Source organism: Lutra lutra, chromosome 2, assembly GCF_902655055.1.
Source record: "Lutra lutra chromosome 2, mLutLut1.2, whole genome shotgun sequence".
In the NCBI taxonomy this organism is placed as follows: Eukaryota; Metazoa; Chordata; class Mammalia; order Carnivora; family Mustelidae; genus Lutra; species Lutra lutra.
Genome location: NC_062279.1, coordinates 118,951,674 through 119,023,762, shown reverse-complemented (window position 1 = coordinate 119,023,762; position 72,089 = coordinate 118,951,674). Strand labels below are relative to the sequence as shown.

Here is a 72,089-nt window from a genome sequence, read left to right as displayed (position 1 = left end):
ATGACAACATTATTTTTTTAAAAAGAAAAAAGCAAATTCCCCAAACTGACATAATTAATAATTAATTAATTTATTATCTATGTGCACAGTAATTTTTTTCAAAATTTAGTAAATGCATTTCTTATTGAAGATATCATAAAGTATCCCTCTGTTTTATCAGATTTAGAACAAACTGCTTTATGTCAAGATGTTGACCTCAGAAATAAAGTAATACCTAGTGATTTGAAGGAAAACATTCATCAGTCTGTAAGAATAATGATTCAATTAACTAAAATGATTCCTTTTTCCATGTAAAAAAACTTAATATGCAAATTAAGTGTAAATATAAATACTGAGCATCCATATACTAAGTGTTTACAAGAAGGATACGAATTCTATATTATGATTAATATTTCATTCTGATGTATTTCACATATACAGATAACTTAGAAGCCACTAAATACATTTTTCCTTAATTTTTCTTTGAACAGAAGCACAAATTGAAACAGATACACATTTAAGTTTTAAAAGGTATTATTTTATATGTAAATAGTGCCATCTTCTGGCAGTTGAAAAAGTTTGTGTATTAACATAAAATGCATTATGGATTTAACTGTTGTTTTCTTGATAAGTTATGTGTACAGGTTATTGAATAAAAACCCTTAATCTTGGGGCACCCAGGTAGCTTAGTCGGTTAAGGGTCTAGCACTTGGTTTTGGCTCAGATCATGATCTCAGGATCCTGGGATTGAGCCCCATGGGGTGCTCCTTGCTCAGGGCAGTCTGCTTGAGATTCTCTCTCCCTCTCTCTCTGCCTTTCCCACTCATGCTCGCTCTCTAAAATAAATAAATAAATATTTAAAAATTTTAATTTAAAATCAGCTTATTTTTTAAAAATAGCCTTTAAAAACAAGAGTATTAATTAGCATGTCCTCAAATTGATAAAATTTAACAAGAGCCTAAGTCAGGAACTCTAGATTCTATTACTTAATCTTCTAGCTAGATATTGAATCTTAGACTAACCATGTATCACTCAGGACCTCAGTTTCCTCAGTTATAAGATTGTTCTAGTAAGTCATTAATTAAGTTACTTTCAGTCTAAAATTCCATTTGATTCTAGCTTTAGCAATTTCATTTCTGGTTTTAGCATCCTAATACTGAATATAGGCCTGCTCATGGCACACTTTTTCATAGTTATCTCTTTTATCGATATGGGCTTGTTTGGTTATGCTCTCTGCTTGAATTTTCTTCAGAAATAACTCTTAATTTATATTGATACTTCTCACTATCCAAATATTCCTCCTTCCTCCCCAAACATTAGAAAGACTTTATTGAATTATAAATAAAACTAAACTCAAGTACCTGAAAATAAGTTTTTTTTTAAAAATTGTGTAAAGATAAGATGATTTAGATAAGTCAATGTCAAACCAAGGAATTAAAATTAATAGGATAGACATCTCTCCAAAGCTTCTGGAATCTTAAGTGTTAAAGAGCTAAATAAGAAATAGTATAGGCTCAGAGTTTGGGCAGTTCTTCCTAACATCCCCACAGATTTTACCAACACTAGCCTGTATTGCAAGCTTGCCACCTTGGATTTATCTGTACTACCAGTACATTCTTCTCCCTCAAGTCATCAACTAAATTCTTGCCTCAAAATATTATATATATATACATACATATATATATGTATGTATATATATATACACATATATGTGTGTGTGTGTGTATATATATATCTTCTTATTCAAACTCTTTGGCATCCATCTAGTCCAGGCTCTCAACCTCCTAGGCCAGCATTACTAAAATATCCATTATGGTCTAATGCTTTTCTAAAAGTAGTGTAAGGATCATTTGGGATGCTGGTTAAAATATGTAATCTCTTATACCCCATTAAGTAGAGCATCACTTTCCAACAGAAATCTCACACAAGTCACACATGTAATTTTAATGTTCTTGTAGTCAGATTAAAAAACTAAAATGAAACAAGTGAAATTAATCTAATACATGTGAAAATATCATTTCAATATGTAATCAATCGAAAAACATATCATTGTGATACTTTACATTCTTTTTTTTATACTAAGTTTTTGAAATCTGGTATTTTAATACTTGTAGCATATCTCAATTCAGACAAGTACATTTCAAGTGCCTAAGAGCCACCTGTGGCTAGCAGCTATGGTACTAGACTGAATTAGATTTGGAGAAGGGAGAATAAAAGTCAGGAATCTACATTTAGCAAAACACCCAAGTGATTCTTTCACATTCTCAAGTTTGAGGACCACCAGTCTCCACTGTCCTATACACAATCCATTCTACAACCACTACTGAATTTACACTTGAAAAAAATACCCCTTTAATTATATTAATTCTAAGAGTCTAGAAATCCCTGGAATGTCCAACCTAATTCCGATGGATAATCAAAGCTTCCAAAATGTGACCTCACCCATCCATCCAACCTGCTCTCCAATTTAAAAATGTCTTGGGTTCTTCCATGAAATTTTCCTAGGCAAATATTCAAATGATCATTCATTCGACAAATATTGGACTAGCCACTGTCATCATGGATCCTTTACAGTAACAGGAATGATATAGCACAAATCATTGCATAATTACTATAATGTCATTGTTTTCATTGTAAGAATGAAAACAATGCTCTGAAATAGTGCTCTGAGATGCTATGAGAATACATATGGGCAGGATTTTATAGTGTAAGAGGTCAATACGGTTACATTTAAGAAAAAAAAAGTAAAAATGTAATTAGAAATTTGAACATAGAAACAGAAATTTCTAGGCATTAAAAAGCACATTATGAAAAGCCCTGAGGTGGAAAAGTGACTAAAGGAATTGATAGATTAGGAAAGTAACCTGAAAGGGGGCCGAAGAGTTAGGCAGGCTTTAATTTTTCTTATTTTTTCCCAGTATACATATTAAAACCAGATTACAGAACTAGTAAACAAAACTCCTCAAAAAGTACAGACCTGGTCTTCTAAACTTAATTATTTCTTACTTTTCCTCACAGAGCACAAAAAAAGTAATAAATACTTCTTCTATACATGGAAAACATATTTTGCAAGCCTTTAAGCTCTAGAATCTCCAAAATTATACTAATAATTTTTTGTATCTTCAGGTAATTTAAAAACTATATTACCATGAAACTGAAGGAAGTCTTTACTGAAGTGCTGAGTATTATAAAGATTCTCAGAAAGAGAACAATTTTTATCTGCAGTAAGGTGGGCATCATGCTCTAACAGTGTGATGCCAGAAGTCTGGCTTTAAGTTCCTGGTGGAAGGAGTGAAAAGATGGTGGTTCAAACACACATACACACAGGTACAAGAGACTAAAGGAGGTAAGGAGAATATTTTAGGGTTACTTGGCTTCTTACCTATGGTTTACTCTTCAAACGGATCAAAATCGGATACATAATACTGTCATAAGCAGAATTCTAAGATGGCCACAAAATCCATGGCCTCTAAGGAGCACATTTTATACAATCTCCTCTGCTTGCGTGTGGTAAGAACCTGTGAATATGATGCAGTATCACGTCCCAGATTAGATTCATCAAAGGGGAAATTATCTGACAAGGTCTAACCTAATTAGACAAAGCCTTAAAAGGGATCTCCACAAAGTCAGTGGGACTGGAAGTATGAGAAGGCCTATGGAAGAACTATCTGGCAAAGGCACAAGATTTGCATCCGGCCAACAACTAGCAAACCAAGAACCTCAGTCCAAGAAAGAAGGACATTAATCCTGCCAGCAACCAATGGGCTTGGAAGACAACTCCAGATTTTAGATGAGATTCCACTTGCAGACACCTTTACTTCACCCTTGTGAGACGCTTACGCAGAGCACTCAGCTGGATCCTAACAGCTCCTGATCTACACGGCTAAGATAACAAAAGGGTGTTGAACCATTAATTTGTGGTAATTTGTTATGCAATAATAGAAAAATAAGACACGAAGGAGTTTCTCATATAATTAAATAGCATAATGTGTGTGGCACACTGTGTTTGAGACGTCATTTTACAAATAATTTTTCTAGTGGCTTTAAGAATAAAATTCACAACTGACGTGAACATTAATGGTGCACTTTAGTACTTCCCATGCTAACATGAAGTCATGGCGTTTGTGAGTCAAAATTCCCTGAAAAGCTCTTCTGTGTACGTGGGTCTTTTTGATGAGGTGACTTATTCCTGACTGGCCTCTGTGGGTGCAGCGTGCACGGGGTACACTACGTACGCACAAATCTGACTGCCCTTTGCAGCCCCTGCCGCTCCAGACTGCCTCACTGCGAGACTGAGGGGAAAAAGGCTGAGACCAGGACCGATACAGGACAAAAGGTGCTGCGGCTCGTCCCTTTAACCATAACTCAATTTCTCAAGAAAAGCCGCGCTCCCATACAGTAATCAGGTCCTCTAAAGCGGTGGCCTTGGCTACCGCGCACGCGGTTTCTTTACTGACTCCCGAAGCATCTAGCAAGTTTCAATCGCCGGCTAGGGATCACTGAGGCCACATAAGATGCAGCTGACGGACAGTTCATATCACTTTGAAAACAGCTTTGAAACTAACAAATTGTGCTCCCTGGTCGCTCACTCCGCACGTCTACGGAGCGGCCACTAAAGTCAGGTTTCGCGTCTCCTTCCCACAGCGCCGTCTACTAGACCACAGCTCTAAGTGCCCAACCAGGACCTTCTGGAGCGGGACGACCCGGAACGGCGTGACCACGCCCACCCACTGCGCCTGCGTGAGGGGCCGGCTCCTTCAGGCGCCGAGAGGACCTGCAGGCTCCGCCGCGTGGGGCGGAGCCTAGAGGCTCGTCGCGCCTGCGCGGAGGGCCCGACGGCGTGCTGCGTCGTTACTTTTGAAACGAGTGGCGGGGATCTGGTGTGGGCGTCTCTGCTGTCGCTCTCTGCCGGGTGGAAGCTCACTGCGTCTGTAGGACTGGCCATGGCGCTGCAGCTTTCCCGGGAGCAAGGCATCACCCTGCGCGGGAGCGCCGAAATCGTAGCTGAGTTCTTCTGTAAGTCCTCCTCGCGCAGGCCGGAGGGCGGGGAGAACTGAGGCCAGGCCGCCGGGTCCGCCCGTGGCTCAGCCGCGGAGGCGGGGGAAGCGGTGGGGGGTGGGGGGGCCACCGAGATGCTTCCAATTAAGCTGTGTCTGCCTCAGCCTCCTGCCTGGCGGGAGAATCTAGGAAGAAGCGTATGCAAGCGCCGCCCCCGGACGCGTTGCTAATGGTGGAGCAAGAGGCCTAGGTGCTGCTGAGGCCTGCCTCGCGGCGTATCCCCTCCACCTGCAGCGTTGCTTTAAACTGCTTTAAACTGCACTTCCCACCACCGCCCCCCAGCCCCGGCCTCCGCGACTTAAGACGGAGTACAGCCGGGTGGGGCCCATTTATATTTTTGACAACCCCTCGGCCGCGTTTTGATTCCGGTATTGGAGGTGATGGATTAGATTTAGGAAACGCTATTTTTGGACTAGGCCACTTGTACCTTCAAATAGACTCTGGCAGGACTTGTGAGGAGAAAGGCAGGGAAAAGAGAAAAGCTTGCCGAGAGCGTTGGAGGGAGCAGTTAATCAGTTGCTAACTCAGACGCAAAAGCCTATTTTGACACCCTCGAACCGCATAATCTGAAGTGGGACTTGGATTACAGTGAGCTGTAGTACTACTTCGACAGTAGATAAATGCAGTTTGGGGTTTTTCTTTTATTGCCACAGAAATGTAGGTATCGTATTCTCTTACTTAGAAGCAAGATTTTAAGGATGTTTAGTGCCACCTTTTACCTACTGTGCTTTCAACAAGATGCCCACAAACACATGTTTAGGCATTTACAGTTTTATACCATTAATAAAACCGCAGCCACATCTGAAAGTATTTTATTTTCCAGAGTTACAATGTGATGATGACTTTTCTTTAACCTTCCTTTTGTTTTCAGCATTTGGCATCAACAGCATTTTGTATCAGCGTGGCATATATCCATCTGAAACCTTTACTAGAGTGCAGAAATATGGACTCACCTTGCTTGTAACAACTGATCCTGAGCTCATAAAATACCTAAATAATGTGGTGGAACAACTGAAAGGTATTTAATTGTTGAAAACCATTTTGAGTTTTGCAGGCCTTTTAGGACTGTGTTTTCTAGCATCTTGGTGGTCATTTTTCAGCTCTGTACAAAGAGGTGTAAAACACTATAATCTCAAATACAGTGATTCTTAATGGGAAGGAAACAGATAATACATAAATTGAAAGAAAGTCCACCCTTCCCATACTGCATTGGGAGTGGGTTGAATATTTTGTTGTTAGGAATCTGATATGGCTTCACAGAACTGTCTCCATCCACTCCCTCAGAAATGATTTTTGCAGTTCATGTAGCCAGATAGAACCAAGTTGGAATTTTACGTACTATGGTGGTGTTCATTATTGGAGAAAAATCCACCATATATCTTTAACATGATATATTTTCTGTAGCTGCCTAGAGTTTAAAGCCATCATTACTTTAAGATAAAGAAAAATGAAAGTAGATCCAACCTAGGAGCCAAACTTTAAAAAAAAAAAAAGAAAAGAACTACTAAGTAATAGAGCACCTAATAGAGTTTTCTTATTTTGTGCATATTTCCATTTGTCTTTTTTAAAATCCTGCCTAGAAGTCAGTCAGCCTTTTCTATGTGAACACTCATTGTTTTTCTTTAGCTCAAGAAGTTACTGAATTGAATCAGTACTTGTTCTCCATCTATCCCCCCGCCATATTTTTCTCTACTTAGGATTCTCGCTTGTAATTTTTCTGTGTTGTAGAATATTTCTCCCTAGGTTCCCATTTGCTTTTCCAAAACTAGTTCCAAAAAACACTTACAGTAGTCATCTCTTTTTTTTAATTCGTGAGTCATACATACTTTTTTTGTTATCAAGAACTTTATTTTTAAAATTAGATTAATTGTATTTTTATTATCTTCAGGACTAAATCACCCATACTCATTCATAGGGCTGTACTCAGATTATTTAGCCTGAAACCTGTAAGCAACTAAGAATCTATGTCATCGTAATTTAAGAGAGGCAAGCCCCACCTAAGCTACTGGTTTTTGGGTTGTCTCCTTTAAGACTGCACTGAGGGGCACCTGGGTGGCTCAGTGGGTTAAGCCTCTGCCTTCGGCTCAAGTCATGATCTCAGGGTCCTGGGATTGAGCAGGGAGTCTGCTTCCTCCTCTCTCTCTGCCTGCCTCTCTGCCTACTTGTGATCTCTCTCTCTCTCTCTCTGTGTCAAATAAATAAAATCTTTAAAAAAAAAAAAAAAAGACTGCACTGAGGATATTTCACCTCAGGTGTATGCAGACCTTCCTTTACAATTTTGCCCTTTTATTTTAGTTAAAATGGAGGAATTACTCTTCTTAGAGGCAAATTGTTCAATCTGTTTGACTCTCCATCCCTCTTGCCTTTTTAAGGACTTCAGTTGTTCTCTGGTATTTTTGACTTCTTTGTTTTGAGTTATTTTCATTGGTTTCATCTGTCTTCAGTTTTAAAAGAAAAAAATGTCCACGCATCCCAATCCTTAAGTTGCTACCCAGTCTCCTCCTTTTCAGAGCTAAATTGAGAAAAAGTTGATATGTCAAAGGGTAAGCAAAGCTGACAGCCCACATCCAGCAAGTGGCCTATTTTTGTACTGCCTGCAAATTAAAAATGTTTTCAGATTTTTAAAGGGCTCTTTTTTTTTTTTTAAGACTCTGCAACAGAGAACTAGGTGGCCCACAAGCCCTAAATATTATAAAATTGTTTTTATGTCTTAAAAAAAAAAAAACCTCCAGACTCCTGAGCATAGTATCCCAATTTCCAAGATTAATTCAGGCCTCGTCCTGAGGCCCTTTTCTCACTATAATCTCTCTCTAGATGATCTATGACATGAACATAGCTTCACTAACAACCTTTGTGTAGTTGACTCACAAGCATACATCCAGCCCAGTTCTATTGTGCTCATAGATTGAGTGGCTCCCTTGATATCTTCATGTGGCTATCCCAGTGATACTTGAAAACTAACCTTAAGGGGCTTCTGGCTGGCTCAGTCAGTGGAGCGTGCAACTCTTGATATTGGGGTCGTAAGTTCCAGACCCATGTCGGGTGTGGAGATTACTTAAAATCTTAAAACAAAACTTAAGCATCCTCTCCGATTTGCAATCTATTTCTCAGTGAATGGATCAACCATCCAACTAATGTTATAAACCAGAAAGCTGGGAGCTATCCCTGAGTCTTTCCTCTTCCTTTCTCATAAGTAATCAGTAAATCTTAACAGTTTTAACCATGAAATCTCTTGACTCTATCTACTGATCCATCTCTACTAGTTTATCCTGTAAGACTCATTTCCTCTTGCTTGAATTGCTAATTAATAAATGTCTCTGGATCCCCTCTTTACCTCCACTCTACTTTCCACATCACAGACAGAAGGATAGTTCTGAAATACAAGTTTAATTTCATCACACCATACTTCAAATACAGTAATGACTTCCCTGGTTCAAGTATTACTTCTTTAATTTGGCCCACATGGGCTTACATGGCCTGACCCATATGTATCCTGCACAAACTGAACTTGTTCATTCTCCCCTTTCTTTCCTGTAGTTGGATTACCGTTCTTTCAATCCTCTGGGCAGATGCTCTTCCCTTTTCAGTATTTAAGACCTGTGCCCTTTTCTGTATCCTTTTGCATATTTAATGGTATTTATTTGTAGAGCTGAAGTCAAGTGAAAACTCCCTGAGTCAGATTTCCCTGTATTATGCTCTTATTGCATCACATACTGCACTTTATAGCATTTATAACAATTAACAATTTTTACATTTATTAGTGCAGTGGTTAGATTAATAGCTGTATCCTGCATCTTACCTTGGATTAGGGTGTACTGCATGTTCACTACTCTGTCTTCAGCACTCAGTAATATACATCTGGTATAAGTACTGAGAATTCGAAAACCAGAGGTAAGTTATTGTGGGACAGGTTTTCTGTACAGGTTGGCGGAGTTCCAAAATACCTAGTGGTAGGAATTTGCTGAGGATAGAAAGTGAGACCCGGGAAGAGAGTTGTTTTGTAATGCAGCGAACCAAAAAAGATGCCTTGTTATGTATTGCAGATTGGTTATACAAGTGTTCAGTTCAGAAACTGGTGGTAGTCATCTCAAATATTGAAAGTGGTGAGGTCCTTGAAAGGTGGCAATTTGATATTGAGTGTGACAAGACTGCGAAAGATGACAGGTAAGTATGAAGTAAATTGCTTCCAATTTAATAGATTTTTTCCAAAACTGTTTTCTTTTACTAAATGAGTTCTAATTATATTGAACTAGTTTCATGTAAGGTCATTTGTGTCTAAGTATATTAGATTTGATCTTTAATCTCCTGTGGAGAAGGATTGAGCTCACAAAAGAATTATGCCTATCATGGAGTTTTAACATAATTGTCCTTAGGCTAAATCCATAAATTTCAGACTTCAGTTTTTTATGGTGCTATACATACAGCTATACATGGTATCTATCCTAGGTGGGCCATTTCATGAATTTTGAAAGGTACTTTTAACCATGAATTATTATCCTAAACTTTTCCCCATCTTACCATATTTCATTTAATACTACAAACTTCCTTAGACACTTCTTAAACTGAAATTTTTAGATCCTCTGGATGGGAGATGCCCATCATTATATGCTAATTTCTAGCATTGTCCTAGGCATGCTTACCTGTAAACTGTCTCTCATAATGTAATGAAGTTTGCTCCTGAAGTCTTTGGTCTATTTTAGAAAATGTTTAATTATAAAAATAACTCCATACATAATTAACATATTTGAGACAATAGGATATTAGACATTTAGGCATTACTAAAAATGCCAAATGATTATACTGATTAAGTATTTTAAATACTACTTGTTATCTTTAAGACATGCTGAAGCTTTCTTGACTTGAAGCACTTGGCAGCTTTTCTAGTCATCTGTTATTTAATGACCTGATACTAAGATCAACCCTAAAAAATGATTGGAAGGGTAAATGAAACAATAGAGATACATATTGTGCCTACTATGTTTCTTAAGGACATATATTTATATTCATGTTAAAAAACTCCTTTTGAATGCATTACTTATTTGATTTTGGAAGCACTTAATCAGATAAATAATTTTACCAGTGTTTTAAGTAACTTGTTTAAAGTTAAAATGAATTAATTTGGTTTCTTTGATAGTGCACCCAGAGAAAAGTCTCAGAAAGCTATTCAAGATGAAATCCGTTCAGTGATCAGACAGATCACAGCTACGGTGACATTTCTGCCACTGCTGGAAGTTTCTTGTAAGTATTCTACAACTTCACATTGGCTTAAATTTGTTGTGGAAAAGACTAAGCTACTACTTTAAGAATTAACGCTTTCGTTAAGTTTTTTCTTAATTATCAATGTCATGTTACGTGAATGAGAAAAATGTTATAAAGCTAAAGTAATGCTATTTGCATTTTATTTAGAAGTGCTAAAAACGAAAGGAATGAAAGTATTCTACAGTAGTCCCTCTTGAATATTTTGATGTAATTTATTTTTATTTTCTACACATTTCTGTGTTTATAATTAAGACTTATAGCTGTAATTGTGTCTTTTCTGAGTTACTCCTTCATTCATCAGATATATCCTGAATACCTACAATATGCCATATGCCGTTCTGGGTACTGGGATACGGCAATCATGGTACCAAGTTGTTACCTTTTCTGTGGCTTAGATTCATGCTGTCTCATGATTAATGATACACTTCCTGCAAATATTTTTAGTGGTTTTTCTCTTTAAAGAAAAAAAAAATCGAGTTTTTCATAAAATAAACTAAAAGGAGTATAGTATGTTTTGTACTAAAATTTCCACTGAGGAAAAGTAGTTAGGTGAAGAGATCGAACTAACCTAGCTTTTCTGACACTATAGGTGGTTCAAATGTGAAAGAGACAGGAAGGGTAGTTGTACTGTTGAAAAAATAATTGTACTTTAATGATCTTATCCCCAATTTAGGTTCATTTGATCTACTGATTTATACAGACAAAGATTTGGTTGTTCCTGAAAAATGGGAAGAGTCGGGACCACAGTTTATTACCAATTCTGAGGAAGTCCGTCTTCGTTCATTTACTACTACAATCCACAAAGTAAATAGCATGGTGGCCTACAAAATTCCTGTCAATGACTGAGGATGAGATAAGGACAGTGATGGTACTTGTAATTCTCAGATATGGTTTTCCTGAAACCAAGTCAACTATAGTTGATACATTTTGTTTCATTGGTTAATTTTTAGGTGGGGAAAACTTCTATTGAACTGTGCATAATTGTTCCATTTTTTTGGTACCTGTATGACTTTATACAGGGTTGACATAAATTATTGCACATTGTTCAAAAGGGAACTTGCAGATTACATCAGCACTGTTATGTCAATTCCTTTGAAGGTGGTAACTGTAGATGGAAAACTATTGCTATAAAGCTAAATGCCTTTGGGTCAAGTACCTTGACTCAGAATATAGGTTACAGAGATACTGCAATATACAATACAACAAAAGAAGTCTCAATATTCACAGTCTTTATTTAGATCCTGAAATTATCTAATGATAATCTGTAAGTAATGAAATATTGTTCCTATTGGGTCCTTTTGCCATTTATTTCATTTGTATATTTTCCATACTGACAACATTTCCAATTATTTGATTTTAATTTATATAACTTGAACCTGCAAAGCTGTGTATATTGCCACTGTTTAAATTCCCATGATACGGAACTCTTAAGAAGTTTATGTTTTACAAAATCAAGCTTTAAATGATGATGTAATAAAGTTAAAATATGTATGTTTTAAATTTGTCTTAACATATTTTTATATTGGTGTAGTATTAACACAGTTAAGTAGGATGGATTCAGTATAGCAAATAATATCTTATGCCTACCAGGGCCTAAGAATACAAACTTAAAAAAGTGTGAAGGTACTTTCAATTTAATGAACAAGCTTTGATTATACCCCTTTAATCTTATAACTGTGGACTTAAAATAAGCATCATTCTTTGTATAAAATAATACATGTCTGGAATTAATTTGTTTTAGCATATGTTGGCCTGTAGAACTTTTCTATACTCCTAGCCTCATTGCCAGCCTACTTTTCCTTATTTTTCCAAGGTCAGTTGAAGGCAAACTTCTAAAAAGTCTCTTCTAGTCTCTGTTCTAAATCTTACCTCATTTTTAAATAATTAAGTGCTTAGTATCAGACACTATACTAAGCTCTTTATATGTATTAACTCATTAATCTTCACTGTCAAGTAAAAACACATAGCCTGTATCCATTCAATCAAGAATTGCAAAGTGAGCAACTGTTAATGTGCCAAGTCATGGGATGAATGAAACAGAGTCCTGGCTTTTCTGAAGTTTGAGATACGAAGGAGAGGAAAATATATGGCAAGCTACCAGAAAGTAACTGCACAGGTTTATCTCATATGTATTTGTCTTTGTTATTTCACCTGAATAATCTGATCTCTTTGATCCTGTTGCCTGCTTGTTAAGAATAAAGGGCAATTCTCTCAGTGCAAGACAAGTAGGTACCAGTATTTGGTGACAGGTGTAATGAATGCTGTTGTGAAAGAGCCACAGCTCCCTTGAGAATTAAAGCTATCTAATTGAGGTCCACCCACAAGTCTTTCTCAGAAATGGAAGTGATGTTGAATTAGGTAGTCAAGAGTCTGGTTTTCCAGCATAAGATGTAGTACAAAGTGGACACTAATACTGAATTCTGGGCTGTTCGTAACCTCTTAACATGAAGCATTAGGTTGAGAAGGAAAGCAGAAATGGAAGATCAGTAAAAATAGGAAGAGAGTTGAAAATCCTGAAACTACTTTTAGGATAAAAGTTTGAAATTCTTTTTAGAAAGAAATTCCAAGTTGCTTTTGGAAACACTGCCTCTGCTAAATGACGAGAAATAATGTGGTTCTTCCCCCAAAAAGCTCACCGGTAAAAACTTTCTTAATATATCATGGATAATACTCAAATTTCTGTCATTTATGTTTTTATTCACCAAATTAAATGATTCGAATATTAGTCACTTTTAATTTGTGATTTCTAATGGTACTGACTTCTACTGACTTTCCCCTTGTATACATTATATATCAATCAGGAAATATATATACTGGAGTTTAGTAAGAGCCAAGCTATGAGCTTTACTGGTAAAACTCAGTTGGAAAAGCTTTGGCCTATGGCTCCAACTATACTTGTCTCACCCTCTTTCCTATACCTTGAAGCTCACCTTAGGGAGATATTTAAACCAACGGGTTCAAGAATTGTGAATGACTGATGAGCACTGGGTGTTATATGTAAGTGATGAATCACTAAATTCTCCTGACACCAATATTACAGTATATGTTAACTAACTAGAATTTAAATAAAAATTTGGAAGGGAAAAAAAACGCATGCATGACTTACTTCCATACCATGTTAAACTAGAGAAGCCAAGATTCCAAGAGTCTGATAGGCCTGGCCTGGACTCTGACTCAGTTTTGCTTACCATAGGTAGAGGAATGAAAACATGTTCCGATTGGGCCTGTCAAGGTCTGAAATAGAGCCCCAGAAGGGACTGAACCACACTTGGTCTTCAAGATTCTTCTTGCAGTGTCATCAATTGGACAGAGAAGCCTTCATGGGAATTTTACACAGAGGTATAAATGATCTCATGTATTAGTTGGGTTTTGCTTCATAGGAAACAACCATAGAATAATCATAAGCATTTTTTTTTCCTATTAAGTGTGGGTTATCTGGGGTGCTTGTCTTATTTTTATGCAAATCTGCAGGTCACATGTCTCCTTCTACCATTGTAGGGGAAAAGGCTAGCCAGGGCTCTTAAAACTTAGCTTCCACACTTTCACACTGACATTTTTGCCCACATTCCACTGATGGGGGCAAGTCTTGTGGCTAAACCAAACTTTAGTGTGGAAGGGAAGTGTACTCCTCCCACAGATTTTGGAGGTGGGTTATGTGAAAATGTGATGAAAATGATATAAGGAAGGATCAGAATAGCTATAATAATGCTACATTGTAACTCATTTTCCACCAGATGTCACTAATGCTGCAATATTCAAATTAAGGTGAACTTTTGACTTGATAATATTCAGCTTTTCTTATTGGAAATTAACATTGGGGTTTCTGGCTACAAAAATATAAAGAGATCAGAGGAGGAAAACAGGATCTGCTATTGGCTAGGCACTTAACATGAATTATTTCATTTAATGCTCATGCTTTAGTGCACAAGTAGAATTGTGGGATCAACAGGCATGCAAATTGCACCACAGTTTTTAGAGTTTAGATGGTCTCTTTTGTCCATGACCAAGGAAGATCCACCGGCTTCTCAGCAGGCTCATCAAAAGGAGTGTTTCTTCACGTGTTTCCTAATGGCTCTTACTTTTACATCCTTTTAGCAAATTGAGTGTCTAGAACCAATGGTTTTCATTTATTGTGCTTTACAAAACTCCCATGTTTCTTTGAGTGCATTTGTATTTACACTTACACTCAGATGACTTTAACCAATGAAGGATAGGAATCAAAAGACAGAGGACTTACTCTTATGACTTATCTGTGTTCTTCACAGAATAAAGTGCATTTGTTAGCAGTTGTGAAACACTTTCCCCACCAGTCAAAAGAATTGTTCATTAAGTAACCTCAGTCGCTCTTTAGGGAATTAATTTTTGGCTAAGGTAAATAATTTCTTATTTTTTTATTAAATATATGAAATTAGATTTTAAGTTACTTTGTTCAGTGTAACCATGATAAAAATTCGTGTTGGAATAACTATCGAATAGAAATGCTGCTAAATTTCAAATTTTATTAGCTACATTTTCTAAGAACAGATCTTTAAAGATCTTTCCATTCTTCATGAACATGGCTTTGAAAGCCAGCAGTATTAACTGATGCTTATTAAAAAAAAATCTAGTTGGGAAAGCTACTTAATCTTCATTAGAGTTGACAATCCTGTTCCAATCTGGCAAAAACACTGTAGCCTTAGCAACAAAACTATTAGAAAAGGCCTAGAGAGAAAAATGTCAAAGTTGACCCTCTGATTACACAAGTCAGTTTATGTTACCATTTCACCTATTTTTGTGCTCTTACCATTTGATCTATTTTTATACTAGAGAAACACAATTTCATTTATTTGTATAAATTCCATTTTCATCTGCGTTTATCTGCACCATTTTGCTATGCAGCTTGTTTGCACAAAGGAACACATCAGATCAAAATCTTTATTGTTTTGGCATTTTATCTGTGCTAAAAAAGGCCTCTGAATATAAGCATGACCACTCATGCTCCACTTCCATGCAAGGGAAAGATCCCAAACTCTTAAAATCTATCTAGATATGGACATGCCCAGTGGATACCTAGACATGGATCTGAATTTCTTTCTGAATGGCAGTCTTACTGAAACACACATTTTCTTAATCCTCACGACAACCCTAAAATGGGAGTTTTACCCATGTAAAACCTGAGATTCAGGGAGGGTAGGTAATTTGCCCAACTTTAAACATCCAGAATCTGTCCCCAGGCCCGATCCCAAGGCCAATATTCTTTCTATTATATCTCATCGCTTCTCAGAGACTAGGGAACAAAGGAGGGTGCCCCTGCTCCAGTGTACAGACTCAGCCAGAAAGACTAGACTGCTCCTTGACTCTAACCCCAAGTTGGGGGAGGAGAACTCAACAATATTAAGTACCAAGTTGCGTTAATCCTTTAAAAAATACTTTTTCCATAACAAGCGGTCATTAAGTGTTTATATACACAGTATTTTGCTGTATGATAACCACATGCATATTCTTCTATCAACACTTCTCTCATTCTTTCACTTGTTTTTGTAACTATGTGCTGTGTTGGAATTTAACCAGTTTGAGAAATAGAGGAGACAAGGCAATTGAGATGTATGTTCTCATCCAAATCATGGATTTCCCTAGCCAAGCTGGGTGGACTGAGGCTTAGGCCTCAAGCAGAAACAGGGTTTGCTACTACATCTCCGGAAATGAGCCGGGGAATGGTCAGGCAACTACAGGTGTCCTCACTCAAGCCCACTCCAACATGGGAGTAAGAAGTCCTGCGTGCTGAATGCCAAGGACACAATAAAAAAGCACTTTACCGAGCTCCTGTAAATCTTAGATCTTTTCTATGTTGCTTGGGATGGTGGGAGAGCCCCAAATATCTCTCCCAATACCACCTTCTGTCATCAGGATCAGAGAGGAAACCTGGAGAGTAAGGTACATCCCTCCCAACATTTGCCAGCTTTTTGAAGTTTTTAGTATATTACACTGTGTTCCACTGGTGTCACGTGAGTTGCTATAGGTAGCATGCTCACAGGCATTTTTTTTAAAATAATTTTAGTTATGTATTTTAATCTGTATTTGGAAAAATATATAACACATTTTAACACATTACCATGCGCAAAGATGATGAAGTCCACACTGAATACTTAAAGAAAAACATATCAACGTTTGTATGGATGGTGCAAACGTAGACAAGATGTGACGGCCGCGCACACATGATGGGCAGCTGTGGAACAGTGCCGTAACCCATTGTGTTCCAGCATCGGGCGGGGGGTGGGGGGAGCAGGAACCAGGGCAGCTGCCCCTCAGCAGAGCTGAGCATGCTCATGGTGCTGCTGCGCTCACTCCTAAACTCTGCTTCTCCCTATGGAGTCCTTCTGGAACTGCTGGAGGGCATCTTGCTTTCTGCCACAAAAGACTCAAGCACTATGAGTCAGGCAGAACTCCATGCAGCAGCCTAAGCTGAAAGTTCACTCTCTGTTCTATTTCTTGTGACAAATTATGTCCAGTCATGTTGTCCAAAGTGGCTCACCAGACTTTATGAAATGAACACAGAGACTGTATCCACATTAAAATGTCCCAAATTTGAACCATATGAAACTCTTTTATGATTCAACTTCCCCTCAGACTAAATCCCCTCACAAATAAAAACCCATAAAAAGTCCAAATGACTTCATTCTCAGTTGTATACAGTTGGTTTAGTGTCAGCCAGAAGCTTTTACTCAGAGCCTGGGTTCCTAAGGCTGCAGCCATGTCCTGGGATTTCACAGAAATGGGTGTAGCTTCTTCAGCCTCTTCAAAGTTAGTTCAACTCTCTAATTAGTTCTAGTCTCCAAGGGGTCAACAGTCACAAAAGAAACCGCATCTTCACTATAGAAGTCGTCACAAACAAAACAGGTCCCCCAGTTCAGTGAATAGGTAATGTCACTTGACACTGCTGTTCTCAGCCAAAGAGCAAGGCAGGTAACTTAGCTCTCCCTACGTTGGAGATAGCGGAGGACCTGAAACTGTTGGATTTCAGTCCCATGACAAGCCAGCCAGCGGCACCAGTGTTGAGTCCACAGCCTCTCTAAGTCCGTATTCTCTGAACAGACGGTGCCCAGCAACAGTTGGGTTTCCATGTTTAATACATGTGTGCATTTCTTTGTTTTTGTTGTTACTGTTTTGTTTGGATGACGTGTATGGGACCCTCCCATATGTATTGCCTACTTTCTCTCAGAGAGTGACCCTTGAGACATCAATGCCTTCTTCGAAATTTAGATATTCTGGTTTCTTCATGTTCTTGTGTCTCGTGTCTCATGCTTTTGGCACTTGGGTGCAAGATGGTGATCTAGAGAAAGCATTTACTCCCAAACTCCTCCAAGTGTGTTCTCTCCAGAACAGTGGAGTAAAGTACACTCTCCCCTGTGAATGCATGAGGGATGGGGTAATGAATGTCACCCTACTCCCTTAGCACAATGTTTTACTTCCTCATATACCACATTTTATTTATTCTGAGAATAGTAATTGTCATCACTCTTCCATAGACTTTTCATTCCTACCTGGGCAGGTTGAGTTGGACCTGGCTCGTAAGCGGTTGTCCAGAACCAAGTTTCTAAGAAAATAAAATACCATGATCGCAGTAAGAGCCAATGAGTCAGGATTACTCTTTGTCAAGAAGTAACAGAAGGATAACAAAGCTTAGCAAGACTTTTAAGAAGATTCTAGGGATCACAGATTAAAGTAGTCAAAAGTTAGTATTCCAAAGAGTTGCGCCATTGAAAAGATAGAAGACAAGCACAAACAAAAAAGATTCCAAACTTAAATTCAGGGCAGAAATTTTCTGTTCTTTCACTCCTTCCTGTCTCAGTAGGATCTGACCACTCGTGTAAGGAGAGGGACTGCAGCTGGGAAGGAAGTGAAGCCAAGAGCTGCAGCTGCAAAAAGTCGTTTTGTTTTTTTTTTTTTTTTTCCTTTTAACTTTTATAGTGTAAAGTTAATACATACACACATTTTTAAAAATCAAGCAGTACAGAGTGGTACCAAATGAAAAGTAAATTCTCTGCCTGAACTTGTTCCCCAACTTCTCATTTCCAGCTCCCTATTTTTAAATATTTTCTGTTTTGCTGTTGGTTATCACAATACCTCTGAAACCTATGTTAATACTTCCATTTCTTGCTTTATCAGTTTTAAATAGCATCTACTGAAAGATGAGAAATTTATTTCTTTTATCCATCCATTTCTACACTTTCCAGTTACATTGTTTTGGTTTTTCTCATGATTATCATTTTAAAGTGTATGCTTAAGTCTGTATTTTTTAACATCAATTTTGGACAGTATATTTTGATTTTTGGCTATAAAACTAAATAGGTGAAAAAAATCTGTGACATTATCTTCCACATCCCTCTGCTGCCTTAATATTCAGACTTCCATTTTTTTTATATATTATCAATGTTAATATTAGATTCTCTTTTATAGTTATTGCGTTCCAAGTTTTGTTTATATGTTGATTCTACCAATTAAAATAGCATTTCCGTTATTCCAATGATTAAATTACTCCTTACCGAAGGACCAAATAGCTCAACTTAATAGAGAAAGAAAGGGTAATCTTATGTCATTAAAACTGAAAGATGAATGTTCCAAGTGTCAAGTTCAAATGAATTATTTAAATTCAATCTTCAAGACTTTCTATTAAATTTAATTTGGCCGATGTTACCTTTAATTTCCCAGAAATCTTTCTTTATCTCTATTCTTATTTCATAGCCACCCATTCTTTGCCTTCTTGACTCTGAAGATATTAGTTGGTTTTGTTTTCTTAATCAGTTTTTTTTTTCTTTCCTGTTCTCTTACTTGTTTTCTTCAGGATTCAACTGTTATATCTGTTCTAATTGGATCTTCTCATCTTTGTTTTTCACTTACTCTAAATTTTATGGGTTTTTTCCCCCCATATATGTGAATGATGAGAAAGGTTGACCAGTATTGGTAGTATGATTTGCCACTGTGGTATTAGACCTCTTTCTTGAATGAAAAGATGGACGGCAGGGTTTATGTACATATAAGCTAGTAGTACTATTTTAGGGTACATTTAGGTATTTTGTTCATTTACTTTTTGAAAATTGACTTTTAAAAATATTACATTAAAATATCATATCTTATTTACTTAGTTTTTTGGTGCATCTCAAATTTTTTGTGCCTGGTTTCACTCACGGTAGTGTCTGCTTTGGGCCAAGGTCCTGAAAGGTTGAATGTATTTCCAGTATGGTCAGTAGAGGGCAGCAAAGGGTAGTAGAGTGAGCCAAGGCCTGGGCATACATTTTTCCCTCTCTTTAGAGAGATAAAAATCAATTCGTGGTAGGAGAAAGTCCAGAGTGCCAGACTCAGGAGAGAAATTACTCATAGGGATACCGATCCAGGATGAGGATCAAGCTGAGGAGGTACAATTTACAGCCTGGTATCTATCATAGGGATGTGAACCACTAGACATCAGGAAGGGAATCATTAGACTTTCACAGTCCTGACTCCTATTCCCCGCCTATCTAAAGCCTAAGATCTGGATCCGTAAAGTAACAGGAGTCTCCTGTCCACCTTGGGAGCTGATGCAAACTTCCTATCTGAGAGTTAGGACATGGAACCAGCAGCGGCTTAGGATTCCACAACCAGCCATTTCAGGGAGGAGAGACAGAGTGGGATATGGGCACCATTTACAAACACTGGCAGTTGATAAAAACACTCACATTTGTGTCAATTAAATAACGTGGGAGCCAACCTAAATGGGATGTGGCTTAAAATATATTTTCTTTCCTCCCCCAGAGGGGAAACATTGTTTAGGTGAGGAAAAACTACATGACTTTGAAATTAGACTAACTTGACTCTACAGATATCAGGTATGTGGTTCTCAGTTACTTAACTCTACTAAGCTTCAGATTCTCCATCTGTAAAATGGAAATGATTCTTACCTCACAAATCTGCTGCAAGGAAATGAGATGATACCCATGAACTGCCTGGCAAAGAACTTGGCAATTTTTTGTTACTCAATCGGCATTACTACCTGTTCTCTCTCTCTGCCTTTGGTCCTGGGGAAAATGCCCATGATATTGTTGCTATTTTTTTTTAAAGATTTTATTTATTTATTTGACAGACATCACAAGTAGGCAGAGAGGCAGGCAGAGAGAGAGGAGGAAGCAGGCTCCCTGCTGAGCAGAGAGCCCGATGCAGGGCTCGATCCCAGGACCCTGAGATCATGACCTGAGCCGAAGGCAGAGGCTTAACCCACTGAGCCACCCAGGTGCCCCTATTGTTGCTATTTTTGAATAAAAAGTCTCATTGTCTCCTATAAGCATAACTAAATTATTTGAAGGATTACTCTGTGTGGTATCATACTAACATTTCTGCAGTATAATCTCATTTAATTCTCATAACAAACCCAGATGCTTTTATCATTGTCATCTTGAGTTTATAGATGAGGACATCAAGGCTTTAGAAGTGTAACTGGTTTACCCAGTGACATGTAGATAATAAATCATGAGGAAGGCTTATAACTAGGTAATTGGATTCTAGAGCTCATGCTCCTGACACTGAAGAATGTTTTCTAGTATGCACATTTAATCAGAGATTTAACATTTTAAGGGAAGAAATCAAAGAAGAAATTAAAAAATACATGGAGAAAAATGAAAATGAAAACACAATGGTCCAAAAACTTCGGAATCCAGCAAAAGCTGTTCTACAAGGGAAGTTATAGCAATCCAGGCCTACCTCAAGAAGCAAGAAAAATATCAAATAAACAACCTAAACTCACATCTACAGAAGCTAAAAAAAGGACAAACAAAACCCAAAACCAGCAGAAGAGAAATAATAAAGATTAGAGCAGAAAAAAATGAAATAGAAACTAAGGGGGAAAATAAAGCAGATCAATGAAACAAGGAGCTAGTTTTTTTAAAATATCAGCCAGATTGATGAAACTTTAGAGAGAGAGAGAGAGAGAGCATGATGGGGGCTGTGGGGGTGGGGGGATTCAAATAAAAGAGATCAGAAGTGAAAGAGGAGAAATGACAACCAAAACCACAGAAATATGAAGGATTGTAAGAGTATTATGAAAAATTGTATGCAAACAAATTGGACAACTAGAAGAAATAGATAAATTCCTAGAAACATATAACCTCCAAGAACTGAATCAGGAAGAAATAGAAAACTTGAACAGACCTATTACCAGCAATGAAATTGAATCAGTAATCAAAACACTCCCACCAAACAAAAGTCCAGGACCAGATGGCTTCACAGGTGAATTTTAGCAAGCATTTAAAGAAGAGTTAATGCATATTCTCAAACCACTTCAAAAAACAGAAGAAGAAAACCTTCCAAATTCATCCTATGAGGCCACCATTACCCTGATACCAAAACCAGATAGAAACACTACAAAAAAAAGAGAGAGAGAGAGAGAGAGAGAACTACAGGCCAGTATCTCTGATGAACATAGATGCAAAAATCCTCAACAAAATATTAGCCAACCAAATCCAACAATACATTAAAAAATCATTTACCATGACCAAGTGGGATTTATTCCTAGGATGCAAACATGATTCATTTTCACAAATCAATTAACATCATACATCACATCAACAAGAGAAAGGATAAAAAACACATGATCATTTTAATAGATGCATAAAAGCATTTGACAAAGTACAACATCCATTCATAATAAAAACACTAACAAAGTAGTTTTAGAGGGAACATACCTCAACATAATAAAGATCATATAAAAACCTATGGCAAATATACTCAATGGTGAGATACTAAGAGCTTTTCCCCAAGTTCAGGAACAAGACAAGGATGTCCACTCTCACTTCTTTTATTCAGCATAGTACTGGAAGTCCTAGCCCCAGCAATCAGAAAAGAAGAAGAGATAAGCAAAATCCAAATGGGTAAGGAAGAAGTAAAACTTTCATTATTTGCAGGTGACATGATACTATATATAGAAAACCCTCAAGACTCCACCAAAAATAAACTAAAACTGATAAATGAGTTCAGGAAAGTCACAGGATACAAAATCAACATAGAGAAATCCACTGCATTTCTGTACACGAATAATAAAGGAAAAGAAAGAAAAATTAAGAAACAGTCCCATTCACAATTACATGAAAAATAGTAAAATACCTAGGAATAAACTTGAGTAAGGAAATGAAAGACCTATACTCTCTCTGAACACTATAAAACACTGATGAAAAGAATTGAAGACAACATGAATGGGAAAATATCCCATGCTTATTGATGGAAGAACAAATACTTTAAAATGCCCCACACACCAAAGAATCTACAGACTTAATGCAATCCATATCAAAATATGAATAGCATTTTTCACAGAACTAGAGTAAATAATTCTAAAATATTCATGGTACCACAAAAGGCCCCAAATAGCCAAAACAATTTTGAAAAAGAACAAAATTGGAGGTACCACAATCCCAGATTTCAAGATATATCACAAAGCTGTAATAAAACAAAATAGTATGGTATTGACAGAAAAGTAGGCAATAGATGGGTGGAACAGAATAGAGAATACAGAAATAAACCCACGATTTTATGGTCAGTTAATGTACAACAAGGGAGGCAAGAATATACAGTGCAAAAAAGATAATCTCTTTAAAAACTGATGTTGGGAAAACTGGCCAGCTACATCCAAAAGAATGAAACTGGACCATTTTCTTACACTATACACAAAAATAAAATTCAGAATGGATTAAAGACCTAAATATGAGAACTGAATTCAAAAAAGTCCTAGAAGAAAGCACAGGCAATAATTTCTCTGACACTGGCTGCAACAATATCTTTCTAGATATGTCCCCTGAGGCAAGGGAAACAAAAGCAAAAATAAATTATTGGGACTACATCAGAATAAAAATCTTCTGCACAGCAAAGAAAACCACCAACAAAACTAGTAGACAACTTACTGAATGGGAGAAGATATTTGCAAATGACATAAAAGGCTAGTATCCAGAATATAAAGAAGTTATACAACTCAGCACCAAAACCCACAAATAATCCAATTTAAAAAATGGGCAGAAGACATGAACAGACATTTCTCCAAAGAAGACATACAGATGGCCAACAGACACACAAAAAAATGTTCAACATTACTCATCATCAAGGAAATGCAAATGAAAACCACTGTGAGCTATCACCTCACACCTGTCCAAATGGCCAAAATCAACAACATAAGAAACAAGAGGTTTTGGCGAGAATGTGGAGGAGAAAGGAGCTCTTATGCACTGTTGGAATGCAAACTGGTGCAGCTACTGTGGAAAACAATATGGAAGTTCCTCAAAAAATTAAAAATAGAATTGCTATATGATCCACTACTGAGTATTTACCCCCAAATAGAAAAACACTAATTTATGGGGTAACTGATTGGCTCAGTTGGTTAAGAGTCTGGCTCATGCTTTTGGCTCAGGTCATAATCTCTGGTTGTGGGATCGACCCCTACATTGGGCTCTACACTCAGCACAGAGTCTGCTCGTGATTCCTTCTCCCTCTTCCTCTGTCCCTATTTACAGTAGCCAAATTATGGAGTCAGCCCAAGTGTCCACTGATAGATGAATGGATAAAGAAAATGTGATATATATATATACACAATGGAATATTATTCAGTCATTAAAAAAAAACGAAATCTTGCCATTTGCAACAACATGGATGGATCTAAAGGGTATAATGCTAAGTGAAATAATTCAGAGAAAGACAAATACCATATGACTTCACTTATATGTGGAATTTAAGAAACAAAACATATGAATAAAGAAAAAGAGACAAACCAAAAAACAGACTCTTAGCTATAGAAAACAAACTGATGGTTATCAGAAGGGAGGTGGGTGGGGGGATGGGTGAAATAGGTGATGGGGATTAAGAGTACACTTCTCATGGTGAGTGGTGAGTAACATATAGAATTGTACCTGGATGGCTCCGTTGTTAAGCGTCTGTCTTCGGCTCAGGTCATGTTCCTAGGGTCCTGAGATCGAGCATGGGGCTCCCTGCTCAGCGGGAAGCCTGCTTCTTCCTCTCCCTCTGCCCCTGCTTGTGCTCCCTCTCTCACTGTGTCTCTCTCTGTCAAATAAATAAATAAGATCTAAAAAAAAAAAAAGAATTGTTGTATACACTATATTGTAGACCTGAAACTAAGATAATGCTGTATGTTAATTATACTGGAATTGAAATAAAATAAAGACAGGAAATTTAAAAGAAAAAAACTAAATTAAGAAAATAGTCTTGTCTTTGCAACATGCTTAAAAATGTTGGTATTATGGGTATAGGACCACTTTATACTATCTCTTCTATTTGATATTTAGGGTGAAAAGTTAAGTGTTCAATGAAATTGATGAAAACAGACCCTATCACTATTACTCTATTTAGAGCTCATTCATCAAATTAACACACATAGCAATGGTATTTTGGAAGAAATGAAGCTTTAGCTATTACTGTAAAGGTAACTATTACATGACTAAGGAAAGCTCCCTTTATCTTTCTAAGAGAAACTTTCCTTTGCTTTACTACAAGGGAAAGATAGTATCAGAACACTACATCTTTCTTAATTAATTCCTGGAAACCAGTTCCTCACAATCCTGGTTACATATAAGAATCATTCAGAAAGCTTTTTAAAAATACAGGTTTTTCCGGATCTGATGAATCAGAACCTCTGGGGGAGGAGGTTTCAGGAGGAGCGCCTGAAAAGTTCCCCCAAATAAGCCTGATGCACGTCAGAATTGATAAGCAGGAACTAGATTCTAGAAGGAGAGAAGTTTTCCTGGCATCTAAATCTGTAACCTCTCTTAAGGGAGAGGCAGAGAATGGGACAAAATCTGGGAACTGGGGAAGATGCAGAGATAAGTCTGCCTACATTTTTACCTTAAATAAATGTTGACAGATGCTTGATGGGAAGCCTGAAAGTGTTGGCAATGAGCCTCCATGGTTGTAATACAGTGAAACATGTCCAGAGTAGCACTTATCCCTTCTAAAGTGGTGAGAAGGGGCGCCTGGGTGGCTTAGTCAGTTAAGCTTCTGACTCTTGTTTTTGGCTCAGGTCATGACCTTAAGGTCGTGAGTCTGAGCGCTAGGTCGGGCTCCATGCTTAGCACCATTTGTGCTTGTCTCTCTCCCTCTGGTGCCCCCCACCCCAAATAAATAAATAAAATCTAAAAAAAAAAAAAAGTGGTAAGAAGTCTGAAGACCACTATCTACATGTCTCTTCTGTGCTAGTTTGGTTTTAAGATGAGAGGCCTCAATAAAGTCTAAAAGAACCATCAGACTTGTGCTCTCATCTCTACCTACTTTTTCAGGCATATTTCATGTTCCTGTACCTTCTGCCCATGTCTCCAATCTAGCAAACTCTTCCATGTCTCTGAAACGTCACATATTTACATTCTGTCCCATCACCTGAAAAATTTATCTTCCCTCCCAACCCACTTCTCTTCTTGTCACCTCCTTCTTCCTTCCTCGTTTCTCTCCTCTCTCTAATTAACCACAAATTATTCTTTTCTTTTTTTTAAATATTTTTCTTACTTATTTTTTAGGAAGAGAGAGAGAAAGAGCATGAGAGGAGAGAGGTCAGTGGGAGAAGCAGACTCCCTGGCGAGCATGGAGCCCGATGTGGGACTGGATCCCGTGACTCAAGGATCATGACCTGAGGGGAAGGCAGTCGCTCAACCAACTGAGCCACCCAGGTGCCCCCCAAATTATTCTTTAAAGCTTATTTCAAATGAGCTCTTCAATGGAGCCTTCCTCTCCACAGTTGAAATCAGATGTCAGGTCCCTCTTTTAATTTCTCATCTCACTCTTTAATTTTTCTCTGCAGCACTTCCCAGAGTGTGGTGTTACAGTTATTTATGGCACTCTGTTTAATGTCTGCCCCCCGCCCATATTTAAATCCTGGTTTTCTGAGAGTTGGGCCTGGCTCCCTGTTGCTCAGACCTATTAAGAGCCTTTCTCCTAGTATGGGTTCAAACACTATCTGTTGAATGGATGAAGTAAATGAAAGAGACTATTTTAAGTCACGCCTTTTCCTCTCCATCCATGCCAGAAAACTCTTTCATTCACCCATTCAATAGAATTTTTGAATTCCTCCAATGTGCCAGTGTTTGTGAGAATTAAATGATAAATCAGACATAGACTCTTTCCTTGAGGTCCATAGAGTTGAGTGGGGAGTAAAAGAAAGGGAATTTACATACCTGGTATAGGTGTCTGCAAGGAAAACCATAGACTTTGTTAGTAAGCTCCAATTTCAGTCCTCCACCGTTGTCAAAGGAAAGATGCTGTCCATGTGAGAAGAATGGGGGGCCCTCATGGGAAGCTGGGTGATCTCCTGAGTAGGCTGGATTTGAATCCTTCATTTTACGTCACAGCCACTTGGATTGAAAGCGTCTAACCTGTCTGTTCAGCAGCTGCCTCAACTGTAAAACCATCAGTTTCCCAGTGGTCAAGGAACATGGTCTTCACGGAAAATGTTTTTAACAGACTACTGTAGGTTCTGTAACACTAAGATGATGTCCAGATGGGAAATAGATGTTTAGCATCACTAGCCATTAGGGAAATGCACATTAAATCCACAGGGAGATATCACTACACAGCTACCAGAATAGCTAAAATAAAAAATGACAACACCCAGTGCTAGTGTGGATGTGGGGAAACTGAATCACTCCTACAATACCAGTGCGAATGTGAATTGGCAGAACCATTCTGGAAAACAGTTCGACAATTTCTTAAAAACAAAACAAAACAGAGCAGCTAACCCTAGGACCTAGCAGTTGGAGTCCTGGGCATTTAGCCCAGAGAGGTGAAGACCAATGGTGACACAAAAACCTGTACACAGCTGTTTCCAGCAGCTTTATTAGTGACAGCCCAAGCCTGCGGATAATCCAGAACCCTTTCAGCTGGTGGTGAAGCAAACTGTGATACACCCATACCCTGGCATACTACTAAGAGACACAAAGAAATGAACCACAAGCACCTGCAGCAAGCCAGGTGCCTCCAGTTATGCTGAACGGACAAAAGCAAATCACAAAAATTTTACATACTCTATGATCCCATCTGTATACCATTCTTGAAATGGCAAAATTGTACACATAGAGAACAGATTTGTGACTGCCAGGGATTAAAGAGGTCATGGAGGTGGGAGGAAGTTTGTGTGGTGGTAAAAGGGTAAAAGGAAGGATCCTTGTGGTGATAGAAGTGTCTGGAAGTCTCTATCTGTAATAAATTGGTGTAATTTCTCTGTATTATTTCTTATAGCCTCACATAAACGTATAGTTATTTCAAACTAAAAAGGTTTACTTTTAAAAAATCAAAACATGCAGGCCAAACCGGGAAACAAGTATGTCAGTTTGGCAGTTATGACATGAGCCTTAGATCCATGATGTCATAATGGCAGTGATCTCAGGCTACTGTGGAATCCTGAGGCTTCAGGCACTTTACAGTACTCTGCCAAGAGCTGTAGACTCACTCGATTTTCAGTCCTGAGAACTGAAGACAAAACGATGTTCACGTCAATCAGAAAGCCGTCTGAACTCATAGGTGGTCGTTCAAGGCTTCACCGCATAAGGTAGTCTTTTGATATTACTCTTTTTGAGCCTCAAACAGACTGACAGTAACAGGGAGTGTTGTTCTCTTTTGTTTCTTCTAATACTTGTAAACTTATGACTAACTTCAGCACCAGCTTCATGAAAAGCTACTCAGGTTCCTAAGATTCAGTGCTGCTGAGCAGAAGAGAGCAGGCATTACAGTCTTGGGGGGAAACACTGTCTTGGCTCCACGAGACAGAATTTTCCCAGGTCTATGAAAATATCTGTCCTATTTATGAAAGAATTTTTTCATTCTGTTCAATTGAGTTGTTTTACCTGTTATGACCAGAAAGTCCTATCAGAGCTTAGAGCTCAGCCAAGTAATAGCTAAACGAACTCTTGTGTTTAGAAATTTTTTGGTGTTTCCAGTATTCTTGTCGAACTTTGAGAATTTTTCCCCCAAATGTGAATATTGATTTGGATAAGACCGGGTTCAATTTCCAGAATCTTCAGTTGTCTTCATTTTTATCTTAACATGAAAGCAAGTTGTAATTAATCCTTCACAAACACCGTATCATTTTGTTTTATATTAGGCCACAAATTGTCCTTTTCGTTGTTGTGGTTTGTTTGCCTTCTTGTAATACACTTTACCTCTTGGTTCTCCCCTTCCTAACAGCTCATGGTTAGCTTTGCTGCTTTCTCTATCCCACCTCTAAGTGTTGGCCTGCCCAAGGTCTTTGTCCATGAAACTGTTCCCCATCTGCATCAATTCCCCAAGTGACCTCATCTCTCTCTCTCTTTTAAGATTTTGTTTATTTATTTTAGAAAGAGTGAATGTATGTGAGAGAGAGAGAGAGCAGGAGCAGAGGGGTGGGGTAGAGGGGGAGGCAGAAGCTGAGCAGTGACCCCATTGCAGGACTCAATCCCCGGACCTGGGATCCTGACCTGAGCCGAAGGCACACACTTAACCAACTGAGCCACCCAGGTGCCCCCACCTCACCTCCTTTAATAGCTTTCTATAACTCAGTGATCCCTGAATGTGAGCTCTGGCACCCTGTTTTGGGGGTGGAGACTAAATTTTGGTGCTGTGTGAACCTTGACATTTAGCATACAACTCTATTGTATATTTAACTAGTAACTGGCTGCTCTGTGGTCTTTGATGAGTTGCAGGAAGAGCTCTTCTGTTGAGGTGGACACCCACAGTGAAAGCACTACATCATCTGAGGCTGCCGCCGTTTCCCTGCTTATTATCCACAGCCCCGTGGAGCTCAAGAGAGGCTGGAGGAGGCAGAAGCGGTACCTCTTCTTATTCAGTGATCTGTTGCTGATGTCCAACACCAAGTATGTATGCTATGCTACGTGCTCTTGTGAGGATCACAAAGTTACATTTCCATGAACCCTTACCATAGGAAGACATGACATTTTTTTCTTTTGTTTTTTGCCAGTGTTTGGATCCTTCATTCATTCAACAAGTGCCTACGGAGGTCTTGTTTTATGCCATGCCTGCCCTGCAGAGAATACAATTGAGAATGTGACAGGCAGTGTGTCTCTTGCCAGGGACTTACAGACAAGTGATAAAAATAAGAGAGGGAATTGTAGATTGTGATTAGTGCTTCTGACCAGAAGGTAGACTCGGGGGAGAAGATGGGAATGTAGCAGGGATAGTCTAGGAGGACCTCTCTGAGGTGGCAGAACTGAGATGAGAAGCAGCCACATTGGTAGACCAGGTGCCTGAACCTTCAAGGCTGAGGGACCGGCAGGTGCAGTCTGACCCCTTGGAGGGAGAGGAGCTCAGGGAAGGGTGATCTGACTAGGGCTGAAAGCGTGGGGCATGCAGTCATATGTGATACATACTCAGGGGTCCAGTCACATAGGGTCTTCACAGGAAATATTTTGACGAAGGATTTTTAACTAGGGGACTGACCAAATTTGATTTGTAGCTCTAACAAATTTTTCTGACAGTTGGTAGATGATGGATGGATGCGTAAACAAGAGTGCAAGCAGGGAAACTGGTTAGGGGGGCGGTAGTCTGATGGCTGTTCTCAAGGGCTCCATCGTGGGAGTGCAGTAAAAGCAAGGAGGCAGCAGACAGATTTGGAACATATGCTAGAGATAGAACCAACTGTGTGCATTTTCTTTTTACTCCTGAACACAAATGCAGCTAATACCCAGCCTGGAACCTGTTGATTGCTCAGTAAATATCTGAAGGCAGGTAGATGGGAGTTCATCTGTTTCCTTGCTCCATCTCTGTTTCCATTCTGTCTCTGATGTCACAAAACATCATGTCCATTATGTCTCTGATGTCACAAAACATCATGAAAATTGAAGAATATTCCAACAAACCAAATATCAAGAAGCTTGTTGGTCACTAGAAAAAACTAACCCCCCGCTTTTTTTTTTTTTTCCCACCCTTACCCAGCTCCCAGTTATGCCCTGCCAGGGGCAAGACATGCAAGTACTAATGTGGCAAAATGCTATACTCAATCTGAGTGACGTAAATGATAATTTATCAGGGGCTTACTACACGTCAGGTTTTGCACTAAGAACTTCATGTACCCAATCTTGCCCAACCTTACAACTATCCTGTCAGATGGGATTATTTTTGTTTTAGAGAAGACCTTGATACTCAAAGGTCTAAAGGTTTTTCCCAGGTCACCATATTAGTAATTAGTAGAGTCTACATTTGAAATTCGGTCCATTTATTTCAAAGCACAGGCTTTTATTCAACATGTGGTGCTGCTTTTTCTAGTCTTTCTATTTTTCTGAAATTCTTTGAACATTCCACAAACACCTAGATTCTCTTTCATCATTGAACTCTTTGAAATCAACATTTATGTTGAGAAATCAAATAACTCCAATCTGTTTGGTACCTGGTAAGAGGTCAGAATGCTTAATGAACTGAAAAATGAAGAAAGTGTAGCTGTCCAAAAAAAAAAAAAAAAAAAACCCAAAAAACAAACAAACAAAAAAATCAGAGGCAAAGATAGAAATAGTAAAATATATTTGAGATGAGTGAAATTCCCTACAGATGTATCCTTGGAGGTGGCGATGCCATGAGGAGGATAGAGAAGACTGTCCAGGTCCTGGCATGAGGCCCATATGAAGCACTCTCTTCCTCCTTAGAGGGCCAAGTCATTATTTTTAAAAATGCAGGCTAGTTATCATTCTCTTTGTTTAACCAAGGTGAGTACGGGAGGCTAAAATGTGCGGGATGCACATTGGGGCCACATGAGCATTACAGATGCCTCGTGTAACTTCCTCTCCACCCACTGGCTTCAGAAATGAAAATGGGGGTGGAGGAAGTCTCATTACAGATGCCTCGTGTAACTTCCTCTCCACCCACTGGCTGCAGAAATGAAAATGGGGGTTGAGGAAGTCTCAGGAACAGGCCTGTCATCCACAGGGAAATGGTGGGAGAAACTCCAAGCCAGGCCTGCCTTCCTGGCAAGACCACGCTCTTCCTGCCACTCCGTGATGTACTCTTCCATGTTCAGTCCAAGAGACATGCTAACAAATAGCAAACTCTTTCCTGCGCCTTGGGACCTTGCAAACCACTCACATTCTATTTGTAAGGGGAACATGTTCTCTTTCACTTTGTTTTCATCTTTGTAATGATTACAGTATGTAGGGAGAGGAGAAGACTTTTCTTTTCTTACTGGAGACCTTTATTGTCCTGAATACTGCTTATCTCTCATTGGGTTTTATAGAACCTACAGTGTTCTGCTAAACACTTTATATAAAGACAAATTTATATATAAAAAATTTATATAAACATTTTTTATATAAAAAAAATTTATATAAAGTGTTCTTTCTCCACAAGAGATCTGCATCCTTTTAAAAGCTGAATTTTTATTTTGATTGGTTGACTATTACAAAAGAAGTGGAACATTTTTCTTCTTCCATATACTGCTTTTGATATAGATTTTTGTGTCTACTCACGGGTTTTTATGATGTGACAAAATCTACATCAGTGTATTTAATAATGTTCTTTTTAAGAGCTTCAGCTCCTGAAAGATATCTTATATACTTTTTACATCCAATAGGAATATTAGAAAATGTAAGTGATCTGAGACACTTGAATTTGATTTATAAATCCAATGCCCTTGATACAGAGAGAACACAGATTTTTGAAAGTCCAAGTTCGGGACACCATCGGGGTCAGGTTCTGGTGAGAGCTGTCTTTCTGCTTACACACGGCTGCCCTCACGCCTGTGCCCTGGGCCATTTCCTCAGTGCCTGCATGTACATGCGCACAGAGATATCTCTCCCTCTTCTGACAAGGGCACCAATCCTACTGGATTAGGACCTTACCTCGATGACTCCACTTATACTTAGTTACCTTTTAAAAACTCTCTCTCCAAACATGATCATATTGGCAAAGACGGCTTTAGGATAAGAATGCGGGCGAGCAGTGGGGAAGAGGACACAATTCTGTCCATCGCAGTAACGAGCGGTACTTCATGCTGCCGCAGTGTACAAGTTTTTGCCACAATTTTTAGAAAAGGACTATGAGATCATTCCCATAGTAAATATGTGGGTATATTTATGATCACTGTTAATAGGAAAAAATATATATTTTTTCTAGAGGGAAACAACTAAAAAGAAGTAGCGCCTGCAATAATAAACTGATTTCATCGCTGTCATGCCTTGCTCTTAGTTGAAGGATTTTGTTATGCCCTGAATTGATCTGTTCAAATTAGTAATCTGATTTGGTGCCTAGTTTTTCCAGTGAGCCATAAGAAGGGGGTGGGGTGACCCAGGTTCCATTTTACCTCAGCTCACTTCAGGCTTCAGCGGGAAACTCTCTCATCTTTAGGTTGACTCTATAGAAATTAACACGAATTGGGTGAGTATTTGACTAATAGCTACCTGTTTATTCAGTCAAAATTAGTGAATTTAGTTTGTAATAATAAAGAGAATTAAGTGTCTGTTTCTTCACAAAGAAATTATATTTCTCTAGTTGTACAAGATGTTAATAGTAGTGAAAATTAGGACTTTTTTCATTTTTTTCACATGACTTTAGAAATTTCTCAAGAGTTGAAGTTAGATGGAATCTTCCTTATAACTTTTGATATTCATTAAAATACTAAATAAGTTATTTTTCAAATAAAATTATTACTTTTTTAAAGAACAGCATCTGCTTGATAAATATTAAAATATTATTACTAGTAGAGGCCCATGAATAATTTACAAAAAGGAAGGGACTGAACTTAGTTCTTTAGACCTCACATTCCTCATATTTAGTTATTAAAGAATATAAAATGAAACAAAAAATGAAATTTTTTAGGTCAAAAGATGAAAATGACTATTAACTCATTATCAATGAAATTACAAAGAGTAACTTACAGAATATACCGTGCTCTCTACTCCCAACATCTGTAAGACAATACCCCTATCTTAGAACAGGGAAAATCTCCTTAGACTCCTGTAAATTTCCATAGCATGTTGGGGCTTTCCTTCCAGTATAAAGGTTGAGGTAGCAGAAAGCAAGAGTGATATCCATCATGTAAATATAAATATAATAAAGGACTATTTTTAAAAGTAAAAACTGCAGTTCTCCTCCTCTTCCTTCTGCTCGAGTCAGTTTACACTAGATATGTACTTCGTAATTTTTACTGAGTTAATCCAGTTGGGTCAGTAATTGAGAGTGAGAAACAGAGTAAGACCCTAGAAGAATCCATTGAAGTGTAAAATTTCAATTGTATAAAGCAATTCAATTGTTGTAATACATTTTAAATATTTCCAAGCAAGCAACTAGCTTTGTTAATACAATGTCTTGAGATTTATCCTCTTATTCCCCAGGTAAACCCCATGAGCAAGCTTGATGGCTCTGGGGACCGAAGTGAGGCTGAGGGTAGGGAGATGAGAAGGGTACTTCGTGGAACCATATAGGTCAGCACCACAGAGGCCAGGTGCTTACAAACATGGGCTCATGAGTTAGGCTGTCAGGGTTCAAACCCTGTCTCTTGCTTTTGGCAATTTAACCTTTCTGTAAGTTTCCTTATTTGTAAAATGGAGCTAATAGAGCCCACTAGTGTTGTTGCTTGGGGATTAAATTTTTAATATTCGTATTTATAAAATACTTAGAACAGTGCTTGGTATATGGTAAGTGCTCCAAATGTTATAGGAAAGTAGAAACCATGTTCTGGGCTTTGGGATAACTCCTTGGTTCGGAGTAGATAATCTTAGGGCTTTCTGAACTAAGGACAGAATTGCTGAAATGGCTTTTTCCAGATGAATGTATTTGGAAGTTTCCACATAGTACCTTAGGTGTCTATATATATACACAGATACCTACATTAGAAAAAAATCTGTAAAAACCAACAGATACATCTTTCCCATTGGCCATATATTTTTAGCTTGACAATGCCTTTGGAGTTACTATCTAGAACAAGGATTTTATCTGATAATCAAATATCTGATAATTTAGATCTATTGTGTCATAAGCTTTGACTCTAAATTATCCTTCAAGTGGGCTTCTGGCAAAATTATTTTTATTTCCTACATCCCATTGGAAAGTTTTAGCTTCAGTTGTTCCATGAATCAGTGAAGTCATAGGGATTTTTGCACATGAGGTGTCTTTGATCTCATTTTAGTTTAGTGTTTCCACGTGTGTTTCTGAATAGTAAAGAGTTCCAGAGTGGTGTATCCAAGTTCCCTAGGCATTCCTCACAGGGCTTATAACTATTTAATTCTCAAGCCCACCTGAGAGTTAAAGTTGTGAATTAACCAACTTAATCGATATGGTGGTTTTCAGGTTAGAGGTCAAAGAAGATTAGGCAGAAATTATCAAAAAGCAATTTCACCACTGACAAAGTTGATCACCTTCTGCCTCCTCAGAGAAATGGGAAGTATCCATCACTCACATATAAGACCTCCTGACCACTGATCTGGGATTGATTGATGGACTGATGATTTTTAAATTGGCCTCAATCTGTAAGCTAACAGATTTTAGCCAAAATCTGTGGGAAAATGATATTGACAAAATTTTAAGAAGGGAAATAGAAAATAACCTATGCTTTAAAGGCTACAAAAAAAATTTTTTTTAAATTAAGGTTGAAAGTAACTTTTAAATCCTTCTGATCCAAGTTTATTTTTTGTTTTCAGTTTGTCTCTCTTTCTCTCTAAAGATTTATTTATTAGAGAGAGTGAGCATTAGCAGGGGGAGGGGCAGAGGGAGAGAGGAAACAGACTCCCTACTGAGAGGGGAGCCTTACAAGGGAACTCAGTCTCAAGACCTTGAGATCACCACGTGAGCTAAAACCAAGAGCTGGACACTTAACCGACTGAGCCACCCAGGCACTCACGTGGTTTGTCTCAAGAAAAAAATTGTATTAGTCTTTTTAGAAATCATGTATCAGGTACCGTTGTTCAGCCCCTCAAATACTTTTTGAAGTAAGCAAGTCATAAATGAATAATTAACTATAATAATAACCATAAAAATATATATAATAAGCAACAAATCTACGGTAATAAGTGAATTAATGGTTTTCTTAAAAAGCTCTAAAATATACAGTCTTTACTCAGCACTCAACATTCAGAAAAATGTCTACATGCTGCCATTCGAGGAAGTATTTTCAGGACCTTCCTAGGCCAGACCTTGCTCAACATGCACTTTGTAAACCCCATGTCATCATTTGCTGTGCTGTGGACAGGGGTGATAGCGACGAGGGAGGCATGCTTTGGGATGCACAGCTGCTCCCATAACATTTATGAAACAAACTAACAGAGGTCTTGCTTGGGTATCTTTCTAGGTACAAAAAAAACTTCAAGATAGAAAAGAAAATACCACTGAATACCATGTGGACTGCCAACTGTATGGACAAAGTGGGACATGCCAACGTCCACACTGGAAGGTCCTTTGTCATGGGCTGGCCCACGGTGAACTTTGTGGCCACCTTTGGGTAAGACCTACCACTTTGTCTTGTATTTACATGGGTTAAAAAGGAAAACATTTTAATCTGATTGTATATCAAAGCCAGTGACACACTTTTTGACCTCCCGTAATGACACTTGTTTGCTTGTACTTTCCCCAAAAAGATATGTACAAATGTGAGCAAAGAGATAACATAGAGTGGGAACTATTGGAGTAATTTCCTTTGGTTTTGGTCAGTGGTTTCCCAAATGGGCTCTAGGAGCCACTTGAGGAGTTGGGTGTTCTAGATATGTGGAAGGAGAATCAAGAGAATGACGTTCTAGGTCCCCTCTCCAATATCCTGCCTCCTAATTCCCAGGAGGTATCTGTGTTTCTAAATCACTGGCATATTTTTCTTGAGCAAGTACTATTAAAGAGTCCAATTAAATTTGAAAAATTGCTTTTATACTCCCAAGTTCATTCCTTTAAAAACAGTACATAAGTAGAAAAATAAATTAATCATGTCAATGAATAGGGAGTGGCCTGAATTGCTGTATACCGATTATCTTAGCTGGTATCTCTAGAGAGGTGACCATCTAAATCAAAAGTATGATTCCACTGAGTAGGGGTTAGTTGTTCTAGACACATTCTTAAACAGACATGAAGAGACATGAGGATCGGGGAATGTGGTACTCTACCCTGGACATGCTGAGCAGACACTCCTGAGTTTATAGGGGTCACGCAACACTTATATCTGCTGTTTGAAACAACCACACCCAAATGGAAAGAAACCATTTCAATTGGAAATGTAAAAAGCCTTTGACAGGGGAGTTTCCAAGAAACTTCTTTTCCCTAACGAGGAGGAAAATGTGGAAGCCAGGTTTATATATGTTATAATAGCTAAAAAGCTATGTAAACATAGAGAAAGCATTTCTAACAATACCTGGAGCCTAGATTTGCTATTTGTTATTACTGTTCTGCAGATGGGCATGGCTAACTAGAAGCTGTGTCCATACACAAAGGCAGGCTGGGACCCTAAGTGGGCATTCCATTTCCCTAACGAGACAAGTCCTAAAACGGTGATGGCAGGGGGTGAGGGGAGCAGTGCTACTGAGAGGAGTATAAAATGTGGCAGCCACTGTGGACGGTTTGGTGGTTCCTCAGTAAGTTAAAAAGAGTTACCATATGACCCAGCAACGCCAGCTCCAGATATATACCCAAGAGAAACATACGTCCACACAACACAGACGTTTATAGAAGCACTGTCAACAATAGACCCCTGCCCCCAAAAAAGTGGAAACAACCCAAGTGTTTCTCAACAAACACACAAAATGTGGTGTACGGGAGCTAGGAACAGGAAGGAAGGGAGAGTGATGGCTTCATGGACACAGGTTCGCTTTTGGGTGATAAAAATGTTCCAGACATGGAACGACACAGTCACGATGGTTGAACAAAACTGTGAATGTACTAAAGGACATTAGTGGTCAATTTTATTTTGTGTAATTTACCACAATACAAAATGCTAGTAAGTGATAAAGCCATGTATGGAGGAGACTTAAAACAGTCACAAATTTGGCTATTAAATGCTGTGAAAACTTTAGCAGAGAAAATACGAATCTGCAGTAGTTTAGTCCTGGCTGCATTGTTCTTGCTCAGAGGATCACATATGTTTTCTAGGAACTAATTTAACATATTACAATCTGTTATGTGTATAAATAAAAATATTATAGGTGTTTGTTCCTAAAAGATATTCTTGTTTCTGGGCCAAGGTAGTTTCATCCAAATGCCAAATTTCTTATGTATGATTTAATTTGAATAATAACATGAATAACACTGGCAGCTGCAGGAACACTCTGGGGTATAATTAACCCTTTTCCTGTTCTGGAAACTGAAGATCAGAGAGGTTAAGCAATGTGCCCATGGTCACATAGCTTGCATCACCTAGTTACAATTAAGTGTTCATATTTGAACCAAAATTTTCTTCCACTTTAGGATCTACTTCCAATGGCTTTAATACCTCTCATAAAAGAGTGGATTCCCTCAAAAGCCCAACCATGAGGAGAGGACGATTTAACACATGTATCTTCATCCTTCTCAATGGGCTGATGATATTTTTTTTTTTTTCTGGAAAGGTGACCTTATTTTGTTAGTATAAATATTGTATATATCTTAATTTTTCCCCCATTTTTTTAAATTGCAGCTCTTCGGAACTAAAGGAAAAATGGCATTCTTTCCTTCAAAGGTATTTTGTCACTATACATAGTATAAATCTTTAACCCATGACAAAGGAATAAATCTCTTCAAAGCAGTGCCCCCACACTATGCTGCCTCTCTTGAGTAGGAATTGTTAGACTATCCTCAAATAATTTCTTCTTTAGATGCACCCTGGCTGCTGCTGCAAATAATCTGCCCTTATTTACATGCATATATTGCTTATTTTTTATGAAATTCTGGTTATCACTCTTATCTTCCCCTTCTCTCTGACCCAATGATTGGAGCTAACATCATTCTCAAAACATATATTAGATTTTGTTAAGTGCAGCTTACTCTCCTGAGTGACACTCAAAGCAACTGCTCATTCCTACCCTTGAGGGTGCTGGCCCTCCCGTCTTGGCAGGAAAACTCTGAGGACTGGAAGGGCTACTCAGATCTCACAGGACAAGAGCAACCTGTTGTTTCTGAGTCTTATTTTCCTGAAATAGTATTGCATGCTTTCTTCCAACCCATAATTTGATTTTGCTGAGTTTATTTATATGCATTTAAAAATAACAGAGTATGTTGAAAATTTTAGCCACGTAGATCGATTTGAAAGTAAGCTAATAGCTAATTCATCCTCCTCTATTTTGGGTTATCATTGAATTTGATTAGGTACATCAATCTAGCCAAAGAGAAGGTCGAGCCAGAAGGCATTCCTCTAAGAATCTTCACTAAGAACATCAAGAACTGTGCCTCTGTAAGTGTTTTTAAGACCAAAAATTAAATTCCATGTTCCTGATTCAGATAAAATGAAAGAGATGGAGATATAGAGGTGGACACAGATGGGGGGGGGGGAGATGGGTACATAAGAAGGAGAGAGTGAAAGATAAGAAGAGAGAATTTAGAAAAGCACCATTTTTCCCATCCACAGGTATACTTAAAAAGTGAATCCTAGGTCATATGACACAAGAGGAACCCATGCTGCAGTACTTAAGCATGGAAGGAGTATTGCATATTAAATGTCCATAGTATTTCTCTGGATCCTTCTAATAGCAATTATACTGGCTTGTAATAAAGTGATTTACACATGCAGGTATTTCCTATTAGAATTAAACCTTTTTCCCAGTGGTCACTACTTAGGAACAGAATGGTCTGGATTGGGGGCGCCTGGGTGGCTCAGTGGGTTAGGCCGCTGCCTTCGGCTCAGGTCATGATCCCAGGTCCTGGGTTCGAGCCCCGCATCGGGCTTTCTGCTCAGCAGGGAGCCTGCTTCCTCCTCTCTCTCTGCCTGCCTCTCTGCCTACTTGTGATTTCTCTCTGTCAAATAAATAAATAAAATCTTTAAAAAAAAAAAAAAAGAATGGTCTGGATTGTTTCCACACCACAGTTCTTCCCTACTCCCCTCCCCCATGATGTTTTCTTTGGTATAACTGTAAACTCACAGGAAAGTTGTAAATATAAAAATTTATGCCCCATGCACCCTTTACCTAGATTCACCTATAGATTCACCTAGAATCTATAGATTCACCTAGGTTCACCTAGATTACCTAGATTCACCGATTAGTAACATTTTTACTCCATTTTACTTTATCATTAGTTTTCTTTCTCTGTCTCTAGTAAGTGTATGTGTATATTTATTTTTGAGGGTCATACAAATGCCATGGCCCTTTATCCTTAAACCTAAGTATTTCCTAAGAATAAAGATGTTCTCTTCTATCACCAACATATAGTTATCATTCAGTAAACCTAACCAGTATAATACTTTACTCTGCCATCCGTTGTCAGTCGACCTCAATAATGTCTCCTTTCTAGTACAGGATCTACTCAAGGATCATGTATTTCACTTACTAGTTAGGTCAACTGCAGAGGAGTTTTTTTTTTCTTTTTTTCTTTTTAAGATTTATTTATTTGACAGAGAGACACAGCAAGAGAGGGAACACAAGCAGGGGGAGTGGGAGAGAGAGAAGCAGGCTTCCCATGGAGAAGGGAGTCCAATGTGGGGCTTGATCCCAGGACCCTGGGATCATGGCCTGAGCAGAAGGCAGATACTTAACGACTGAGCCACACAGGCGCCCCATGCAGAGGAATTTTGAATGATCTTTTGTTCCAAGGAAATCAGGGTTGAATTGAGCTCAGAGGGATGACACTTTTAAGGGAACACCCTATTTCTATCTCATTTCTTTATGCTATTGGGGGAAAAAAAATCAAGCCAGTTGCCCCAGTTATTTGTGTAAAATTTGATTTCTGAAATTGTAGTGCAATAGGCAGGACATTTACAAGATACTTTGGGTATCTTTAAGTGGCATTTTTTTCCTGTTAGATAAGACTTCAGTTTGTCATCTCCATTATGCAATGTAGCCTAGTCAGTGAATTTTTTCTTTAAGATATTTTTCAGATATTTTCAAAAAATTTCTATTTTTAAATATTTTTAATTTCTATGCTAAGATGCCTCTATTTTGTTTTTTATGAGCATATTTTCACTTGGATCATTGAGCATTATTATAATAGCTGTTTTTGGCTAACAGTCTGAACATCTAGATCCTCTCAGGGCTGGTTTCAGCTCTTGAGAATTGATCACATTTTCCTGCTTCTTCATATATTAAGTAACACTTTGACTCAAAGGAAAAAAAGAAAGTAACATTTCTTTTTCTTTTAAATTATTTCAGAAAACAGTTTATTTTTCTGAAGTTATTTGTTTAGAAAGAGCTCTATCTACTGGAATTTATCTGTTTTGGAGAACCTACAACATGTAGGAAAATATACATACATCCTTGAAATTATTATTTTAAACATAGTATGTTCCTTATGCCATGAAAACCATTATCTTGCAGACCAGATAAATCTAAGGAGTGATTATTAGTATTTCAAAAGAGATTTTTTTCTTTTCCTTTTTTTTTTTTTAAGATTTTATTTATCTATTTGACAGAGGTCACAAGTAGGCAGAGAGGCAGGCAGAGAGAGGGAGAAGCAGGCTCCTCACTGAGCAGGGAGCCTGATATGCGGCTCGATCCCAGGACCCTGAGATCATGACCTGAGCTGAAGGCAGAGGCTTTAACCCACTGAGCCACCCAGGCACACCTTCTTTTCTTTTTTTACTTCAAAAAGATTTCATGGGAGGGACGCCTAGGTGGCTCAGTCAGTTAAGCATCTGCATTTGGCTCAGTCATGATCCCAAGGTCCTGGATGGAGTCCCACATCAGGTTCCCTGCTCACCACGGAGCCTGCTTCTCCCTCTACCTGCTCTGCCTGCCGCTACCCTTGCTTGTACTCTCTCTCACTCTCTCTCTTTCTCTGATAAATAAATAAATAAATATTTCATGGGAGAGTTTTTAAGTTGTATTGAAAGGCTTTCAGACACCATTAAAAAAAAAAAATAGCAGAGCCATTACTTCTAACTAAATTTCAAGCTAAGACCCTGTCTTGAATCCTCTAGACAATTTAACATAGAATATCCTTGAATTTGGGTGCCCTGAGTCCTAATGCTGAGTTCTGAACACTTTTTTTTTTAATAATCCCTAAAGCTCAAGTAGTTTAAAATCAATGAACAATTTTGTTTATAAAAGTCCGATTTTCACAAAACCACGATGAGATACCACCTCACACCAGTCAGAATGGCTAAAGTTAACAAGTCAGGAAATGACAGATGCTGGCGAGGATGCGGAGTAAGGGGAACCCTCCTACACTGTTGGTGGGAATGCAAGCTGGTGCAACCACTCTGGAAAACAGCATGGAGGTTCCTCAAAAAGTTGAAAATAGAGCTACCCTATGACCCAGCAATTGCACTACTGGGTATTTACCCTAAAGATACAAATGTAGTGATCCGAAGAGGCACGTGCACCCGAATGTTTATAGCAGCAATGTCCACAATAGCCAAACTATGGAAAGAAGCTAGATGTCCATCAACAGATAAATGGATAAAGAAGAGGTGGTATATATATATATATACAATGTAATACTATGCAGCCATCAAAAGAAATGAAATCTTGCCACTTGCAATGACATGGATGGAACTAGAGGATATTATGCTTAGCGAAATAGGTCAATCAGAGAAAGACAACTATCATATCATCTCTCTGATATGAGGAAGTGGAGATGCAATGTGGGGGGCTTGGGGGTTAGGAAAAGAATAAATGAAACAAGATGGGATTGGGAGAGAGACAAACCATAAGAGACTCTTAATCTCACAAAACAAACTGCGGGTGGCCAGGGGAGGGGGTTAGGGAGAGGGTGGCGGGGTTATGGACACTGGGGAGGGTATGTACTATGGTGAGTGCTGTGAAGTGTGTAAACCTGGCGATGCACAGACCTGTACCTCTGGGGCTAATAATACATTATATGTTTATAAAAATTAAAATTTTTTTTTTTAAAGTCCAATTTTCAAACAACTTTCGGGCCATCTGTCATATCAAGCAATTGCATTCAATTCATAAGAAGAAAAATACAATGAAAGGACAAGTTTCTTTTAACTTTGTTTTTAATATTTTTTAAGGCCTGTGGGTGTCCACTTGTACTGTTTGTCTTCTTTATGCACTGTTTCTCAAAGGACAGAGGCCTCCTTGCCTAATAATGTTATAAAAACTGTATGCATAGTTGGTCACATATTGTCTTATTTTAAAATGTCTTTTGGGGGGCACCTGGGTGGCTCAGTGGGTTAAGCCGCTGCCTTTGGCTCAGGTCATGATCTCAGGGTCCTGGGATTGAGTCCCGCATCGGGGTCTCCACTCGGCCGGGAGCCTGCTTCCCTCTCTCTCTCTCTGTCTGCCTCTCCGTCTACTTGTGATTTCTCTCTGTCAAATAAATAAATAAAATCTTAAAAAAAATAAAAATAAAAAAAAATAAAATGTCTTTTGGAATTCAGATAGTTTTACAGATATCACCTCAGATTCCTATCAATTCCTTTCAGGTAATTTTCTGTAAACTGTTTTCCTAGTTGTATGAGGCAGTTTCTCAATGTAAGGTAGAGCTATTATAAATAACTACTCACTGTCAGAGTTGTGAATAGAATATAAACTTCTAACATTTTCAGTCTCATTTCCTAGACTTGTTGGTTTTATTTGTCTCAACAGATTTCAAAAATGGAAAGCTTAGTAACCATGATGCCTGATACAGAGAAAGTAGTGACTAAGTAGTAGTTTTTTAAAAAAAATGTCTTTCATAGCCAGTTCTTATTCTGATTTTGCTGAAACTGATTATATAATTACAAAGAAATAAAGCCATACCAAAAAAAACAAACAAACAAACAAAAAGCATAACTCAGGAAGAGCTCCCCCTTTTTAAACTATCTTCCCCCTTCATTTTGGAAATAGCCTTAGGAGCCGAGAGTCAGCCCATGTCCCCTTTTGGAATTCTCAGTTTTTCTCTTTCTTGCTTAAGCTGCTATATCTTGTGTACCACAAATCCTTGAAGGGAAATATATGTTTTACTGAAATGTTTCCTACTAGTTTCATGTTATATAAAGAAATGAAAATATAATTATGGGTGTGTGCTCTACTTATGTGTTACTTTGTCATTACCTGAAAACAAGCTTTGCCTTTACAGTATGGATAATAATTTGGCAATAATAATTTGGTCGCCTGCTTTAAATTTTTAAAAATTTATAGCAATCTTTCTTATTTCTTTTTTCCAGTCTGTAACTGTAACAGCAACAAATTCAGACACAGTGAATGACATTATCAACATGTCACTACGAATGCTAGGAATAACTGTAAGTTGCCTGCAAACTATTTTTAGTTTAAAAACCAACTTTGACTTTAGAGATTCATGTGTGTACATGTGTTGTGTACCTCCCATTATAAAACAGCTGATTATTATAGATATCATAGTCCCATTTCATCTTCCAAATTTAGAAATTGAAGGCAGCAAAGCTATATTATTAACCTATACGTGGTGCTATTCTTGCATTCCCATTTTTAATTTTCTGCAAATTCAAAGTCATAGAATAAAATTGGGCTATAATTTTAGAGTGCTAATAACAACATGCAGTTTATTTTATATATTTTATACATAGACAATAAAATATTTCTAAGTTTCTAAGTATTTCCTCCTCTATTGGACTCTTCTTTCTGTGTCTTCATTTCGGATTCCTTCCCATCCCTATTTACCCTGGTTCTCACCCAAGGACTCAATCCCAGTTTGATGAATCCTAAATTACACGTTTTGTTGTACATTTTGACATAAACACCACATGGCTAGAAGCTACCTCCTCTTGATGCGGTTCCTTGGGATGAGGTGGGTCAGGCCCATTATGAACAGGTAAGGAAGAAGACAAGTTCTGAATAAGACCATGAGAACATGTCGCTTTCATCTTGTTTTGGTTTTAACTATCTCTTCCTTTACGTTTTGATGGTACTGGTGTGAGTTGCTGGATTTTTTTTTTTTTATGAAAGATATGGACATATTTGATGATGAGGTTTTCTGAGGAAAAAGAGAGGGAGAGTGATAGTCGTTGGACAGAACTGAAGGGAGCACTTATAAAGCACAACTTATATAAAATCCTCTGTAGGGGTGCCTGGGTGGCTCAGTCATTAAGTATCTGCCTTTGGCTCAGGTCATAATCTCAGGGTCCTGGAATTGAGCCCCTCATTGGGCTCCCTCCTCAGTAGACAGCCTGCTTCTCCCCCTCCCTCCGCTGCTACTCCTGCTTACTCTCTCTCTTTCTCTTTTTTTCTCTCTCTCACTGTCTCTCTCTGTCAAATAAATAAATAAAATCTTTAAAAAAATAAAATTTAAAAATCCTCTATAAATTCCAAAATGTCTTGCTATTATGACATGACATAATTACAAGATTCCTACTTAAATTCTATCTGACCCAATGGTATAATTAAGCCCCTTAAAAATTCAGAGCAACCAGAATTTGGCATAAGAAATCAATGATTTCTGTACAAACAAAATTCAATAATACATCCCAAAATAAAATTGAATTTATATGTACTGGATAAAGCACATCTCTACATTGATTTCTAACCTGTATGATATATATACTCTAAATAAGAATTAAATCTTTGAAAGAGAGTGAGTGATTTTAGGGATAAATTTGGAGAAATTGATTAATGATATATCTCATTTTATTTCATGTTTGTGATTTTCCTTTGCACAAAGTGATCAATCTCACTAGACAAAGAATTGCTGTTTTAATGAAGAACTGGGGTTATTTGGCTTTATGTATACCTGATTTAAAAGGATTCCAGAATAACATTTCCAAACCCTACCCTACATTACTAGCTCTCACTTCTTACTTGCAATACAATTTTGAGCAGATTTAGCTCTTTGTGTGCCTGTGTCTGTATCTGTGTCCATTCCTATGACCTTCCTTCATAAGGACAAGAGTCCTTATGATTTTTAATCAAGAGTCAAGGGCAAGCATAGTACCTATCACCAACAACCATTTCAAACATTTTTTGCTTTAGACTCCTGGATGACTTTTTAAAATATTTCAGCAATCTTTATAATTTAGACTTGTTTGTTTCAAGTGGGATTTCCAGTGTTATTAGGCAGTAATTCTGCTGGGAGTAATTGTTTTCTGCATCTGACATGTTGTCTAAGGTAGACTCCTTGTCCTTTCTCTCCCTGAAGTGGGGCATGCCACCACTAAGGCCGGTGGCTAACTTCAGTCCACTATCTTCTGAAGGCCCCTTGGGCATTCATCTCCTTTTGCTCAGGGCTGCTGACCTATTGATGCCTTTCAAGAAATAGTCATAGTAGGGTATATATGTCTCTGGACAATATGCATGTCTGGGCAAGACATTTGGAGGCAAAAGCCAACACTACCCAAGGAGTCTAGAGACAGCAGAAGGCAGGACTCTAAGATAAGCCCTTTCCTCCTTAGAGAAGGGGCACAACTGTGATTTCTTATGCTATGGGCCACCCATACAGTGAGGGGCTGATTGTACTGTGGTCTCCTGGCCTTTATCAAAAATGACAAGAATGTGGGATGGTCTACTGGAGGCTGTGAGGGAAACAAATTAACAAGTACTATAGCTACCTCCATGGACCAAACAGCTTTTATACTGGTGCCAATTCTTTCTTTCTGGAAACACAGAAATGCTAAGGAAATGTGTTCTTCAAGTACTGTTAAAGATTTGTTATGATGCATAGTTCTTTTTGTCTCCAAGGGCTCTGAGAAAGACTATGAGCTGTGGGTGAGTTCTGGCAAGAAAGTGGCCCCACACCCACTCATTGGTAAGTGTCAGGGAAAACCTAAGATGGGATTGATTAGGTTCAAAATTGTAACCCTACATCTCAAAGTAATGCTTGTTCTGTCTTAAGCTTAAATACCCTTAAAAGTAAAAATCACATGCAATTTTCACTCACACATTTATTAAATAATTGCCAGGTACTTACTTTTTCCCAGGCACTGATGACATCTCCTCACTCAGCAGCTTATGGCCTAGTTAGGCCTAGTAAATTTTTCTTTTCTACTTCTTTTTACCCAACAAACAGAGCTGTCTTGAAAAATTTTTGTTTATTTATTATTTGCTTACTTATTTACTCACTTAGGTATGAAAACAAAATGGATTGGAATTTCTTTTTCCCATACATTCATTTTTCATATTCCAGCCTTGAATTCCAGTTCCTAACTACTAAATAGCCTCTATTTTGTGAAAATCGTCTAAAATCCAGTCATTTCTGTGAATCTAGGTATAGGTATGTATTTAACACCTGCCATGTGCCCAGAAGTCTTCTCAGCATCATAAAGAAAGTGAGATAATCACATTTAAACTCCTCAAGTCTTCACTGACTAAACTACCTGCACTTTGCTGTTTCTCAGGCTTTTTCCATCAGTCTTAAGGTTATTGATAAACCTTTCACACCTCTCCTAAGATAGTTATTAGCACAAGTTTTCAAAAAAAATAGATCTTTGGATTATCAAAATTGTTCAGTGCTTACTAGAAATAAAAGGAATAAAAAGAGAAAGAGGACAGGATATGTAGCAGACCTTGAAGTATGGTAAAGGCGACAATGATTTCTGCTAGAAATCTTAGGGCATTCCTTCTTATATGCAATTTTTTTTATCTTTCTAATAATCCTGTGAGGTGGGATGTCTGGGTGGCTCAGTCAGTTAAGTGTCTGCCTTCGGCTCAGGCCATGATCCCAGGGTCCTGGGATCGAGTCCTGCATCAGGACTCCCTGCTCAGCAGGCTTCTCCCTCTACCTGCCACTCCCTCTGCTTGTGCGTGCTCTCTCTCTCTCTGACAAATAAAGTCTTAAAAAGAAAATAATCCTTTGAGGGTATTACTCTTTTTTAAGTTATCTAAAGAATATTTTCCAATGATCTGGAAATCTAAACAACCAGTTTCTTTCTATGGAATGTATATTCCCAGACTTAGAATACAGAGAGTCACCAAGCGCATACCTGAGGACAAAGTCTACCCCCCATTTCATGTTCTGTATTAATGTTGACACCTTTGTAAAAGTCGGTCAACAATAAAAAGGAAAAAGTTAAATACTGAAATATATTTATTTTAATACATTGCATTAATTTAGGTAAAACAATGTAGATGATAACTTTTCAGTCTTTGAGCAGTTTCACATACCAAGGCATCTCTGAGGAATCTGGAGAGTCTGTCATTCATGATGATCCATTAGCAGCATTCCAAATGCATTTTTTTAACAATGCTCTCAATTCTCAGTTGCGGATTATCTCCTGGTTATCTTGGTGACTTGGTTGTGTTGCTGTCATAGAAACTTCTTTTTCCTTAAAAGAGGGAAATCACTGGGATTCTTGTGAACAGAGCACTGACATTGCATCTCTGACAGATGAAAAAGAATAGCAAAAGCTCCCCAAGTTACATTCAATAATAAACAGAAATGACAGAAAGAGAACTTTCATTCTATTCTTAAAAAATGAAATCTATATCATATAGTACAGGGTCTTTGAGAATTCTACGGAGAGGAAACAATGTAAAGCATCCAAGAGCAAAACAAATCACTTTCAGGCAATTCTCACTGACTCTGGCTGGGTGCAGTTTTCCACTCTGTAAACATCGCTTTGCCCTTTGCTTCTGGGTTCCCAATTCTGTGCAGCCTTCCCTCTGATCATCGCCTGGTAGGACTCTTTTTGGAGGAAGGGCAGCCGGTGGGAGGGAAGCATAAAGCATAAAGTCTACCGATCCCACCACCCTTGAGTAGCTCTGGCTCTAGAACTGACAAAAGGAAATGGAAAAAAAAAAAATCTATTCAACTGAGATTATGTGAGAGAGAATAGCACTTCTTAATATAAATGGTCCAATTATTTAAAAAATATTAAACCACCAATGCTTATTAATATATTTACTCTGAACCTTGTAAGTTTGTGTGAGGGCAAGCATTTCAAAGGATGAATGTAAGGCTCAGAGGGGTCAAGTAATTTCCCTAAGATGTACAGATCTTGTTAGTTTCAAGGCAGAAACTAGAAGGCCTTAAATATTCTCAGATGGAAACACAGCAAAAGTCAGCACTATGCGATGCCCTGACCAATCTATGTATTCCAAGCAAAGTAACATGCTTTAAATTTTTTTTCTCTTCTTAAAATCTTTCCCTTGGGCACCTGCTTTTTGCAGGGTGTCCCCAACAAAAGCAAATATGATGCTCACTCAGTAGGCACAGCCTTTTTTATCCAGAAGCCCCAGAAGAATAACAGCATATACCAGTGTGATGCATACACTCATGGTGAAGGTGGGTTTGATGACAGCTATCACCATCAACCTGAATCTATATATTTTTTTTCCATTTAGGACATGAACATCCCTATGGAATTAAAATGAGCCATCTTCCATCTACTACACTGCTGCCACAAATACCCGAGGACTCCGCCTCTCCTTCCACCCTCCAGGAGTCCCTCCTGGAGCAGAAATTCACAAAGGTGCAAGGCCAGTTCATCCTGAAGCCCAGACACCCAACCCAGAACCAGCAAGAGAGAGGTGAGCCCTCTCCCTTTCTTCAAGTGCCTTCTCTTGGTTTGTGTCTCCATTCTTGACCACAAATTCATGACACAGAGCTCTCTCTGTGGGGATTGGGGAGGAACAGTATAGGCAAAAACTCCAAAACTATGCAGAGTCAAGCTTAGAGAAACCCAAAGGTCTGAAATCAAGACCCAACTCTCTTCTAGGAAGGTTGTTTGTTTTAATTCTTCTAGGTAGACGGTTACTCCTTTCTGTGTAACCCCAGAGCACTTTCTACGTGTAATTATGTGTGTACACATCTGTGTGTCTTAATAGAGCACAAGCTGTTTGTGGCCTGGAAACAGGTGTTCTCCATTCCAGGGTTTTGTCTAGTATCTCAGGCCATCACAGGATGGGATCAAATGACTGCATGGCTTAGACACACCTGGAATGGAAGAACTCTCAGTGGAGTAGAGAGTTATGGAACTGAATTTGTTTTATTCTGGGCTTAGGCTGAAGTGGCCTTGGGGTTCCAGTTAGAATTCAACTCTCAATTCTGCCCCCCACTTTCCATGTCTGCTTCAGACCCAGGTTAAAGGCTGGAGCTAGACTGAATGTTTATAATCAGAGCGTTTTAATCATCCTTCTTGCTATTTTTTCTCCTACCATTCCAGTATTCCCATTGATAGTTCTTTCTCTAATGAAAATGTGTTGTTAATCTGAGAAGAAATGGGGTCAAAAAAGAAAGTATTTTATTGTTATGATTGTTATTCTATAAGCACAAAGTTTAACAATTTTATTTTTTAATATTCATACCCTAATTTGAGCATTAGGAAACATTAACCTAAACCTTGCCAGTAGTGTTTAAGAAAGGATAGGTTTCTATAAAGTTAGATTATTTAATCATTCTTGTATTTGCGTGGCTATAGTGTATATTTTTACTAGTCACAGAGGCAATAGGAACTCTGACAGCAAATAACATACATTACAAAACATCTGGCTAAGCCTAAAAATACCTTTGAGAAAGTATAGGGCTCTATGTCTACCTGCTTTCTGTATGTACTCCTAGAGTAGCTAGCTATACAGCTTCGTATTAAGGGATACAACATTCTTCTTAAGAGCATTCTTCTTATTAAAGTTGAATAATAAAATGTATTTGGGTAGTTTTAGAAGTAATAAAACTAGGGTAAAAGTAGGGAACCCAGGTTGCATACAACAACTCAACATATATATTAACTTGTATCTTAAACAAATATGTACATTTTGATGTACAGGAATTTCCTCCTGGATTTAAGAATGTATTTGCTTTCTTTTTTCCTCTCCTTTTGAAATGGTAAGGGTATCAATTCCAGGGCAGGAAGAAAGAGCCTTAGTTAAGCAAAGTGGTGGCAATCTTTCATGATTGCCTACCTTCTAGAGGTTGCAAAACCAAATAGAAAATGGGAGTGATGTCTGCTTTGGGGGAGAAGCGATTAAGAGATTGACATCTAGACTGCCTGAGGCCCTCTGAGCAAGGAAATTACTTTTATCAAGGCTGCCATGAACCATGTCTTGTGCTGAGTAGTACATTATATTTAGTTCAATGAGTTGTAGGCAGCAGCATTTACACTGAAGTTGAACAAACCAACGCTTAAAAATTTTTGAGTAATCTAACCAAGTAGCAGAATCAGGATGCTTCTGGTCTTGGGTCTTGGTCTCTCTAGTCAAGCACCATGAGTGTTGCCACCCACGTAAGTGGACACGGTGATGCACTCACTACATCCTAGAAAAGCCCAGCGGTCAGGTGTTTAAGGATTTGGGGTGAAATATCGCTCATTTGTTTTATCCTTCTGCAGCTTGGCTCCTCTGTGGACCTTTAAAGAATTTAGTGACTTAAGCAGATTATGTAAGCAAATGTTAAGGTATCTTATAAGGAAAATATTCATAGTTGACCAATAGAAACTTGGAACTCAGCTTTTCGCTGCTGATCACCTTTTCTTTGTAAAGCTCTTCTTCTGCATTCCTTTGATAGAGGGAGTGTTGGGTAATTCAAAATCATCTGTGGAAATTGGGGGTAAATAAATGCATTCATAATCTCTCATTATTTTTCTTTTTTTATGTTTTCTTTCAAGCCTTGTACTTGTAGATGTATATATATATGTATGTTTGAGTTTACATATGTTGAGTATATATATGTATGATTGAGATGTATATATATGTATGTTTGAATTGTGTGAAATTCATTGTGGATAAGGCTCTTTTCAGTAAATATCAAACAATTACCAAAAAAAAAAAAAAAAATCATCTCTGGGTAGCTTGGTGTGGAATCACAAGAAAACATAGCCACTTGGAATCTTACCACACAGCCAGCAGGTAATGACTATTTCCCAAGGACCCTGACTGCAGCAAGTCATCCTTGGAGATGGCCCAGAGCAGAGGTGCCAGAAGTTGGCTGAGAAGTGGAGTCAGGCAGATCATGTCATGAAAGGCAAATCTTTTTGATGGTAGAAGCTGAGCACTCAGAAAGCCAAAGAGGAAATCTAAGGCTGGGAGGAGACTCACTGTGAAAGCAGATGATTACCAAACTCAGCTTAATTTGAATACTGAATCTTTTTAGCTTTTATTTTTTTAATTTTTTTTAAAGATTTTATTTATTTATTTGACAGAGACTAGGCAGAGGCAGGCAGAGAAAGAAGGGGAAGCAGGCTCCCCGCTGAGCAGAGAGCCCAATGTGGGGCTCGATCCCAGGACCCTGGGATCATGACCTGAGCCGAAGGCAGAGGGTTTTACCCACTGAGCCACCCAGGCACTCCTCTTTTTTAGCTTTTAAAATCAGATCTGACACCTGATGAATCCACTGACCATACTTACTAATAGGAAGCAAACAACTACAAGTTGAGTGCCTCATGATACTGCTCAATAGGCAGTAGATGGCACTGAAAGTATTGACCCTGAATCTGATCAAGTCTCTAGGCTTAACCATCACTTTGCAGGATCTGGGGAAGGACACGCTAACACCATAAGGATTCTATCAGCCAGTATCAGATAATGGAGAATTCTACACAATGAGTGACTCAGTTTGCCCTCTTCTAGCCATTGCAATGAACATGCTGTAAAATGGCAATTGTGAAAATAAGGTTAAGCTAATTAAACTACTACTACTACTAATAATAATAATCTCACTTCTTCCTTAGACTCAGACCAGAAGAAAGATAAAAGGTATTCTTTTAGAAACTGGGCCTTTTGGCGGCGCCCCAGCACTTGCCACAACAACCAGTGCACAGCCCAACCTTCTGCAAAGCCTGGACAACTCTTTGGAGTTACCCTCATGGATGTGTGTGATAATGACAACTTGCCCTCTCCAATTCTGGTAGGTCTTCTATAGTCCTCTGGAGGAGGGGAACTCAGAGAGGTCAAGTGTTCTCATCCAAATCTATCCCCAAATGGAGAGGTCATTAGATAGCTCCTGGCTTTGGCTGAGAAGCTCTCTGTTATTTCAAAGAATAGAATCTGACTTAGGTAATACAGAGTCATGAGGCAAATACAACAGGAAAAGACATTCTTGTCCATTCCACTTGTTTCTTGTTTCCACTAAGACCCACGTAGTCCTGTTCAGATCAGTCAAAATGGACACTATGTATGAGTCTCTGAGAGGCCACGTCATCTTCACATTCTCCCCTTCATTGCCTTCCTGAACTCACATTAGTCTCAACTCTCCTTCTGCTGAGTCTACTCAATCTAACAACTAGAAACACCTCACACAAGCATAAAGATTCATCCTCTGGCAAATATGAATCATTAACCCTAACAGAATATGCCAAACAAAAGCCACAGAGTTTGGCCCATGTTATCTCAAATTGGTGTATGGAATCATCAGGGTTGACGTTAATTGAGTGTCCGGTATCCCTGCGAGCACTGTACTCAATGTAGGGAATGTTCTGCTAGATAATGAAGAAATTTATCATGTTAGTTACATGCTAGCTACCACCCCAGTCCTTGCATCACAGCAAATTTAGGGGGTGGCTAGGATTATCAACATCCGCTTTTCACAAATGAATTAGAAAAGCCTCAGTACAGTATGTGTGTGCCCCAGGTCACACAATAGATAAGTAACATAATAGATTTCAGATCCCTTGGATTACCTGACTCCAGTCCTTATTATCTTTCTGCACTGCAGGGAGAGGACATGAAGATAGAACAAAAGACAATGAAAGACTCATGAGAAGGGAATGTAATCAGAAGGAGAAGAGAGCTTTTGAGCCTGATTTTTCAAAAAGGAAGGAAATAGAAGTAGTAGGAATGGAATATACAGTCACTTAAAGAGAAATAAACAAATGGGAAATGAGTATGGCAAAAGATTTCCATATTTAGGGAAGAGCATCTATGTAAGGGAATAATGAGAAAAGAATGGTAAAAAGGAAACAGATGGTAGTTCCGCAAAGGCCTTGAAGCAGAGAAGTTTGATTTAAAAGTGTAAATTCAATGAAAAGGAAAATCTGATTAAAATAAGTGTTTAAAATGTTTCAGTGTATGACTGTAAATTGGATTTTTGGGTAGAAAATATATAGACACACTGAAAAAAATATCTAAACTGACTTTAGTTCTTCCAGCTCTTAAACAGTGTACCTGCACATTCTCCTGCTCCTTCAAAAATGAGGCAAGCTGTGCTCTGTGGTTGTGGATATGAATTGCCATACACTTTTCTTTCCTTCCTACAGGATATGCTTTGCTTTATCAATCAACAAGGGCCACTCACTGAAGGGATCTTCAGAAAATCAGCCAATATGAAATCATGCAGAATCCTAAAGGAGAAACTAAATTCTGGGGATAAAGTGAACTTGGACGATGAATCTGTTCTTGTGGTAGCATCCGTCCTAAAGGTAGGGAAAGTTCTAGCATTATCCATACACAAGTAACTGAAACTATGATTGGTGTCCTTCATCATGACTGCCCAAGAACAATAATGGGCATAACAGATTAAGAAACTGACAAACTGAAAAACACTTGACAAAATCAAAATTTAAGGAAGCTACTTTAAGAGTTAAAAGCCCCATATGTTAGAAATACTTTCCATTTTCACCACATACCACCCTCCCTACTTTCACTCCTAAAGACTCCATGCAAAATACTAATATGACTACTAGTAATGATAACAAATTTCTAAATATGCACATACATGTACACAATGTTTATCAAAGCAAACATCCTCACCACCTTCCTAATGAAGGCAAAGTTTCCAAAAGAAACAGAAGAGAGGAAGAACTTAATTTATTCACCTTAGCACATATTAACAGGTCTGAACAAACCTAGGTTAATGTAGTAATACTACAATCTTAGAATCTCAGTCACATTTGGTCTTTCCTTATCCCCCATTAGTGCTGGAAGATATGATAAATAGCAATAGTCCAGAAATGACTTACTTAACCATTATTACACCGGGGTCATAATAACATACACTAGTAATATACATATAGGCATCAAGAATGATGATACAGGGGTGCCTGGGTGGCTCAGTGGGTTAAGCCTCTGCCTTCAGCTCAGGTCATGATCTCAGGGTCCTGGGGTCGAGCCCCGCGTTGGGCTCTCTGCTGAACGGGGGAGTCTGCTTCCCTCTCTCTCTCTGCCTGCCTCTCTGCCTACTTGTGATCTCTCTTTCTCTCTGTCAAATGAATAAATAAAATCTTTTAAAAAAATAAAAAGAAAAAAAGAATGATACACTAAGTATGTGAATAGCAAGATGAGTGTTGCTCTCTTACATAGTGCACACGTGGAATTGATTTTCTAGCAAGAGTTAGTGGATTCTTTCCTATTTCCATGTTATAAGCACAGACTAGGAAGAGGGTGACCACTTGCGGGTATAGTTCTTACACATTTCTAAAGTTTTCTCTTCTGAAAGTTAACTGGTCTTGGTGGAGAATCAGACTCTGCAAACTTGGCCTTGATAATATCATGTCAAACTAACTGGAGAATTGGCCTAAGCTAGAAATGAATATATCCTCAGGACCACATGAGTTTGCCATAGAATCTTGACTTTTAAACAGTTAAGAAAAGGAAGAATGAAGCAATTATGAGAGTAGCTTTCTTCCAAGGAGCACATACACCCCAAGTCAGAAGACCTAGTTCTTTCCTAATATGTGTGCAAGAGCACACCTGTTTACGTTCTGTTTCAGAACTTTTCTTGCTGGAATTAAGCGCTAGTACTGTGGCTAAAACAAGCAAAATGAGTATGTGTATTTCTGTCCAAGAAACTAATAGGATTTAGGATTTAGGATTGTCTATAGCCAGACTCAGAGTTTGTGGTAGTTTGCAAAACACACCCACACACACACACACAAATAAGTTCCAGATGATAGAAGGGATCTTTATCTTCATTAACACTACAGCCTGAGCTCTGCTTTTATGTTTCTAAGTTTTAGTTGGAGAAAATCCAAGCACCTGCTTCTGCATGTGCAAATCAATGGAGAGTCAGAGCCAAGCTCCGTGTGGGTCATAGTTTGGGTATCTGTGAAGGAAGTGAGGGGGGACTGAACTTTTTAACTAAATATTTTCTCTGTAATATTACCAATCTATATTTTCTATTATACATTTATATATATGTATTTTTTTTAATCTCCAAAGGATTTTCTTAGAAATATCCCAGGAAGTATATTTTTATCTGATCTCTATGACAAATGGCTTGGTGTTATTGATCAAGGGAATGAAGAGGAGAAAATAACTGCAGCCCAGAGGTAATGATGCAACAATTACTCTACTCTGGTCACATCTCAAAAATACAGCTAATATACTATTAGGAAAATACTGGCTTAAATTTCACAGCTTTGTCCACTAAAATAATGATCCATGCCAAAGAGTTTCAATTCTTGACACCCATGGAGACCAGCTTCAAAATAGAGGCATGCCTTAGGGCTATTATTGTTCTTCTCCTGATTTTATTAATATGGAATCCTTGGCCATTTTACACCTTCTGGATGTATGAAACTGGTAGATGAAATCCATTGGTCTAAGAGAGATGCTAGAGCATCAACTGCCAGGGTTATGACCTTAAGTTTGTCAAACATTTAATTAACCAAAGAAGTTTTTATCTGGTTCAGGAACTGAATTCAGTGAAATATTTTTGTATACACTCATACCTGCAACTCTGCTACAGCAGACTGTGTACTAGATATACAAAGATATATCCTGTCCCCTGTCTTATGTATTTCCAACCTCCTAAGTGGAATGACTTGTCTTATTTAAAAGTGCATTTTTTTACCTTAGGCTTTTAGCCCAGCTGCCAAAAGCGAATGTTGTTCTTTTGCGATACCTTTTTGGAGTGTTATACAACATTCAGCAACAATCCTCATCCAATCAGATGACAGCTTATAATTTATCAGTGTGTATAGCTCCAAGCGTCCTTTGTCCACCTAATTCCTGCAGCTTGGAATTGGAAGAAAATGTCATAAAAAAGGTAATGAGGGCTCTCATTTTTGTTCCCCGGCAGGGGGTGTAGAATCCCTACTCTGAACCAGAAATGTGCAGTAGTAACTCTGATGGATCTGTTTTGTAAAGTGCACATTTTCATTAGGCTCCACTGGAGTGTCAGAATTCTTTATCCTACTCTGGTGGGGTCTGGGAAGGGGTGTCATTAGGCAGGAAACTCAGAGCAGTTGAGTCACTTCTTCCCCATCTGGGAAACTAAACACTTGACTAAACGAGAGAGAAGAATCATGTGATACAATAGAAAAGAACCTGGGCTTTGGAGCTTGACAAGTCAAGGTTCAACTCTCAGCCTAATCCTTGAGGGACTTGTAACCTTGGGCAAAGCCCTGGTTTCCTCATTACACAATGGCAACAACATCCAGCTCCTCTGATCATTACTGGCACATCCTAGGTGGCTTGGGCAGTATGAGCACCCATGGCTCCAAACTTGGCCTTCCTCTGCAAGTTGTGGCTCATTTAGAAAAATACTTGGCTACTATTTCACCTCTGCTACATCATACAGAAACTAGTAAAAGATTCCAGAACATCCTAATGGAACTGCAACATGCCTAATAAGATGACAGCTCTTCCCCAAGTCAGCATGCGACAAAGCAATGCATGAGAAAGGACTGAAGTTGGACAGACAGACATGTTTTTTTCTTCAACTGTGTGGGTTTTCCCTCACAGAAAAACCCACAAAAATCTCTGCTTCCCAACTTTAAGATACTTCTTCAATTAAGAAATGGATTTCATAAGTTTTTGTTTATACTTTATAAATTTTAATAAGATGTTATATGTCAGTTACAGCTCAATAAAACTGGAGACAAAATTTAAAAATAAAAATAAGTAAAATTTAATAAAGTAGGTTACTTTGAAAATTATCCTAGTTTTATTTTATTTTATTTTAATATTTATTTATTTGAGAGAGAGGGAGAGAGAGAGCGTGAGCAGGGCAGAGTGAAAGGGAGAATTCCAAGCAGATTCCCCACTGAGCATGGAGCCCAGTGCTGGCTCCATGTGAGGCTCAATCTCACCACCATGAAATCATGACCTGAGACCAAATCAAGAGTCAGATGCTCAACTGAGCCACCCAGGTGCCCCCAAAATTATTCCAGTTTTAATGACATAACCATTGATATCAAAATGTTAGCTATTTAAATAGGCTACAACGTATCTACAACTTATATATTATATTATATATATATTATATATTATAACTTTGCCCCACTGATGAGCAGTATTTTAGAATCTGTACCCAAAGTATACTGGAAAGTATCATTCTTTCTAGGTTATTTCTTAGAGAACTTTGATTTCTATATATTTTTTATCAACTTTGAATTTTTCTTGGAAGTCTTTCACATTTTTTTGTTAGGTCCAAGTTCTATATACAAAATGTGATTTGTAATTATGCCCTATGAAAAAAAGCACCCCATTTTTTGTCTTTTTGTGTTATAGGTTTCTCTTGTACAATTTCTCATTGAAAATTGCCTCAAGATATTTGGAGAAGATATCACTTCCCTCTTGGGAGAGAACTCAGTGAGTTGCGATAACAGCGAGAAGGCTGAAGGTACCGTGAATAATTTAATTGGCTTTAGAGAAGCAGACAGCAAGGCTGACAGGGGTCATGGGAGATGCTTAGACTGCGCTGTTCTGGAGCCCAGAGCATCCCCACGGCAATGATTTCCATCTGCTCCTTTTTCCGAAGACTGGCTCACAGGTCAAGGGAGGTTTCCCACCATTGTGAGACCAAAGAAAGGATAAGATGAGGTCTCTGACTTCAAGAAGTTTCTAGTGTAGATCATAACAGCATTAGGAGTCACGATGGTCTGATGCAGTGTTTGGGAATTTTTTCTAACAAAATTTTAAATGGGTCCCACATATATGTGTTTGTGTGTCTTATATATATACACACATATATATATACACAGACATATATATATACATACACGCACATATATATGTATATATATGATGTGCTCTGGTTGAAACCACGGTGAAGGGCTTTTATTCCCCCTCCCTCCTCTTTTTGCTCAGTGACTCTTGAGGCACCACAGGATTCCATTGCTCTTTGAAATGGTTGAAAAGAACTGGCATCATTGAGAAAAAAGGATTTGACTTGAAGTCAAAGAACCTCTCCAGAGTGTAAACTCCTGTACCCCTATTTACCAGCTATATTGCCTTTGGCCAATTATTTTAGCTCAGTATCAGTTTATTCATCTCTAAAATGTGGATAAAAATAATGTCTAAATCTCAGAATTGTTGTAAAGATTGAATAAGATGATGAATGTAAAATAAATTTCTAAAAAAGCTATTAGTAGGACTAGGAGAAGTTTCCGTGAGACTAAAGCTTAATATTATTTGAACCTAACTAATCACAGCTAACTGGCAGCAATCCATTTTATAAGCTAGAGTTTAGATTCAGAACCTGGAGATGTGTGTCATCAATCCCTCCATATTTTTAGTATTTCTTGGTTTTATGACATTTACCTCATTGCATTGAGGAAATCTTTAGGAAAATACTTGTCATCAGGAATTAAGATGAGTCTAGCATCATGTCTGAGACTATGCTTATATAAGAGAACTGTTTGTTTTTCATTTCATCAGTGACAGAAGAACAACCTCTTAAATCCAAGCCAGTGAGAGTGATAGTGATTTACAAAAAGGCACAACTGCAGAATGATACCAAGACCCCATCTTGCATGGATCCACCCAACTACCTGTCTACAGTTACCTAAGTCACTGAAGACTCTAATCTCCATAATGACACTTGACATTTCCTTTTTCTTTATTTCCTATAAGAACTTTTTCCAATGAATGAAAAACGAGCCCCTTCCAAGGCACCAGCTCATCCCATTTGAATTTTTCTTTTCCCTCATCCCATATATCCATATTGAGGAAATCTATCCATAAAATATCTCCTCTGTCTTCAATGCCTACCATATCATATTACATATTTTAGTATTGTATTGTACTGTATATTTTGATATTGATGTAATAAAAATCATTCCATAACTCAGAGGGTTAGACAACCATTTTATTTGCTTATGATTCATATCACACCTTCAGTGGAGGTTCATCTGAGCAGTTCTGGTCTCAGCTGAGGTCACTTGTACCCTTGCAGTCAGCATGCAGCTCACCTAAAGCTGACTTATTTGTCTGTTGGTGCTAGCTCTCAACTGGTCCCCATGTCTTCAACAAGCTAGACTGACCTCCTTCATATGGTGGAGGAAGAGTTCCTAGAAGCAGGAAAGGCTTTTCAAGAGTTAGTGTGGGAGAGGACTGCAAAGGACTATGCCAAAGATAGTGATTTACAAGGCAAGGTATTCATTATTTATTGAGACCACACATGGTAATCCAAACTTAAGGCATCACCACTACTATACATATCCTCTTATTCATCAGCTTTTAATCCTCAGTTCTGCACACCAGCATTTCCTAAAAGGCATTCCAAGTGTGGTAGGAAACATCTTTGAAATAATAACTGATTTTTTACAGCAGGTATTCCTTGCTCCTCTCCTTCTCCCTGTCTTAAGCTTTCTTTTTTTTTTTTTTAAGATTTTATTTGTTTGACAGACAAAGATCACAAGTAGGCAGAGCAGCAGACAGAGAGGAGGAAGCAGGCTCCCTGTTGAGCAGAGAGCCCGATGTGGGGCTCGATCCCAGGACCCTGGAATCATGACCTGAGCCAAAGACAGAGGCTTTAACCCACTGAGCCACCCAGGTGCCCCTGTCTTAAGCTTTCTTAAGAGACAACTAAATCACTTCCTCAGGGAATAGAAGCTATAGGAGAATAGGAGGGAAAGGGAGCTCTTGTTTATGAATTTTAAAAATTTAGTTTTCTAGGAAACAAAAATGATTCATGGCATAGAGTAGAAGATTTAGGTGGAAATCTCATGGGAAAAGCCCAAAACCATTAGGTACAAGGGACATCTGCACCATTTGCTGGACAGAAACCAAAAAAAAGCAATGAAGTCCTCACAGAATAGCTAACTGACATGTCTAAGAAAGATGGGGGCCCTGTGGGTCCACACACAGTTTCTTATACCTCAGCATGGAACAGATCAGTAAGTAAAAGTATGTTCATCAATCCCAGAATAGTATGGAAAAAAATAAAGAGAGCCCCTGGGTTTGAAAGACATGTCTCAGCAACAGTAGTACTGACCAGTTCCCCAGGACCAGAGAGCAGTAGGTCATCTCAGCAGATGCTAGTGTACATCAATGACACAGAGCACCAGATAAGTGCCATCTCCCCATTTCACAGCCTCCTAACTCTCTGGTACTAGAAGACTCCAGAACATAGACACACTTGTGGGGGAAATTAAGAGATCCTGAATTTCTACCAATCTGGGAATAGAGAAACTAAACAAGTGAATTATTGAAAAATACAGAACTGGACATTTCTTACATATATCAATGTATAGACTGAGACTGGTATCAATACATATAGAATATATGATCCATGCATGGTTTTCCTAAAAAGCATTCCCTGGTCAAACAGTTTGGGGAAATTCTTCATTTTTCTTTTGGAAGTCAAATGTCTCAGTTTTTTCCACATTACTTAACCCTTTTGGAGTAACCCCACTAATTAGTGGATCCTGGGAACATACATTAATAAACATTGCTCTGGATTAATTTATTCTTAAGTCACAGATTTTACCATTTCACTCACCTGCTAAGAAGCCATCAGTGGATTTCAATAGATCTTTGGATTTTTTCTTTTTTTCAGGAAAAAATGTCCTTTTTAAGAACCTCCACGGGGCAACTGGGTGGCTCAGTGGGTTAAAGCCTCTGCCTTCGGCTCAGGTCACAATCCCAGGGTCCTGGGATTGAGCCCCGCATCTGGGGCTCTCTGCTCTGCAGGGAGCCTGCTTCGTCCTCTCTCTCTGTCTGCCTCTCTGCCTACTTGTGATTTCTCTCTGTCAAATAAATAAAATATTAAAAAAAAAAAAAAAAAGAACCTCCACAATGCAACCTGCGCTAGTGATCAATTTTGTCCACCTCTTTTCCAGTGTAGATCCTTTGCTTTAGCTAGGTCAGACACCGCACTCATCCCTGAACAAGTCACATGTACTTTTCTAACTATAATTCTCACCTCTCCTTGGTCTCTACATTTCCACACACTAATGAGGTAGCCATTTGGGTTCTCCACTCCCAGAAATTTCACAAAGCCTTTCTGATCTCAAATTAATTGCTCTTTACATGAGCACTTGACCCTACTAGACATTGGCTCATATGTTGCTTTGCACTATCAGGAATTGAGCCAGTGTGTTCACATCCAAATTCCTGCAGTAAACAACTGTATCTTATATTCGTTTTATATTACTTTTAATGCCTGGCTAAATGTCTACTCAAAAAAATGTGTGAATGAATATGTTCAATTTTCGAAGAGTGTAGAGATTTTATATAGATTGGTAGCAACTGCAAGTTTTAAAACTGAAGAGGTAGAAGACAGCACATATAAAATTTCAGTGGGCGCAACACATCAGTTTGACTAATTTTTTTAGGTATGACTTCACAGCCTTATTCACAAGTTCTGGGATATACTATTTTTATTCATTATGCAAAAAATGTGATATCAGTGTGGTGTATTTGGGAATAACTGCATTTTGTATGAAATTTCTTTTAAATAACAATCCAGAATAAAAGGGGAAACAAACAAAAAAAAATGGCTGGGCATGTGAGTTTTTAAGCCAAGGAAGATACACTCCAAAAAAAAAAAATTTTTTTTTTAAAGAAGAGGAGATAGAAATACCAGGAGGTAAGGACAAGCTGAAATTGAACTAATTTGTCAATGGCAACTCACAGAAGAGATTCCTGACATAGGAAAATAGTTAATAAATGTTAGTACTTCTGTCAGGAGACTCAAGCATAATATCTCTTTGAGAACAGCAATTTATTTCTTAATTTTGAGGAAAAGATCCTGGCAATTCTGATAAACTGTAAGAGGACGTAATTGCCTAATCTAGAATGAATAAAAGGCAATTAGACATTTTGATATTGGCCTTTACCATACCTGGGGGTAAGATGTGTGTAATCATCAGTCAGTCTGCGCTTAGTGATGCAGTTAAGGTTAAACATCTCCAAAAGTAAAATAAAGCTACTTAGAATGACTCTCTTATTTTATTCCAGAAAGAAAGCTACTCACAGGCTACCAATATCAGAAAATATCAGAAAACTAATTCTCCTGGATGGCCGGGATTAATTACCATGATAAATTAAGTGGAATATATATATATATATATATATATATATATATATAAAATTCTACAAAATTTTTATTCTACAAAAGCAACATGTAAGAATTTGGTGAATGGAATATATATTAGTACAGGAAGCCACCTTTTTTCAGAGACCACTGAACAACGTCTTTTATATTTTTCTTAATTCTTTCCACGCTAGTCAAATGGGCCAGTAAATACTCTGAAGATTTTATAGTGGATGGTGACTTTATTTTCCAGTTTTGTTTTGTTTTACTTACCCATAGCATAATTGGCGCCAAGAAAAAATTGGTTTCCTTATGGTCCTGGGCCTAAATGTCAGTATTAATTTAGTTGGCTTGATCTTTTAAAGAATGATATCATTCCTTTGTCAAATAAAGAAACAACTAGAAAACCAAATTGTCAAAGTAAAGTTATAATTTCCTAAAATGGAAAAAGAGAAACTGTTTTGTGAGAATGGGAGTTTTTCCAAAATGTAAAAATATAAAACTAGTTGGGAAAGAAAAAACAAAACAAAACAACACTGTCTTCAGGGTAATGATTACTTCTGTGGAAGGAAAAGAATGGGATTGAGGAGGGGAGCCTGGCTGGCTCAGTCAGTTAAGCAGCTGCCTTTGGTTCAGGTCATGATCCCAAGGTCCTGGGACCTAACCCACTTCATGTTCTCTGCTCAGCAGAAAGCCTATACTTCTCCCTCTCCCTCTGCCTGCTACTCTGCATACTAGTGCTCTGTCAAATAAATATATATATATTTTTTAATGGGATTGAGGAAAGGGGAAAAAAAGAAACTCCAAGCACACATATATTAATTTCTTGAATGATTTAAAAATGCTAACATTTCACCACATGCTTCACACTTTTTAAGAAAATGTTACAGGTAACTTTATTACAGAAATATCCACAACATACCCATGCGCACACACACACACACACACAATTTGTACATATAAACATACAAAACATTGTTAAAGGAATAAGCAAATGAACTACAAAATTCTTATCGTTCAGCAATTTTATCTTTTTACAGGATGTTTTGTGATTCCTCTGTATTGATAACCCGGTTTGCTCTGTTTAGTATTCCATCATGTGATAATACATTTGTGTACACATCTATCTTGATCAAGCTTTCTAGAGGCTTGTCTGATTTATTAGCTTTCAAAGAAATAGATTTTAAAAATCATCTCCATTCATGTTTTTTTTTAGGTTTTTAATTTGTGTTTTGTTTTTATACTTTTGCTTCAACTTTCTTACTGTTTGACTTCTTCATCTAGCTTCTGGATTACATACCAGCTCATTTACTTGTAGTAAATATATTTAAGACTATTCATAACTCCTAAATACTGCTTTAGTTATATCTCACAAATTTTTCATGTTTTAGTTTGCTGATAAAACCATTTACAGTTTATGATTTTCTTTGTAAATTATTTTTTAACCTATTTATTGTTTAAGCTTTTGTTTTTTTCAGATTTTCTAACCTGTAGGATTTTAATTACTAGTTGTAGTAGTTAATTCCTAATTAAATTGCATAGTAATCAGATAATAGGGTTTGAATAACTATGACTCCTTGTGACCAAGAGTGTACAGTTAACTTTATAAATATCTAACATATTGCATGCGTGCTTTAGGAGAATGTGTATCCTCTGTTGTGTTGTCCTTTGAGTGCAGGGATATGTAAAGTCACAATTCTGTCATATGTGTTACTCCAATTCTCTATATATTCTCCAAATATATAGTTTCTGAGAGAGGTGTTAAATTTTGCCATTATGCTTTACATGAGCTTTTCAATTTTATTTTGTAATTCTGTGTTTTTGTAGTTGATGGCTTTTGGTGTTTTACAGTTTAGGTCTATATTATTAGGTACATACAAATTTATAGTTTCTATAGCTTCTTCATGAAGTCTAGCTTATTTGCTTTACTCACATTAATGCTTTGACTTCATATTCCATTCTGACAAATACTGTTGCACCAACTCTTTTTTGGTTCATATATGCTTAGTATATTTCTTTTTTTTTCCTTTTTATATTTTCTGTTTTGGGGTGTGTATGTGCATATGTGTATAATAGTGTCCCTTATAAGCAGTGTATAACTGATTTTTTTTATATCAACACTGATAGTTTCTGATTTTTAATGGAGTGATTTAATCTATTCACACTTATTGTCATTACAATGCACTTCAAGTTACACTGACCACCTTATTTTATATTTTTATTTCATCAGAGATTTCTCCTAGTTTCTTTTTTCTCCCTTTCCTAATTATTGTTGGATTGATAAATTATAGTTTATTATTTTCCCTATAATTTTTATTAATATGTTTTAAAATTTCTCAGCTATCATGTCTTTGACTACTTTGTTCCAATATTCTTCTATTATCTTTTACTAGAATCCACTAAAATTTTATAAACAATGATTCTCAAAGAACACCCCATATAAACAACTCTTTCAAGTTTTTCTCTTTATACTGCATTTTTGGGTAATTTAACCCAATTCTGGGTAAAATTTGCAGTTGTTTCTTCCAGTTTATTTAAATTCTTTAACTTTGGGGCGCCTGGGTGGCTCAGTGGGTTAGGCCGCTGCCTTCGGCTCAGGTCATGATCCCAGGTCCTGGGTTCGAGCCCCACGTCGGGCTTTCTGCTCAGCAGGGAGCCTGCTTCCTCCTCTCTCTCTGCCTGCCTCTCTGCTTACTTGTGATTTCTCTCTGTCAAATAAATAAATAAAATCTTTAAAAAATAAATAAATAAATAAATAAATTCTTTAACTTTGGTCATTCTAGAGTTTATTCTCTTAGTTTCATGTTGTTTTGGGGTTTTTTTTTTTTTTTTTGAATGCCTATATGTTTTCTGGGATTACTAATCAGATCTTTTTCCTATTCATATAATTTTATATTTTTTCAACAAAGATCATTTCAGGGGTGCCTAGGTAGCTTAGTGGGCTGAGCATATGATTCCTAATTTCAGCTCAGGTCATGATCTCAGGATCCTGACATGCAGCCCGGAGTGGGGCTCCCCACTCAGTAGGGAGTTTGCTTGAGATTCTCTCTCTCCCTCTGCCCCTCCCCACACTCTCTCTCACTCATGGGCTCTCTTTCTCTCTCAAATAGATAATATTTTTTAAAAGATCATTTCATTCATTTTCCTCTCTGATTTTGGTACCAAGAAGTAGGGTGCTGTTGTGACAAATTAACTAAAATTGTCAAGGCAGCTTTAGAACTGGGTAAGGGGTAGAGGCTGGAGGAATTTTGAGGGGCATGCTCAGAATAGCCCACATTGTTGTGAAGGGACTATTGGTAGAAATAATAGATGTTGAAGGCGATTCTGTAAGTGTTCAGAAATAAAAGCAAGAGCTTCAGTGATAGACTCCGTCTTCTTAGAGAATAAATAACTAATCAGAAACAGAATGTTAGAAATATGGATGTTGAAGATCTTTCTGGTGAGATCTCGGATGGAAATGAGGAACATGTTACTGGAAACTGTAAGAAAGAAGATCTTTGTTATAAAATGGCAAAGGACTTCACTTAACTAGTATTCTAATGTTTTGCTGAAGGTCGAACTTGCAAGCAATAAGATTGGGTATTTACCTGAGGAGATTTCTCAGGAAAGTTTTAAAGGAGCTTGTTTCCTCCTGACTGCAATGCAAGAAGAAGAAAAGTAAAATGCAAGAAGAGAGAAATGAGTTGAAGAAGGTATTAAGCAAAAAGAAATCAGATCTTGAAGATGTGGAAAAGTCTCAGATTTCCCAAAATCAGCTTGTCATTTCTGCTCTAGCACTTGTGCTCATACTGTTGCCGTCCCTAGATGGTTCTCTCCTTGTCCTCTTCTTCCAAATCCAACCTATAGAGTGTCAGCTTCCCAACCAAGTCTGTCTTGATTTGTTCCGTCATGTTGGCATTTTCTCTTGGGAATTTCTATAGCCTTGCCATCATTTTCATGTAATGTTTGTGACATGTAGTCTTTAAGGCACATCTTTTTTTTTTTTTTTTTAACTTTACATTTTCTGAAACTGAAGCACCTGCCAGGAATCGCCAGCAATCTCTGTACCCATGGATGAAAGATGACTTCAGACTTTGCTGCAAAAGTGAGGAGAAGGCAACAGGGTCAACTCTCAAAGGCAAAGACCCTTTGCTCTTCTTTGCTCCCACTTTTATTGGTTCTTCAGGATAATCACAAATCTTTATCGTTGTTTCTCAAGTGTGTCCTAGGGGTTCTGCTAAACATAGCCTAAGGGACAAGGCATCTCTCAGATCACAGGGTGGCTGTTTGGGCTAGGAAAGCTTCAGGAAGGCAACTCCCCGAGGCATTCCAACAGCAGAGGGGTCACACAGGCTTCAGCATTCCAGAGGCCCACGCCTTTCTCTGAAACCTTCCTTCGCCCTCTATGGCCTCTGTGTTACATTTTATTTTATTTTATTATTTTTTCATGTTACATTTTAGTAAGCCAGGTATTATGGTTGAGTTCATGCTCTACATTAACCCCAACAAGTACCCTATATGTATTTTTCTTTCCAGCAATTCTCTGTCCACCCTCAAACGCTTTTAAATGGATAACACTTGTATAATCCCTTGGTTCTTAGAAAATGAGGAACTAGCAAACTTGACTTCGCAATGGTTCTCAGGTAGTCCTCCACAGCGCCTCCCAGAGCTACCAACAATGGGGCTGATGCAGTGAGAAATTTAAGTAAACCAGTGAAGCTCTGCTCTGGTCATTCCTACAGCCTTGAACAAGCAGCTCAATTCTCTCTCTCTTTCTTTTTTTTTTTTTTTTGGTACTTTTTGTTTTATTTATTTATGGATCTGAGCAAAAGGTTTTGTGGACCTGAAAATATTGGTATAAATGTGTAGTATGTTTTACATTTGTCTGTCTCATTAGACCACAGGCTTCTGCACCCAAAGGGACTGGCACAGCTATGGCTAGATAATTGGGTCAGTTTGTTCTTGATTGGTTTGTGTGCAAACATGCAGACTACATCCACAAGTGATTATTCCTCTTAATCTTTTCAAACAACTGTGTGCCAATCTCCTAAATGATAGTTCTTTTCTACGTCCTCATTTTCTTAAAAAAAAAAAAAAAAAAGTGGTGCCTTAGGCCTCCCAGAATGAACATGCACTATCACGCTAGTATTTCTTCATAGCAAATTTTAGGTTTCTTTCCAAAGCACACGCATGGATATTAAGAAAATCTGTTAAGGGCTATAATTTCAGAAAGTGTTATCCTTAAGATAAGATTAGAATTTGGAAGGAAAAAAAACCACAACTTTTATTTAGAAACTTGTTATCTTGAACATAGAATTCTGTTCCTGCAGAATTTCAAGTTATATACTTAGTTAGGATGCAATAAGTAAATGTTGGAAAACTAGAAGTAAGTGACGTTTGAAAAGACTACACAGTGAATGAATTTACACTGTTATCTACTGTCCCCCTTTCATTTAGGGGAGGGTAAGAAAGAAAGAAAACAAGCATACACTTTATTGTAAGAAATTGGCTCACAGGGGTACCAGGCTCAGTCAGTTAAGAGTCGAACTCTTGTTTTCAGCACAGGTCATGTTCTCAGGGTCATGAGATTGAGCCCCACATCGGGCTCCATGCTCAGTGGTGAGTCTGCTTGAGATTCTCTCTCTTCCTCTCCCTCTATCCCTCCCCCTGCTTGTGCACACCATAAAAATAAATAAATAAATAAATAAAATCTTAGGGGAGAAAAGGAAATGGGCTCACATAATTATAGAGGCTGGCAAGTCTGAAATCTGTAGGGCAACCTGGCAGGCTAGAAATTCAGGTAAGAGTTGATGTTACAGTCTTGAGCCCAAATTCCACAGGCTGTCAGGCAAATGAGAAATTCAGGCAAGGTTCCTATGTTGCAGTCTTGAGGCTGAATTCCTTCTTCTATGGGAAACTGGTCTTTGCTCTGAAAGCCTTCAATTGATTAGATGAGACCACCCACACTAAGGAATGTAATCTGCTTTACTCAAAGCCTACTAATTAAAATGTTAATCACATCTAAAAAATACATTCGCAGCAACATCTAGACTAGTGTTTCATCAAACTATTGGGCACCATAGCATAGCCAAGTTAACATATAAAATTAACCATCACAGTGTTTCCTTAACTATTAGGCTCTGTCTTCTGAAATCTTTTCTTGGGGGGAGGAGTCAAGATGGCGGAGAAGTAGCAGGCTGAGACTACTTCCGGTAGCCGGAGATCAGCTAAATAGCTTATCTAAAGATTGCAAACACCTATAAATCCAACGGGAGATTGAAGAGAAGAAGAACAGCAATTCTAGAAACAGAAAATCAACCACTTTCTGAAAGGTAGGACTGGCGGAAAAGTGAATCCAAAGCGACGGGAAGATAGACCGCGGGGGGAGGGGCCGGCTCCCGGCAAGCAGCGGAGCAACGGAGCAAAATCAGGACTTTTAAAAGTCTGTTCCGCTGAGGGACATCGCTCCAGAGGATTAACTGGGGTGAAGCCCAGGCGGGGTCAGCGCGGCCTCAGGTCCCGCAGGGTCACAGAAGGATCGGGGGTGTCTGAGTGTCACAGAGCTTACTGGTATTAGAACGGGGAAGTCGGCTGCAGAGACAGAGCCGAGGAGTGACTCTCCGCTCGGGGTTGCCTTGAACCGGTCGCAGGCTCGGTCAGCTCGGAGCGTGGCCGGAGGCCAGGGTGACGGGAGTCATTGGGCGCTGTTCTCTGAGGGCGCACTGAGGAGTGGGGCCCCGGGCCCTCGGCTCCTCCGGACCGGAGACCGGGAGGCCGCCATCTTCATTCCCGTCCTCGGGAACTCTACAGAAAGCGCTCAGGGAACAAAAGCTCCCGAAAGCAAACCCGAGCGGATTACTCAGCGCGGCCCCGGTTAAGGGCGGTGCAACTCCGCCTGGGGCAAAGACGCTTGAGAATCACTACAACAGGCCCCTCCCCCAGAAGATCAATGGGAAACCCAGCCAGGACCAAGTTCACCTACCCAGGAGTACAGTTTCAATACCAAGGAGAGCGGAGGAATTCCAGAGGAGAAGAAAGCAAAGCACGGAACTCATGGCTTTCTCCCCATGATTTTTTAGCCTTGCAGTTAATTTAATTTTTTTTTTCTTTTTCAATTTTTTTTCTTTTTCTCTTCTTCTGCTAAATTTTTTTAACTTTTACCGTTTTCTTTTTTAACGTTTTTTAAATAGTTTATCTAATATATATATATTTTTTCCTCTTTTTATATTTTTTCTTTATCAGCTTTCTTTTTTTAAATAGATTCCTTTTTTTTTTTTCTTTTTGAACCCCTTTTTATCCCCTTTCTCCCCCCTCACAATTCGGGATCTCTTCTGATTTGGCTAAAGCATATTTTCCTGGGGTTGTTGCCACCCTTTTAGTATTTTACTTGCTCCTTCATAAACTCTTATCTGGACAAAATGACAAGGCGGAAAAATTCACAACAAAAAAAAGAACAAGAGGCAGTACCAAAGACTAGGGACCTAATCAATACAGACATTGGTAATATGTCAGATATAGAGTTCAGAATGACGATTCTCAAGGTTCTAGCCGGGCTTGAAAAAGGCATGGAAGATATTAAAGCAACCCTCTTGGGAGATATAAAAGCCCTTTCTGGAGAAATAAAAGAACTAAAATCTAACCAAGTTGAAATCAAAAAAGCTATTAATGAGGTGCAATCAAAAATGGAGGCTCTCACTGCTAGGATAAATGAGGCAGAAGAAAGAATTAGCGATATAGAAGACCAAATGACAGAGAATAAAGAAGCTGAGCAAAAGAGGGACAAACAGCTACTGGACCACGAGGGGAGAATTCGAGAGATAAGTGACACCATAAGACGAAACAACATTAAAATAATTGGGATTCCAGAAGAAGAGGAAACAGGGGAGCAGGAGGTATATTGGAGAGAATTATTGGAGAGAATTTCCCCAATATGGCAAAGGGAACAAGCATCAAAATCCAGGAGGTTCAGAGAACCCCCCTCAAAATCAATAAGAATAGGTCCACACCCCGTCACCTAATAGTAAAATTTACAAGTCTTAGTGACAAAGAAAAGATCCTGAAAGCAGCCCGGGAAAAGAAGTCTGTAACGTACAATGGTAAAAATATTAGATTGGCAGCAGACTTATCCACAGAGACCTGGCAGGCCAGAAAGAGCTGGCATGATATATTCAGAGTACTAAATGAGAAAAACATGCAGCCAAGAATACTATATCCAGCTAGGCTATCATTGAAAATAGAAGGAGAGATTAAAAACTTCCAGGACAAACAAAAACTGAAAGAATTTGCAAATACCAAACCAGCTCTACAGGAAATATTGAAAGGGGTCCTCTAAGCAAAGAGAGACCCTAAAAGTAGTAGATCAGAAAGAAACAGAGACAATATACAATAACAGTCACCTTACAGGCAATACAATGGCACTAAATTCATATCTCTCAATAGTTACCCTGAATGTTAATGGGCTAAATGCCCCAATCAAAAGACACAGGGTATCAGAATGGATAAAAAAACAAAACCCATCTATATGTTGCCTACAAGAAACTCATCTTAAACCCGAAGACACCTCCAGGTTTAAAGTGAGGGGGTGGAAAAGAATTTACCATGCTAATGGACATCAGAAGAAAGCAGGAGTGGCAATCCTTATATCAGATCAATTAGATTTTAAGCCAAAGACTATAATAAGAGATGAGGAAGGACACTATATCATACTCAAAGGAACTGCCCAACAAGAAGATGTAACAATTTTAAATATCTATGCCCCTAACGTGGGAGCAGCCAACTATATAAACCAATTAATAACAAAATCAAAGAAACACATCGACAAGAATACAATAATAGTAGGGGATTTTAACACTCCCCTCACTGAAATGGACAGATCATCCAAGCAAAAGATCAACAAGGAAATCAAGGCCTTAAATGACACACTGGACCAGATGGACATCACAGATATATTCAGAACATTTCATCCCAAAGCAACAGAATACACATTCTTCTCTAGTGCACATGGAACATTCTCCAGAATAGATCACATTCTTGGTCCTAAATCAAGTCTCAACCGGTATCAAAAGATTGGGATCATTCCCTGCATATTTTCAGACCACAATGCTCTAAAGCTAGAACTCAATAACAAGAGGAAATTTGGAAAGAACCCAAATACATGGAGACTAAACAGCATCCTTCTAAAGAATGAATGGGTCAACCAGGAAATTAAAGAAGAATTGAAAAAATTTATGGAAACAAATGATAATGAAAACACAACGGTTCAGAATCTGTGGGACACAGCAAAGGCAGTCCTGAGAGGAAAATATATAGCGGTACAAGCCTTTCTCAAGAAACAAGAAAGGTCTCAGGTACACAACCTAACCCTACACCTAAAGGAGCTGGAGAAAGAACAAGAAAGAAACCTAAACCCAGCAGGAGAAGAGAAATCATAAAGATTAGAGCAGAAATCAATGAAATAGAAACCAAAAAATCAATAGAACAAGTCAACGAAACTAGGAGCTGGTTCTTTGAAAGAATTAATAAGATTGATAAACCCCTGGCCAGACTTATCAAAAAGAAAAGAGAAAGGACCCAAATAAATAAAATCATGAATGAAAGAGGAGAGATCACAACGAACACCAAAGAAATACAGACAATTATGAGAACATACTATGAGCAACTCTACGCCAACAAATTTGACAATCTGGAAGAAATGGATGCATTCCTAGAGACATATAAACTACCACAACTGAACCAGGAAGAAAGAGAAAGCCTGAACAGACCCATAAGCA

The 72,089-nt window shown here is 38.2% G+C and overlaps 2 protein-coding genes across 2 annotated transcripts; both read left to right on the top strand.

The window, feature by feature from the left end:
• Positions 1-4,800: 4,800 nt before the first annotated feature.
• Positions 4,801-11,796, top strand: MAD2L1 (mitotic arrest deficient 2 like 1). Its single transcript, XM_047718338.1, has 5 exons — positions 4,801-4,995; positions 5,909-6,055; positions 9,081-9,201; positions 10,172-10,275; positions 10,970-11,796. Exons 1-5 carry the CDS (start codon positions 4,923-4,925, stop codon positions 11,140-11,142), a joined length of 618 nt encoding a protein of 205 aa, XP_047574294.1. The 5' UTR covers positions 4,801-4,922; the 3' UTR covers positions 11,143-11,796.
• A 15,896-nt stretch (positions 11,797-27,692) lies between these two features.
• Positions 27,693-59,141, top strand: LOC125094283 (rho GTPase-activating protein 20-like). Its single transcript, XM_047719927.1, has 14 exons — positions 27,693-27,829; positions 28,959-29,129; positions 35,543-35,692; positions 37,844-37,885; positions 38,512-38,596; positions 43,466-43,543; positions 45,951-46,017; positions 48,552-48,737; positions 51,872-52,047; positions 53,396-53,557; positions 55,296-55,405; positions 55,935-56,124; positions 57,591-57,702; positions 58,740-59,141. Exons 1-14 carry the CDS (start codon positions 27,765-27,767, stop codon positions 58,868-58,870), a joined length of 1,725 nt encoding a protein of 574 aa, XP_047575883.1. The 5' UTR covers positions 27,693-27,764; the 3' UTR covers positions 58,871-59,141.
• Positions 59,142-72,089: the final 12,948 nt, after the last annotated feature.

What these genes read in the sequence shown, in the direction of transcription:
- MAD2L1 (XM_047718338.1), top strand. Translation starts at nt 4,923, where the DNA reads ATGGCGCTGCAGCTTTCCCGGGAGCAAGGCATCACCCTGCGCGGGAGC. An exon ending in AATCGTAGCTGAGTTCTTCT is followed by an intron (nt 4,996 to 5,908) that starts GTAAGTCCTCCT and finishes TTTTGTTTTCAG; the next exon opens with CATTTGGCATCAACAGCATT. An exon ending in AAGACTGCGAAAGATGACAG is followed by an intron (nt 9,202 to 10,171) that starts GTAAGTATGAAG and finishes TTTCTTTGATAG; the next exon opens with TGCACCCAGAGAAAAGTCTC.
- LOC125094283 (XM_047719927.1), top strand. Translation starts at nt 27,765, where the DNA reads ATGTTCACGTCAATCAGAAAGCCGTCTGAACTCATAGGTGGTCGTTCA. An exon ending in TGGCATTCTTTCCTTCAAAG is followed by an intron (nt 37,886 to 38,511) that starts GTATTTTGTCAC and finishes GAATTTGATTAG; the next exon opens with GTACATCAATCTAGCCAAAG. An exon ending in ACTTGCCCTCTCCAATTCTG is followed by an intron (nt 52,048 to 53,395) that starts GTAGGTCTTCTA and finishes TCCTTCCTACAG; the next exon opens with GATATGCTTTGCTTTATCAA.